This window comes from Podarcis muralis, chromosome 11 (assembly GCF_964188315.1).
Source record: "Podarcis muralis chromosome 11, rPodMur119.hap1.1, whole genome shotgun sequence".
NCBI classification, from domain to species: Eukaryota; Metazoa; Chordata; class Lepidosauria; order Squamata; family Lacertidae; genus Podarcis; species Podarcis muralis.
Window position 1 is genome coordinate 29,859,067 of NC_135665.1, and position 72,089 is coordinate 29,931,155.

Sequence of the window (72,089 nt, forward strand, 5' to 3'; positions counted from 1 at the left end):
GCCGTGACAATAATGTTGTTGAAGCCAAGAGAATCCCAGGAGTCTAAGGCTTATCTGGTAAGAAGAGCAGCATGGATAATGCCATTTTGGACTTGGAATTAAAGACTGTCAGTATATAAGGTTCTTAATGGCTTTGTGATTTTTTTTCTTCCTGTTTCAAACAGCAGGGTATCAGTTTCTAAATAAAGTTTAGTACACTGTACACTGGAGAGGAATGGCAGCTTTCCTGCCTGGAAAAAACCTCTGTAATTCAAAATATGTGCCATATTGGGGTAGCAATGGTGGAGAATCTGCATATGTGGACAGATGCTAGTTTGTTCTACCACATTCTCTTCCTTCTTCCCACTGCATGCAATGTGCCTGGATGTATAACCTCCATTCTCACTTTGTGGAGAACGCCTTTCACCCTGTATAGAACTGGAAACCCCCTTCCCTGACAAATCTTGCAGTTTCGAAATGCTGGGCTTGTGATTTTGTGCATTTTGTACATTGCCTCTAGGCTTTGGCGTAGGTGAGGCATGAAACCCTAATAAATCATCTTCCCAACAGGAGATGTGAAGTTGCCCCAAAAGACCTGCATGTGGGGTCACAATAACTGTTCTTAGGTTGACAGGGCAGACCCCTCCTCCCAACTTTAGATAGGGAAATGATCCCCAACTGCACACACACACACACACACACACACACACGTTCCTCTTTGAAATCTGTTTACAAGCAAGCAGCCCATCAGCCAAAACCTCTCTCCCACCTAACCCCCAAGATCTTTATCGATTCTTTTGGCAGTGTGAACCACAGAGCTTCCGAAAGACAGTGACCGGAGGCACCGCATCAGGAAAGCAACAGGAACAATGTGTTGATCGAAATGCCCATCCGTTTGCGGGCAACCTTCATGTTACAGAAAGAGCTTTGCTTATCTGTAGGGAAGCCGGCGGTGGGTTGTCAACGCATTCAGAGAGGCGAAAGAGACGGACAGTGAGACGGATTGCCGGAGCCTTCGTACCATGGACAGCTCCTGGTACAGAGACGCTGGAGAATTTCCCCTTCCTCTTGCGTGTGTGTGTTAATAATAATAATAATAATAATAATAATAATAATAATAATAATAATAATAATAATAATAATAAATAAATAAAAATCCTGCAGTCCACCCCCTATATTAGCAAACGCCTCCAGCTCCTCCTCTCCCTTGGGAACAACCATCTCGATCCGAGCCCGGGAGATCTGACGTCAGGGATCGCTTTCGTCGTTTTGACGTGTCAAGCCCTCATTTCCATTCTGGCTGTGGCGGGTTGGAGTCCTGCTCAAGCATGAGCCGGGCAGAAACGGGCGACCTGTGATCGCAGCCAGGCACTTTCTTAAGAACAGCCAGCTCCTTCTCCACCCCCCCCCCCGCCCCGCACCAGCCTTTCTCCTGATCGCATAGCAACCAGAGTGGGGAAGGAGTTTTCCACTCTTCCTCCTTTTTTTGAACCACGAATCCGGACTTCTCCAGCTGCCTGTGACTCGATTCCTTGATCGATTCTCCTCGTTCTCTCCAAAGCGCCCGGTCCTCCTTCTTCCTCGCCGGCTGCCATGGAGAGGCGAGGCTGGGCAGGGCGCAGCGCGGCCGTGGCTTTGCTGGCTGCCTGGAGCGCAGCCGTCCTGCTGGCCCGGGCGGAGAGGCAGTTCGTCAACGAGTGGGCAGCCGAGATCCCGGGAGGTCCGGCAGCAGCCCAGGCCATCGCCGACGAGCTGCAGTATGAATTTCTGGGGCAGGTAAGGCTCCCCGCTTCCCTCCCCAGTCCACCCCTCTCCCACCCCATTGCGCAAAGCAGGCAAGTTTGTTTCTCCCGCTTTCCCAAATAGGAACCGGGCGGCGCGCGTAATTGACAAGCGATGCCATTGAATAGCAGCTGGAGATAGTGGCTGTGCGCTAATGGCTCTGTTGCTGAGACAGAGCTACGCACGTCACGTGCTCCTTTCTAGACACTGATTCCCTTAAGCAAAGACTTTTCATGCCATTATTATTATTATTATTATTAGGGAGTGGTAGGTGGGTTTCCTAGCTCAGGACGGCGAGTTCTCCCTCCATATGGCAAACACAGTCTCCGGGGAAAGTCCTCAGAGTTCCCAAGCTTTCTCTCCTGCCACAGGATTCTTTGCTTTTCTATGCACACCACTGCATAATAATAATAATAATAATAATAATAATAATAATAATAATAATAATAATAATAATAAACAGAGTTGAGGAAATGACTTTAGGGATAGCACACTCCCTTGAGTTCTGCGGGAGGTGGCTTTCTCAGGGACAATGCCAAACGGAGCGGAATCGGCAGCAGGCGCTGGGAATTACAACTCGGGGGAGACGAGGTATGCTTCCTTCTCGGAAGCCCCCGCAAGGAGACCTTCCTTGCTTTGCATTAACCCCTACAACTCCCCAAGGCGAAGGTGGAATGCCTTTAGCTGGGGTTCCAGCCTCAGGATCGGTTTCAGTTGCCAGGATTATACGAAGCAACAATCGAGAGAATTGATAATTCCCCGGGGATGGGTGAAGCAGTATGCAGAAGGAGAATGCGTGTGCAGAGTACTTCCCCCATCCTTCTGAGTAACCACAGACATCTGGGTTTATGCAGGAGGAAGCCGTCATTCCGTGGACCGAGCTTTCAGACAAAGAATGAGCTCTATCTTCCTTCCTTCCTTCCCTCCTCCTTTGATAAAGTTCTACCAGCCCAGAGCAATGAATCCACTTGCCGTTTCTCTCCCCAAACCCTCTGCTCTTAGGGAGATTTTTGTGCCTCCGTGGTTTGGTGAAGGTGCCATGTGGATTGAGCAACAGCAATCCTACACTGTATCCTAAAAGTTAATAGCGCCAGGTGTTTTCCACAATCTCCTCTCCCTTCCCTTCCCTCCAGCCCACCTCCTCCCCCCGTTTGTCATGCCATGACGTCACTGTTGTCAGGGATGAGTAACTTCATTTACGTAATAGCAACCTTGCCCCGTTATCTAATTGTAGAGTTTCCTACCTGTATCCTGTACCCCAGCAGTTGACTCCAGTAGTGCAGAAACCAAACCCCTCTGATCTGGTTTCTAAAGAGACAGCCTGATATGTCTGTGTGTTAGTCCAGTGATGCAGAGCACGGAGAGGGTGGAGATCAAAGTCTAACATCTGCTTTCTCTTTTATGATCCTCACTTACCTCTTATGCTTGAAAAAAGCTCCGTTGTCACTGCTGGAAGCAAATTTAACTCCCCGCGCCCCCATAAAGGTAGTGCTGACGAACTGCTGTGCTGGCAAATAGAAGTGCATAGGATCTGATTCACTGCTGTATCCTGTGTCCTTGTGTCAGCGACACAAGCCTACCCCAGCCTGTTTGTTACACAGCAGTGGGTGTTGACAATATTGCATTGGCAACGACTCAGACCACCCAATGAAGCAGAACAGAGGCACCCAGGAATACAGCGTAATGTCGAGATGAGCAATGAGGGGCAATGCAGCCCAGGCAGTGCTGTAGCTGGGGGGGCTAGCCAGGTTTTTTTGCCCCTGGTGAAACTTCCAGAGGAGCGTCATTGAGGCTCCCAGCCTGCCTGTGTGTGTGTGTGTGTGTAATACACAAATGTGTGTGGGGGGGTGCCAAACTGGGTCTTTGATCTGGGTTAAATCAAGCCTAGTTTTGCCCCTGAGTCCAGGTCCAGGGACCATGCGACGAGCTTTTGCACCCTAACCGAGTCAGCTACTTTGGCACAATCTAGGGCAGTGAGCTGTTGCAAAGAGATTGCAACTGATAGGGAGCGTGGCAGAGTTAAATGCCCCCCTTGTTTTGCAGAGGGTTCTCTCTACCTGAGAATAAGCCACTGTGAATTTTTGTAGATATGCACATCTCATGGCCAGGTTTCCTATATACAAGATCAACTGATTCATAGGCACTTCGATACTCCCCTCCTGTCAGAACTTAATTTGAGTCAGCAAGTGTCTCTGATTCCATAGTCATAGCTCATCCCTGGAGCTTGTCAAGTATTAATAAAGAAAAGTCTGCCTTTCTTTTGCCACGTATATATCTTGATTTGGAAGGCAGGCTTTCTAGCTCGGAGGGTGTTGCTCCAAGCCTGTCGAGAACCGCTTTGGCACCTCTCGTTTTAGAAATTTTGATTTGTTTATTTTAAATATTTCCGCCTTGCTGAATTTCCCGAAGATCTAAACACGGATAATACATGGGAGTTGCTGTTTGTAGTGCATTTGGAATTCAAGTAGTGGCGGACATTTGCAAGCACTCTAATGAAGATGTGTAGCACTTAGATTGCTGCTGCATTAAATGGGAGGCAGTAATGTTGCTCTGAGATGAAGCTAACGGGGTTACATGTTATATGGCCCAGGTCCTAGTGCTGTAAATGTGATGCTGGCTGCCATCAGCAGTAAACCACTTCCACATGGTAGGAGCTCCACGACACAGCCCCAACACTTATAACTGGCTCTGGCAAATGTTTGCCAGATCCACTGGGGGCAGTGGCCCTGGCATGGCTATTTACTAACCGCTGGCAGGCTTATATGTGGGAGCTGAGTAGAACATTACAGTGGCTACCTGGAGCCCCAGAAGTGATTTCAGTGGCAACCAACCTGTGTTCATACTGCCTGAATCAGGCAACAGTTGTAGCTCTAGGAGTTCACATTTCCTGTCCCAATTAAAAACCCGGTAAGAATTGTTGCTGAGCAGAACTGAAACCAGGCTCATTTAGTGCTTAACAGAAGGCAGAATCACTCAAGCTCTTATCTCTGTTTTAACACTTCCTGTATTATGCCACTAGCTGGGTAGTTTCTAGGCATGCATTGATCACCTCTCCTCCATCTAGATTTCCACATGATTCCTAACATTTGCTCATAATTGCAATTAAATGGCTGGAGTCTATGACCTGCTACTGTTGCAGCCAATGTGCCAGGAATTTTAAAACAGAACCACGCATGCCAGGCCATTACAACCCAACAAATAGGAGTTATGTTTCTGGTGCCACCTTAGCAAAGGGAATTAGATCTCCATCCATGCTGAAAATGAAGCCCACTCCCTGTCCTGACTGCTGAACAACCATATTTGAATAAGCTCCAAGATTTAGTCCTGCTTTTCTGGCCAAGTAAATGTCCTCTCAAAATTCTGCATACCATGTAACATGAGTTCCAACTGCCAGAACACAAAGTAGGAAAAATGAGGATTCTAAGCAAGCCAGAATTTGTACGGCTGCTGCACAAGATCACTGTGGCATTGCAGAAGCAGGCTATCTCAGCAGAGCAATGCAAACAAAACTACCGTAGACATTTCTACCAATTATCATTTCGGCGATGATCACTTGGTAATGAGAAGTGGAGGGCACTGAACATGTTGCATTCAGGCTGACAGCGATTCCATATATCATTCGCTCTAATATCCCAGAGATGAGCAAGACGACTTTATACTGGGGGAAATCAATGTTACGGAGAAAGAATGGGAAATGATGAAATGAGCTGTGGGGAATCCAAGAAGTGCTGTCTAATGAAATCCAGAGCAAGGCCATTGGATAAGAGAAAAGCGAGGAAGAGAGAGTGGAATACATCATGAGGTGGCTGTGCTCTGCCTCCACAGTTGGAGTCAGCAATGCTTCTGAGTACCAGCTGCTGCGAAAGGGACGCAGGTGGCGCTGTGGTCTAAACCACTGAGCCTAGGGATTGCCGATCGGAAGGTTGGCAGTTCGAATCCCCACAACAGGGTGAGCTCCCATTGCTCGGTCCCTGCTCCTGCCAGCCTAGCAGCTTAGCAGCCAGCCTAGCAGCCAGCCTAGCACGTCAAAGAGCAAGTAGATAAATAGGTACCACTCCGGCGGGAAGGTAAACGGCGTTTCCGTGTGCTACTCTGGTTCGCCAGAAGCGGCTTAGTCATGCTGGCCACATGACCAGGAAGCAGTACGCCAACTCCCTCGGCTAGTAAAGCAAGATGAGCGCCGCAACCCCAGAGTCGTCCGTGACTGGACCTAACGGTCAGGGGTCCCTTTACCTTTATCAGCTGCTGCAAACCACAGAAGGGGAGGGTGTTCTTTTACTCATGTCCTGCTTCTGGGTTTCCCACAGGCATCTAGGAGCCATGGTGGGACAGGATGCTGGGCTAGAGGGGCCTGCTTCCTGTTTTATGTGTTTTTATTTTATATATATAATTTTTATATTTTTTTCTCATTTACATTTCAAAATATTCATTTGTCCATGGAGTTTTCTTGGCAGGGATACTGGAGTGGCTTGCCAGTTCCTCCTCCAGGTGGATCACATTTGGTCAAAACTCTCCACTATGACCTGTCCATCTTGGGTGCCCTGCTTGGCATAGTTCATAGCTTCTCTGAGTTATGCAGGCCCCTTCGCCACGGCAAGGCAGTGATCCATGAAGGGGAAAATATTCATTTAGACAACTTTAAATCAATGACTTCCCTTCTTCTCTTTCCGTGGTTCATTTTGCATACCATAAGGTAAAGGGGGACCCCTGACCATTAGGTCCAGTCATCTTGCTTTATTGGCCGAGGGAGCTAGCGTACAGTTTCCGGGTCATGCGGCCAGCATGACTAAGCTGCTTCTGGCAAACCAGAGCAGCGCACGTAAACGCCGGAGCGGTACCTATTTATCTACTTGCACTTTGACATGCTTTCAAACTGCTAGGTTGGCAGGAGCAGGGACCGAGCAACGGGAGCTCACCCCGTCGTGGGGATTCAAACCGCCCACCTTCTGATCGGCAAGTCCTAGGCTCTGTGGTTTAACCCACAGCGCCACCCACGTCCCTTGCTTGCATACCATACACCCCTGCATATTTTGCATGAACTAAACCATTCAGTAATAAATTGCTACATCCACCAAAACTTATTTACACTGCTGAATTTATCTTAATGCTACCAGCGGTTTTAAATGAACACAATTTTCACCCACATATTCAGTAAACATTTTCCAGTCTTCTTTAAACGTATGTTCTTCTTGTTCTCTTATTCTATATGTTAAATCTGCAAGCTGTGCGTATTCCATCAGCTAAGTTGCCATTCTTCTTTGGTTAGGAACTCGCTTGTTTTCCATTTTGGGGCTAGCAAAACACGGGCCACAGTAGTAGCATATATAAATAAGCTTTTTTGACACCTGGGACTCCTTTGTGTTTGAATCCTTTCAGTTCCATATCTATCATCTATCATCTATCTATCTGGAACTGAAAGAATTCAAACAGGGTCTGATGAGGAAAAGCCTGGGCAAATGAAAGTAGGCAAATGAATTTACATGTCCTCAGCCTTTGTTTGGGTTGAGGATAAGGATGGAGAAGTCCTATGCTCTAAACAAAAAGCACCTAACAGTTAATCATCTGTACACATAGATGGGTAGTAGAGTTGGAACCTATTTGTTCCTTTTAATTCTAAGAAAAATCCTGTCCCCTGTGCATATTTTCAACACATTGCTCTATTCAAGACACATCGCTATTAGTTTAGAAACAGTGTATGTTGACAATTATTCACGTGTTTAATTGCTTGGAAAATATTGGTGGAGACACAGTTCTTTTCTCACAGTCTTTGCACTTCTGCTTTTGAATAAATATTTTATCCAGCAAAATTTAATGTTCTTATATTCGAAGCATTTCTGGGAAATTCCAATTATCCATTGCTATTGACTGTTTGCTCCCTGTGGGAAAATATCTCAGAAATCATCCTGTGTATTGCAGATTGGATCACTTGAAAATCATTATCTATTTAGACATAAGAGCCATCCTAGAAGGTTGCGAAGGAGTGCTACTCACATCACAAAAAGACTCCTGGATGATCAACGCGTAAGTATTGCATTTGCAGTTTCCCGGAGACTGCAATACTGAATACACTTACAAGGGAATAAGCCCCCATGAACGCAGATGGGCTTACTTCTGAGCAAACATACATAGGATTGCAGTCTACTCTGGCCTTTAATTTATTTATTAAATTCATATCTCCCCTTTCCTCAAGGAGATTAAGGGATTGCCCATGGTTCTCTTCAACCATTTTTATCCCTACAACAATCTTGTGAGGTAGGTTAGGCTGAGAAACACTGTCTGGCTCAAAGTTACATGGGGAGGTCCACAGCTGTCAGAGTTTGCTCTGTTGGTGTCAAATGGTCACCCACCCTCTGTTTAAGGTACAGAAGCTGACTGGACCAGCAGTTGAATCTTAGGCCCCAAGTTTACCATGATACCACTTTAAACAGTCATGCTTTCTCCCAAAGAACCTCAGAAATTGTAGCTTGTTATGTGTCCTGAGAGTTGTTAGGAGACCTCTATTCCACTCAGATAGCTTCAATTCCCAGAGTTACCTGGGAAGAGTGATTGCTTGTTGAACTACTCTAGAAACAGCAGCTCTGTGGTGGGAATATAAGTCTAACAAATCACAGAACTCTTAAAAAACTACAGTTCCTAGGATTCTATGGAGAAAACCATGAGTGTTTAAAGTGACATGAAACTCCATGTTGCAGATGGGGCCTTATTTCAGCTCTGGCAATGGGATGTTATCCTCCACAGCACTTGAGGGCAGCAGGCTTGCTTAGCAGATGCCCAATAGGCTGTGTGGCACATACACCTCTGATTTACGACAAGTGGAAGTGACCAGGTGGATCAGGGGAGCTGCTTCCTCCTGGTATCTGCTGCCTAATGGTAGGGCCAGCCCTGAATGTAGGAGAGTGAAACAGACTGCTGAAATTTATGGCAAGTGGATAATGTTTGCATAATAGGGCTATTGTTGCCTCATGGTGTCAATGTCAAGATTTGCCCTACAAAAGGGTGAAAAATATAATCGTCAGAAATTTTGGGGTTCATTGAGGAACTAGCCCAAGGGGAGTCTGTGGAAATTGGCAAAGCTCAACAACTTGCTGAAAAAGAACAACTTTTGTGATTTTTTAAATACTGTATGGCAACCTTACTTAAAATGCAACAGATTCCTTGCTTTTTAAAGAAAACAAAAGGTGAAGGAAGAGGGAAGTTGTGATGACAGTGCAAATTCTAAGAAGCAAAGTGTTAGCAAATGAGAAGGTCCATATCTTGATGTAGAATCTTGGCCAGCAGTTTGACAATTGGCTACTGGAATTATGCACTTAGGAAACAAGACAAGAAGCAGATGTGTGTCAGATAACAGAGGGCAACATAGACCAGCTGATTGTTGATATCTTAGTTCTTGGTATAGCCACTAGGAAATCAATTAGGTGTATGTTATTTTGTTCACACCACAGCAGCTTCTCCGTTGTGTCTCTCCACACTAGGGGTGTAACCTGCAACAGCCTACAAAGTGGAGAGTGTTCACACCACACCAGATGTCTTGGTGACATCGTCATCAGACATTATGGCAATTGCTCATATCCTTTGGGCATTCTCAGCAACTCTTTCCCCCTTCCCAGTTCAATTCAGAACTGGATTCAGCCAACTGAGTTCTCTCATGTTGGGGCGAGGGGGAGAAGCTTTGTGTATTCTGGACTCTATCCTGTGCCCACTTTGAGCCCAACTGTGCTCCCAATTACATCACCAGCAGCCCAGCGGGGTCTGAATCCCCTCCTTGCATTGTGAGACACAAACCTAATTGCCTGACTAATGCAGAAGTCTGCTGTTTCTGTTTGCTGAGTCAGTGGCAGAGACAGAGTGAGATCTCTGCCTCCTCTCTCCCCACTTTCTCTCCTCCCCACTCCTTCCTCTTTGGTTCTTGAAATACGGCTATGGCAAATTGCAGGCCCTTGGAATGCCGGGAAATGCAGGTTTTGTGACATCCCTGTGCTAGCATTTCAAATACGAAGGTGAAAGGAAACAAAAGGTAGTAAGACTTTCCTTGCTTCCATCACTGCAGCCACAGCCAGATATATAGGTAGGTAGAGAAGTTCTTTTCCAGCTTGGATTGTAACCTGAGCCGCCAAAGAACTATGGGGCTGAGGTAGTTGGTTCAGTTCAGTATATTCTAGTGTGCTTTACAAGCATGGCAGATTTGCCTTCCAAACTGGATCATTGCAAAGTTCAGTGGCATCAATGTTTTCCACGTGAAATTTGGTGCTACACATGAAATAATCAGCAAGGAGATCCACTTTGCATAATGGGAATGGGTGTCAGTTAAGTAACCCGCCCTCTGCCCCTTCAAACTACTATCTGTCGAAATTGAGCACTTATCAGAATGTGGTCCTCCAGGCTTTGTATATGCAAAGGCTTGGTTGCAGAATTTGTTTTCAATATTAGAGGTCAACTCTGACATGTGTGCAGTGCAATATTAATTACATTTGCACTAGCAGCAGCTGCTGAAGAAGGCCAGCTTCCTGGCTCTTGCTACAACCTTTTGCAAACAGGGTTATGCCTAATCTGCAAAGATATATTATAACATGAAATGGAGCATGGCTGTCTTGCGATTTAATGCAAATACCCTTTGCTGGGATAGTTCAGTTGGTAGAGCAGGCTTGAATTACCTTTTAGAAAGAAAATACAGTATGTAGAGTTAGAATCATTTAATATAATTTCCTAAAGTAAGAAATCACCAAATGCCAAGACTAAACAACAACAACCCAGCAACCTAAAAAATAATAATAATTAAACCTATCTTCCAGTAAATAGGATGCTCTTAATGCTTCCATAGAGAACAGACATGCTAAATTAAATAAGGTGTAGTCCTCTTATTGCTCTTACTCTATTATATATAATTATTAGATGTGATCTAATAGTAACAGTTTTCTTAATATGGAGATTTGCAATGAGATGTAGTTACAGGGCCAGGTGGAAGAGCATATGGACTGTGAATAAACAACTCTGAAACTGGTATAACAAGAGAGTATATCTCCCACATTCACTGCTATAATTGTTTTCTAGTTCACACAGCTACGGTAAATGTTAAACTGTAGCTCATGGATAAAGTTTTTTTATATATACATATGAGTGAGTCTTGTTGCTTAAAAAAAGGAGAGAGATAATTTTCTGTTACTGATGTGCCAAAAACCTGTATGCCTGTTTCTCAAAAAAAAAAAAAAAAAAAGCTTTCTTCCCCTGTGAAAGAGGATTCTGTTTTTCTACTTCACTTTTCGAGTGCTTTAGAATTTCAGCAGCTGTTTTATCATTGCAAGGTTGATCTGGGTGCTTTTCTTTCCATTAAATATTTCTCCAGTTCTCAGCAGCCTCCCCAGTGGCTTGCACTTCCAGGTCTGGAAAAGTCCCTTGGGCATCATCCCTGGATTTTATTTTTTTATTTTTATTTTTTTTATAAATTTTTTATTAAGTTTTCACAATAAACAGACTTACATAAACAAAAAAAGACAAAATCACAAACAACAATACAATACAATACAATACCACACAATACAATACAAAAATACAAAACATAACAAACAAACAAAAAATTCCCTCTTTCTTAATTTCTCATTTTCGAATAGCTTATTTTCCCGACTTCCTCACGCCCCCCGTTCTTGTATCCCTTTTTAAAAATCAGTTCAGCAAATTCATAACCTGTTAATTTATCTATTTGTTGGTCCAATCTTACATTTTACTTTGTTGCTAAAGCCTATCCCTGGATTTTAATTAAAGTGTGGGAAGCTGGAGAGGCTGTGGAGATCAGTGTGCTTGTTGATGTTGTTTTTAAGGGAAGTTCTTCCTTTTACCTTAAAAAAAATATATCCACACTGATTTCTCTATAATTAAAAAAGACATAAATGTTGTGAGTCTGAAATGTGCCTCTGAGATTCTTAGAAAGGGGGTGGGATAGAAATGAAATAAAATTACTTTGGTGTAACAACAACAACAACAACTCCAGGTTCTTTATAGATGTTTCTATTGGCAAATATATTCCAGGTGTCTTGGGCAGAACAACAGTATGAAAAGAAGAGAAGTAAGCGTTCAGCAGAAAATCTTTTCAATGACCCCATGTGGAATCAACAATGGTATCTGGTAAGAGCTTGCATTTATATGTAGACTCTACATGTCTTAAGAGAAGTCAAAAGTCATCTATGAGCTGCAGGGCAACCATTTAGGCTGCAATCCTAAACACCCTTCGTAGGGAGCAAGTGCCATTGCACTGAACCGAGTGGGACTTACTTTTGAGTAATGATCCATAGGATTGCACTGTATGAGACATGCAAGGTTTCTACTGTCAGCTTCAAAATTATAAAATTAAAAGCATAGTGCACAAGAACTTTTGCAAAATGTTTTCATCTTTTGAGATGGATTTTTCTTTTCTCTAATAAGTCTCTTATTGCTTATGTCACTGGCCACTGGCTACCAAGTCCCCCCCCCACACACACATTCAGGTTCTGAAAATGGAAAATTCAACAGCTATCAAAGAACAGACTGGTGGTTTGGAATAATCTCTCGACTGCAATTGTTAGAATAAAATGCATTGAAGTTGCAATCAGAAGCAGACTAAGTGAGCAGGAAGGCACTTCCACTCACACATGGGGGGGGCACAATTTCTGCCAACTCCATCAGCAGCCCATTGTGCCACACCCCACACTCTGTGTTTGCTACTGTGACACAGAGAATGGGAAATCCCATCCCACAAGTGAGCATGGTTCCGACCTGTCAGGGAACTGCCATCAGCTCAGAGGTGAGAGGTGGAAGGGCAGCTGGGTTACAGGGAGCCTCCAAAGACCGTGAGAAGCAGCACTTCCTCTAGTGGGGAAGAGATGCAGGGCTCGGAGGATGCAAGAGAGAGCCAAGACACCTTGCCTGAGCAAAGCGAGGGGGAGGCAGGTCCCCCTTTACCGAAGACGTCCTTGCGCAGTAGGTTTATGTGCAGAGAGGGGAGGCGTCGGATGGGGGTCAAGAGACTACTCCGCTGGGGAAAGTTTAAGGACCGCCCACTCTCAGATTCTGCTAGTGACTGAGCAAGACATGGAATTGAGACGTTCTGCACTGTAAATGCTTTTGCACCAATAATAAAGCCTTTGAAAAGACCAGTGGGGATCTTGCCTGTTCGCTCTTGAGCAACCATGCCGGTAGGCATAACACAACCCAACAGACTTTACTTATGAGGAAAGAAGATCAGGCTACCAGGCTACGATTTACAGCACGCTTACTGGGAACCAAATCCCATTAAGTATGATATGACTTGTTTTTGCTTAAGATTGGGAAGTACATTGCAAGAATTATTGGGCATAATCCAAAGTTAAGCCCTGCTGATCTGACTGGAGAGCAGGAGAGCACATGCTTTGCAAGCAGAAGTTCCCAGGTTCAATCCCCACCTTCTCCAGGAATATATATAAATGTATTATCCTTTATTTTTCCTAGCAAGACACAAGAATGACTCCGTCTCTGCCAAAATTGGATCTCCATGTTATCCCTGTGTGGCAAAAGGGGATTACTGGGAAAGGTGTTGTCGTTACAGTGCTTGATGATGGCTTGGAGTGGAACCACACCGACATTTATATTAACTATGTGAGTTTTATACTTCAGCAATCAATCAGTTATTATTTACCAATGGAGAGGCTAGACTCTTGGGGCTTGGATGTGGAAAATGAGTTTTATCTCCCTGCTCAGCAATGAGGCTCACTGGGTGACCTTCAAGTCACTCTCTGTCTGCCTGAACTGCCTCACATAGGTATTGTGAGGGAAAAAATGGAATCCTTCAATAAAGGCTAGGAGATTACAAAGATGATGAATAAAGTTAAACAAATTAATACTGAACAATAGTTCAAGTGTCTCTTGCGAGCTCGTGTGTGTGTGTGTGTGTGTGTGTGTGTGTGTGTGTGTGTAAATATAAAAAAAAACTGTTAGGAAAAACCAACAGGAGTAGTCACTAAAATATAATATCAGTGGTATTTTTCTAGGAAAAGAGGTGCTGGAACTCACCATGAACACCTCCCTTGTTCTCTTAGAATGGCAATGGCATCTACCTGACAGGTGCCATAACTGAGTTCCGGCAAGTTCCAGCTGAAGAAAAGCCCTGTATATTATCCTGCTGCTGCAATTGCAAAATAAATAAATACCGTAAATGGGGGTGTTTTCAAAAAGTTAGAATTAATTTATCTCCACTGCCTCAGCAATTTCAGAAGTGTTCTTTATCCATCCTCTTCCTTTGTTTCATTTTTCAACTTAGGATCCTGAGGCAAGTTATGATTTCAATGACAATGATCACGATCCATTTCCTAGATATGACCCAACAAATGAAAACAAGTGAGTAATGACTTGCTGTTTCTCTCTTTAATATATGCTGCCGATAATCTCTGCAAAACAAATCTTGATAGTTGACCTTTGGTGAACTTTGACCACTTTCATAATATGTACGATGCCATTTAAATGAGCTAGCGCAGCGGTTGGAAACCATTTTTCTGCTGAGGACTGCATGATGGCTGTCAGCAGGGACTGAGCCAAAAGTGAGTGTGAGCAGATCCAAAAGTGGTTGGCTACACCCCTTGTTCTCCCTTTTTCTCCATATGAACCAACCCGGAACCTGCAATCATCATCCAAGGCCCTTGTTCGTATGCCTCCTCCGTGAGAGGTCTGGAAGGTGGCAACACAAGAATGGGCCTTTTCTGTGATGGCTCCCCACTTGTGGAATGCTCTCCCCAGGAAGGTTCACTTGGCACCTTCATTACGTATCTTTAGGCGCCAGGCAAAATCATTCCATTTGCCCCAGGCCTTTGGCTAATTAAACAATCTATAGCCTTTAAACTCTCGGGGGGGGGGGGGAGTTATAGTTTTTGTTTGTTGCTGGACTACAATACCCATAATCCCTGGCTATTGGCCCTGCTATCTGGGGCTGATGAGAAATGTAGTCTAACATCATCCAGTCGCGGGCCACAGGTTCCCCACCTCTGTTCTAGCCAATCAAATAGTACAATATGGTTTTTTGGCAGGCTGGGCCTTGAACGATGGTTTGAGAAGTCCAGGGCAAGGAGAATTGGCTCATTTCAAACATGGTTGTTCCAAGCCAATTAGAAGGCCAGTTTGTAGTGACACAATAAGGAACTTACACGATGGTTCACCAGCCTCTATCAGGCAAAAATGATATTTCATTTACTACATGGATGCTCTTATAACAGAAATAATATCACCGGAGTAGAAGGTTTTCAATGGATTAATGTTTCAAGCCTTTTGAAAATCCATCACTCGGCTTCTCTGCAGCAGTTATCGGCAATGGGAGACCATTATCCTCCAATTCAAATGGCATTATCTCTAAAATCTACCATTTCTGCATAACATCAGCTCTTTATTAATATGTAAATGGAATTCAGACTGGCAGCATTCAACAGCTCAACTGCATACAAAGCTGTACTACTAAATAAGGCAGCTTTTCATCTACGGAAGGTGAGCAATCATATAGAACACATCATAGAAAACATGTTACCATTTACCCTGGGACTAGCAACAAGGACAAGCCATACATATAAATTCTTGGTATCTTGTGTACTGGAAACAAGGCAGGCTTTGCTTTATAGTATTTCCATTTTTTTCACTTGAGAAACTAGGTTTGCCCTTGGAATTAATTCATTAAAATTGGCTTATCATTCAAATGAATGGCAATGACAGTACAGTATACTGCAATCTGATCCCTGTGATCCATTTGAATCTGATACATTCAAATGAATAATCATTCATAATGATAGTTGTAAATGATCGGTATGGACTTGTGGGTTTTGTTGCAGACATGGAACACGGTGTGCAGGAGAGATCGCCATGCAAGCCAACAACCTGAAATGTGGAGTAGGAGTTGCATACAATTCCAAAGTTGGGGGTAAGAATCCAACATAACAATTCAATTTAATAGAGTTTTCCACCCCTGATGTGCTCGAGGTCTGAGCAAAGGAATAGTAAATGGAGCAACTTGCATTGGCAAGAATGTATTATTAGAGGAAGTCTTCCATTTCTGTTATATGCAATGGTCAAGCAGAAGTGCTGGAAAGTATTGCTACAAAAGTTGCATGCTATAGAAGACTTGGGACATGGGTGGCGCTGTGGGTTAAACCACAGAGCCTAGGACTTGCCGATCAGAAGGTCGGCGGTTTGAATCCCCGCGACGGGGTGAGCTCCCATTGCTCGGTCCCTGCTCCTGCCAACCTAGTAGTTTGAAAGCACGTCAAAGTGCAAGTAGATAAATAGGTACCACTCCAGCGGGAAGGTAAACGGTGTTTACGTGCGCTGCTCTGGTTCGCCAGAAGCGGCTTAGTCATGCTGGCCACATGACCCGGAAGCTGTACGCTGGCTCCCTCGGCCAATAAAGTGAGATGAGCGCCACAACCCCAGAGTCGGCCACGACTGGACCTAATGGTCAGGGGTCCCTTTACTTTTACCTATAGAAGACTTATAACCTCTCCCCAGGGTCATTGCTCTATTTTATTTTAACAGAAAATAATATATTCACTTAACCCTCATGTTTTATGCCTGTGCACCTTTGGAGGAATTAGGCTGCTAATATGGGCTTCTTCCTATCTCCCTTTAAAATGGGCTAAAATTCAGTTGTGAGGCTATACAATGCACTTTCACAAATGTGGAATGGGCCATGTAAATGCTTCTCTGCATCAGCTCCTATACCAAAGAGGAAAGGTCACAGTTAGGACTCCCAGTACCAGGCGCAACTTGAAAGAAAAAGATCTCACCCCCCCCCCCCTCTAATGGAAAATAATAGGTTTTCTAATGAAAAATGCTTGTCTAATGATTCTGAAAGTGGCTTACTAATGGGGGAAATGGTGGAAATACTATTTTTAAAAAAACCCCGTTGTGGATGTTCAAAAGATAGGAAAAATAGTAGTCAGTCTAGTCATGTTAAATAAATATAAAAATGCAAAAAACAAACAAATCTAGGTATGTTTTCCAAAACTCCTAAGTGTCATTTGTTTATGTCTGAGTGAAAGAGTAATATGGAAATAGATAGGCGCTTGTTTACGTTTTGCTTTTTAAATCTGAGAATGACAGGCATGTGGTTCAAATGCCTTGTCAAGAGTAATGTAGCCTGCAAAGTGAAAGATTTATTTTTTTTCTACACAGCTTTTCTCACAGTGTCATCAATCAAATTTCCCAATTACCTTGGTGGTGTCCAGGTCATTTGCTTGTCTTATACTCAAATTGTATGCTAATGTTTGTACAGCCCCCTTTTTACCCACCCACCCGAATTTTAGAAATCTCGATTAACAGAGGATTCTGAAGCAGTACTAAAGGGGGCAGAAACATTGCTCTTTTTACACATATATATAAAAAATGAAAATGGGACAGCTGTAAGTGGAGCAGACAACTGTGCTGACTGCTGTCACATTTGAATTCCTCTGAGTTAACAGCCTTCTCCTCTCCTGCCTTGCAAGCTATCAATCATGCTACATTCCAGTCTGACTTCCTCAACCTGCTTCACACCTTTCTAACATCCTAAATGAAGCAACTGCCTCTCAAGACAGAACTGGCCCAGTCATCAGAATGTGAGGCTGCTGTGAGAAATGGTGTCCCTATTTTCAGTGAAGAAATGTTGGAGAGTATGGAATTGAATCTCCTGCGTCAAATAAAGTCCTGGATCAGTCTTCCGCAACCTGGTGCCCCCTGGAAGTTTTGGACCACAACTCCCATTAGCCCGTGTCAATTGTATTTTTAAGCCCTGGCAGCTTATATTGGCTAATAATATATTTCTCTTCTATAGAGATAAGAAATGTTTCATAATACTAATGTTGAGAAAGCATGAAATAACCACTAGTTTGTCTCTGTCTCTGTCTGTCTCTCTGCTTTCTCACATTAAGGCATAAGAATGCTGGACGGAATAGTCACAGACGCCATAGAAGCAAGTTCAATCGGTTTCAGCCCAGATCACGTGGATATTTATAGTGCCAGCTGGGGCCCAAATGATGATGGGAAAACTGTGGAGGGACCTGGCCGGCTGGCACAGAAGGCTTTTGAATACGGCATCAAAAAGGTGAGGCCTCTTAACCGAGAAAGTGGCAGTATTTTTAAGCAGTTCATACATGCCAGGGTACAGGGCCTGGGAACTTGCTTCGTTCCAAGGAGCAGTATTTATGTGACTTGTTCCCTAATTCTGCTGTTTTAGAAATGCTGTTTTAGAAAAACTGGAAGTTGAACAAGAGTGGCTGAATGCTTTTACATATCCTCCAACTTTCCTCAGATGAAAATAGGGACATTTCTCACCCTCCCCGCCCCCAACTGACCCACCTCAACTCCCTATTTTTTTGTCCACCCAGCCCCCCAGCATTTCCTATCTGAAAAAGGGTGAGTGTCACCACCGCTAAACCAATGGGACACAACACACATGCCCTCCACCATCTTGAGAAAACCTCTTAATCCCAATTCTATTTTATCATTTTCTTTCGTAGATTTACAAAAAGAAAAACACACACCAATAAATAAATTTTAGAGAGGCACAAGATTAGACACACAAAACATTTTGTAAAAAATAAATCAAGACTCCTTGCACTTTGCTCCGCTTCTTCTTTCTTCCTGCCCTCTGCCTGCCCCTCAGAGCCACGGCGGCATGTGGGGCTGGACCTTAGTGGTAGCAGCCTCATCCTGGCTTGCTCTCCAGCACCTGCTATGAGCTGCCCAAGGAAGGAGGCCAGTGGCAGAGGCCATGGAGAGGCCATAGAGAGGCAACAGGATGCTCCCTCAGAGCCACTGCTGCAGCCGCCACAGCCTCTGCCGCTGCTGCCACTCGGGACAAACACCAGCTCATCTTCCTCCCCAAGCAGTGGCAGCAGTGGTGAGGAAAATAGGGACATGCCAGGATCAAATCAGAAGCCAGGATGTCCCTGGAAAATCAGGGCACTTGGGGGGATATGCTTTTAGACTCTAGGGCTCAGCTCAAGATCTAGATAGCAGCAGCCCACGTTATCTTTCAGCTCGTTTCCTTGGCTGCCTGTTTTGCTTCCAATACTAATGGGGGTCTTGTGTGTGCAAAGAGGTGCTATAAAATATTGATGGGAACTTTCTGCTTCATGAATATTGCATTTGTCTCTCTTTAACATGCCCAGATTTTATGCATTATTTTGTAAGCCCATGGAGTAACTCAATCCAATTATAATTAAGATGGTGAGAATGCACGTTGAGGGGGGAGAAATTCTGTCATGCTAGCTCTTTAGTCTAGCTAAAGATCATGCAGGCCTTTATTGGCATCTTTTTATTCATGCCTACCTATGAAATACACCTGTACCACGCCAGCGCTGGGAGATCAGAAGGCCCAGGGCATGATTGGTTGCAGTGTGTTTTGTTTGTGTGTGTGTTGGGTGTGTGTGTGTTGCTGAGTCCAATTAACAATATCAATTTGTATGCTGTTGGAGGGGATTGGTCATTATCTTGTTGGCCTGTATATGTAATGAAGGAAAATGCTGTAGATTCTGTAGGTAACAATGCTGGTGTAGTGGTTAAGAGCGGTAGACTCGTAATCTGGGGAACCGGGTTCGCATCTCCGCTCCTCCACATGCAGCTGCTGGGTGACCTTGGGCTAGTCACGCTTCTCTGAAAGTCTCTCAGCCCCACTCACCTCACAGAGTGTTTGTTGTGGGGGAGGAAGGGAAAGGAGAATGTTAGCCGCTTTGAGAATCCTTCGGGTAGTGATAAAGCGGGATATCAAATCCAAACTCCTTTTCTTCTTCTTCTGTTTGCTGATCCAGGAAGGAAGATCGGTTTGCAATGTACCAAAGGTGCTGAGTTCCACATGACATGGGCGGGGGTTCATCATGTGCACGTGACGTCACACGTGTAACACACACGTAACATCATGTGCATTGGGAGGAGGCCATGAGGTCCGATGAGGCCCTTTGCCACCGAGGGTAGGTCCAGGGGGCCCCTCCACCATTTTGGGGAGGCCTGCCAAGGTCCTCCGCTGCTGTAGGGAGGCCTGGCAGGGCCTGGCCCCTCAAGATTGGGAGGCCTCAGCCCCATCCCCAGCTGACCTCAGCCCCATAGATTTGACACCTATGCATTGTACCCACATAATGGTGCCCATCTGGGCCCAGTTGAACCAATAAGATGCATCTTTTGATGTCAATGAATACTCAGCCACGTCCTAGTAGCACTTGCAATAAATCAGCTGTCTGGGATTAGATCTGAACAGTGCTATTTTTCTAGAAAAAGAGGTGCTGGAACTCACCACAAAAGCCTCCCTTGTTCTCTTATAATGGCAATGGTGCCCACCTGAGAGATGTCGGAACTGAGTTCCAGCGACTTCCAGCTGAAAAACTAAAAGGCCTGAGTTTGAATAAGGGCCTGCGTATAAATCCATTGGAAGTTAATTGTATTTGTTTTTAATATATTGCTCCATTTTTGTAGTTTGCCTGTTGGCCCACATAGATCGCACAACAGGGAGCCCCATTTTAGCTGGCAGTAACAACTTGCATAGACATAGTTATGAAAGCGATCCATCAACAAATGTACAGAAAGCAACTCGGCTGCAAGGCAATTTAGAAGACCAGCAGCCTTTCTAGTGCTTTACTTATATTTTTCATAGTTCTCACCTCAAGAAGGTTATCTTTAGTACTGGGAAATGTTCCAAAACAGGCAACCAAAGTGACCAAGAAGTTGGACCTACTCCCTTTTGAATTGGTGGGGTTTTTTTGTTTTTGCTTTTGCTTAGAAGGTGAAAAAGTGGATAAGGAGAAGTTTTCCTCCCTGCCTTATCCTTCTTAAGTAATTGTGCCATGTCAGCCCTGGACTACTGCATGGCCTCTGTTGTGGCCTATATGAGGGTAAGAAAACTGATTCTGAATCCTGGCAAGATGGAGGCATTGTGACTAGGTGGCTCCTGAGTCAGGATAACTGATCAATGGCCTGCTTTGGGTGGGGTTGAATTCCCCCTGAAAGAGCAGGTACATAGTCTAGGGGTGCTCTTGGATTCATCTTTGTAGCTGGAGACCCAACACAATGTTGCATTTTATTCGTCACATGTTTGCTTGTTGCTCTGACTCAGGCATGAGGAGCCTTTTTCAGCCTGAGGGCCCCATTTCTTCATGGACAACCTTCTGGGACCCCCATTCAAGTGGTGGCTGGGTCCAAAGGCAACAGTGGGTAGTGGAACAGATTGTGAGCTTTTAGTTATATCTATCTAAGTTATATGTAGAGTAAACCCACTGAAATTAATGAACATAAGTTAGCCACATCCATTTATCCCACCCATGGAAAATCAAAGGTTTCTGACTTTTGACAGATACTTTTGACACATACACTTTTTCATCCAGGCAAGCAATGACAAATTCTTGCGTAGCAAAGGCAGTCGGGAAGAGCATGGAGCAGGTCTGGGGAGGGATGTGTTTGGGGGAGAATCCTATGGGTCAGATAAAGAGTCCTGGAGGGCCAAATTTGCCCCTGGACCTGAAGTTGCCCTCCCCAACTCCAGTTAATCAAATGCATTCCTTACAAACATTACCAGCAATCATTTCTTTCTTACTACTCTTTGTCCTCTTTGGAAATTCACCCAAGCAGATTAACAGTGGACCACACTGTTCTTTATAGTAAGTTCATTAATTCCTTAAAAAAAAAAAAAAAGACTCAACATAAACTATCTGCTGAAAGGTCACCAGCAAGCTACTACAAGATCTAGCCAATATATTTTTTCATGCTGCTCTAGCTCTGAGTGTTTGCATTTTTATAGCTGCCTCTCACTCATCACCCAAGACTCAAAAGGCAACGGGGGCGATTGGTCCCTGACTTTAACTAATGGAGAGTCATGGATTTTGAAACAACAGGAAGGCACAGATTATATATTTTGCTGTTCCGCTGCCATGAAAGTACACGCCAAACATAGAACACTTGAAATGCCAATGCACTTGTGTGAATCATACACTAGTCACATGGGTAATAAATCAGCAATATTATACGTGAAATTCATGGAAATGAAATGAATTCTTAGCATCTATTTAAGTGTTGTTTTAAAAATATATACCTGGAATCAGTGGTGTTCCCTCAGAGCAATTATTTCTGTTGGTTACGTTTTGTTTTTCTGTGTATATTGACTGTATATTGTTCAGTTGAGCAAATCACGAGAAATTCAGATGCAATTGCTACCACCACCCCTATTGTAAAAAGTGGTGTTAGATACTGCTAAAGCTTTAGAAGTTGTTGTTCTACATATCTAAGGATAATTCTGAATGTTTCTTTTTAAAAAAAAGAAATGTTCATATACTCAGTATTGTCTTATCTGAACAGCTGCGACTCTCCAGAGTCTCAAGCAGAGAGCTTCCTCATCACCTTCTATTTGATTTTTTAACTAGAGATTTCAGGAACTGAAACCGGAGCCTTCTACGTGCAAACCACATTCTTTAGTATGGAGCCTTAGCCATTCATCAGCCACACAGCCATGCTATTCAACCAAGCACCCCTCATACCTCTCCATCACTAAAAACCACTTTGTCCCCCAATGTGAAGTTTTCACCGCATATTCCTCCTGTCTCATTCCCCTTAGCCTTAAGAGGTCAAGCCTTTGAAAACCCCTGTGTCTCCAATCCACCGCACTGCATTAGACCACATGTGAGGGTTTCCCTAAGCAAGTTATCCTTTCATTTACAAGAGAGAAACTGCATTCATTTTCAACCTTCCATGACTGACCCTTCCCACTTCAGACTGTTCTTATAGCTCCTCAGTGAATGTTCATCTACTTAGTATTGTCTACTCTGTATGGCTGCAACCTTATAGCCATGCAGTGAATGAAGTGCTGTACTCTTGCACCAATTGCAAATTGTTATATATTGTTATATTGTATTATTCCAAAAAAGGGGGATAACCTTTTCTCAATCGATTTATATAGCTCACTTATTGCTGATGTGTTCAGTTCAGCCTACGAAATGGCTGCAACAATGATTTTTTGCGGGAACGTACAGCATTGGGGGGACGCGGGTGGCACTTTGGGTTAAACCACTCAGCCTAGGACTTGCCGATCAGAAGGTCAGCAGTTCAAATCCCCGCGACAGGGTGAGCTCCCGTTGCTCGGTCCCTGCTCCTGCCAACCTAGCAGTTCGAAAGCACATCAAAAGTGCAATAGATAAATAGGTACTGCTCTGGCGGGAAGGTAAACGGCGTTTCCGGGCGCTGCTCTGGTTCACCAGAAGCAGCTTAGTCATGCTGGCCACATGACCCGGAAGCTGTACGCCTGCTCCCTCAGCCAGTAATGTGAGATGAGCGCCGCAACCCCAGAGTCGTCCGCAACTCGACCTAATGGGCAGGGGTCCCTTTACCTTCTACCCTTGTGATAACCATGCTGTTCCTTTCGTTTGCTATAGGGGCGAAAGGGGAAAGGTTCTATTTTCGTCTGGGCTTCTGGGAATGGCGGCCGCCAAGGAGACAACTGTGACTGCGATGGCTACACAGATAGCATCTACACGATCTCCATCAGCAGTGCTTCTCAGCAAGGCCATTCTCCCTGGTATGCAGAGAAGTGCTCTTCAACAATGGCCACAGCATACAGCAGTGGGGATTATACTGACCAGAAAATTGTAGGTTGTTTTTACCAGATTTAACAAGCTTTCATTTTTGAGGGGAGGGGAGGAAATCGCTTGATCCATGTTTTATGTTCTAATATGCCAAGTCCTTCTGTAGTGGGATGTAGGATACTGCATTTCCCTAATGATAAGACAAAACAACCTTTCACTTAAGAGCAAAAAGTGATCCATAGTTTTGTCTTCATGGTGTTGATTGCTGAAAAAAAGAATGCCACTTGTGGGTGAGAGGAGGCTCTCTCAAATCTGTCACCCTGAAGGACCAAACTGCCTCTGTATCACTTATATAATAATAATAATAACAATAATGATAATTTATTATTTATACCCCACCCATCTGGCTGAGTTTCCCCAGCCACTCTGGGCGGCTCCCAATTGAGTGTTAAAAACAATACAGCATTAAATATTAAAAACTTCCCTAAACAGGGCTGCCTTCAGATGTCTTTTAAAGATAGAATAGCTGCTTATTTCCTTCACATCTGAAGGGAGGGTGTTCCACAGGGCAGGCGCCACTACTGAGAAGGCCTTCTGTCTGGTTCCCTGTAACCTCACTTCTCGCAATGAGGGAACCGCCAGAAGGCCCTCAGCGCTGGATCTCAGTGAACGATAGGGGTGGAGACTCTCCTTCAGGTATACAGGACCGAGGCCGTTTAGGGCTTTAAAGGTCAGCACCAAGACTTTGAATTGTGCTTCTTGGACAGGGAATTAGATTGAATTTGCTTTCAGTGTTTGGATAGAAAATTTGTGGGTTTCCTGTCCCTTTCATGGCAGGGAACATCTCTGCTCATAGACCAACTGATAGATTTAATCTTGCAGCAACTAATAGATTTAATCTTGTCATTTGTCTAAAACAGGAGGTAGTATGCAAACTGACTACAACCCTATCAGAAAACCACATGGAAGTAGCAATCATATTGCTCCTATAGCATGGAGGGGGGGGGGACCCTGGTCTGATTGCGAAGCAGAGATGGGGGTTAAAATAACTGAAGTGTGATTGGTCAGAAATACTATGCCCTGTCATCAGTTCTTCATTTCCACACATTGTACCTTTCCTTGCTGACATGTTAGGTACTTTATCTAAGTGGGAAACTTCATTTTCTAATAAATCATCCACTTCATTTTCTGAATGACCGTGTTCTGCTTCTGTTTGAGGGGAAGAACAGCGTTCAGTCTCAGACTCTGTGATTTTAAAGCCAGAAAGCTCTTTAAAATTTCCTAAGCCCAACATAGCAATGTGCTTTATGATTCATTTGTAAACATGGAAAGCTAACTTGTATGCTCCTTGAGATTTCAGAATAAGGCAAGTTGTTTGACTTGGACATATTTTCCTTCAGTGCAAAAAAATTTTGGATACAAAAACTAGAATTAAAATGCATGCAGCAAAAAAGAGTCTTCCAATCTCATCCACATTATTTTATTAGAAAGAGTCAAATGTGCCCTCAGGTTGGACTCACTAGAAAAATGGGAACTAGATCCAGGCTCAACAATCAGACATGGTTATTGGGTTTGTTCTAAGCATAACTCATTCTGGATCCCACCCATAGACAATAGTGTTTTAGTGCTTGGAGACAGTAAACTCAAATTCTGTAATTTATGATGTTTATCTCCTTCAGATAAGTGCTGACCTTCATAATGAATGCACTTCCACACACACTGGGACATCTGCTTCTGCTCCTTTAGCTGCAGGGATCTTTGCTCTGGCACTGGAGGCCAAGTAAGTCTTCTTAAACTCTCTTTTAGTACCCGTCTCTTTCTTTCTTGTTATCATCACTGTGAAAATTATGGTAAAAACCCTCCAGCAGTTCAGGTCTTTAAAGTTAGCTGGATTGCTTTTAATCAGCTCTCACTGTTCTTCACACTGTTTAACATATAGGCTCGTCTCCAGACTTAATCATGTTTAGAGTAGATCAATGGGACATACAGGTAGTCTGCAATCCTAACCCCACTTATCTGTGAGTAAACCCCACTGAATTAAACAGGACTTTACTTCTGAGTAGACATGGTTAGAACTGTTCTGTAACTTACATCCCCTTGGTTCCAGGCATGACTAAATATGGATCCAACCCACGGTAAATATAAAAGCCACTGGCATTGACAATTATTGATTTAGATCCTAGGAATTAGATGTCCTGCAAGTTTCAGGGTGGTGATCTTTCTCAGAGGCTGAATGAAAGAAGGATGAGAGAGAAAGGACAAAGCTTTCATCCATAAATCATTATGAACTTCCTTGTTCAACCCCAAAATTGCCTTCATAAATGTTTACAGTGAAGGCTGCAGATATATATAATGGGGAATAGTATTATGACACAATAGTAAATCGACTCAACAAATGTTATATAATGAAGTAGCATTGATCTTCTAACCTACTATTCCAGCCAACACAACATAATCTCTTTCTCTATAAAAGTCCCTGCAAAAACATGGCTGGGGAACCTAGTAGGGATCTGCTGACTGATGGAACTATGTAAAGAACAGTGGACAGCATGAAAGCCCCAGGATATTTTGCTAAGAATGCTAAAATTCATGAGCATAGTCCCACCCACTGGAAAGAATGTACTAAGTGTGTGGAAGAAAATTCCAGTGGATTGTGGCCAAATACCATTGGGTGAGATATTTAGAAATTGACTAGAATTTTGTTTGTGATAGTCCTAATCTAACCTGGAGAGATATGCAACATTTGGTAGTCTGGACATCTGAATTCGATCCGTTGGCCAACAATCCGGGATGGAAGAAGAATGGAGCCGGACTGATGGTGAACAGCAGATTTGGATTTGGATTGCTCAATGCCAAAGCACTGGTAGATTTGGCTGACCCTAAAACCTGGAAAGAAGTAGCCGAAAAGAAAGAGTGCATTGTTAAGGACAGCAGCTTTGAACCAAGGTAAGAATTCCATTGTTAGTTAATAGCCTGTGTCTACCGGAAATATTTTATCCCATTAAAGACACTTGAAAAGCCTAGAAGGTGAGTCACTGTTGCTTACCAGGAGAGAGGTAGCAGGGTGGTCAGGGTGGTGCAAACACAACTGCAGGTGCTTCCAGTTGGCTCTGTCAGTGTATTTGCATTGTGATTACCTCCCTGCCACCTCATCCTGCTCCCTCCATGTAAGAAGCAATGATCCACCTGCTGGAAAGCTAGCATAGAGGGTCTGGTCCAGTCAGCAACGCACTTAAGTTAAAAAAAAACAGTGTTCCTGGTCTACTGTTTCCCACATGTGCATTAGAACAAGAAGAAGGCGAAGATTTGGAAAGGGGCCCACTATTCATTGGTAGCAGAGCACCTGGCTTTGCATGTAAATGGTTCCAGGTTCAATCCAGTCAAAGGTCTTTCAGGGCAATGGATTGGCCCTGGATTGCTGCTGCCAGAGAAGACAAAAAAGATATCTGCTCTGTGCCGCCGCCACCCCAATACTAGGCTGCTTTGAAAACTTCCCCATGGTTCTCACAGGTGTATGTAGCATTGTAATCTTGGGCATTGTGGGAAATTTAGCCCATATCTGCCTGGTACAGAGCAAGCATCAAGGACCAGTGGATCCTTGACCCTGGCTTAGGTTGTCAGTTCAAGTGCTGATGCTGGACCTGTGAAATACTAAGGGTCCCCCATACACTGGGATGAAAAAACCATTATACACATTCCTGCTCGTTCGCCCAGAATTTATTTCAAAGGAGCTTTACAGGAACAGTAAACGAAGCAAAATGTCCATATCTTAACTTGAGACTATTAATATCACAAGTGTAAAAAGGCAACAGAACCTCACTGAATAAATGAAGAGAATAAATTGACATTGGGGGGGAAATAACTTGATAATTTCCTTGTAACATTGCCAGGTTATTAAGATCTAGTGGTGAAGTTACCATTGAAATTCCCACAACAGCTTGTGAAGGTCAAGAAAATGCCATTAAATCCCTGGAACATGTACAATTTGAAGCAACGATTGAATATTCCCGCAGAGGTGATCTTCATGTGACCCTGACTTCTCCATCAGGTACAGGAGACAAACTACCTAGTTCTGCTTTGTCTAGTAATTGTACCCTAGACACAACCAGTTTCTCTTTTCTTTTTGCTGTTTTGTAATGTTTTGGGAGCTGCAAGGATTAAGCATCCCTTTGGGAAGTGGGATGCTAGTATCAGCACACCAAAAAACCCTGAAATGCCAAACTAAAAACGTGTATCAATGAGGACGCTTTTGGATGGCAAAGCATTGTTTGCCAGTAGCAAGCACAACTGCATGTCAACATGCATATTTTCTAACAAACCTACCAGAACTGAGCAGGTATTTGATCCAGAGATTTTCATGGGTTTGGGGAGGGGTGAGCCAGCCACCACCATGCTCCTGGCACATGTTTCAAGGGGAAAACCCAAAATAATGGAAAAAGAAATGAAAGCACAAAGGAAATTAAAAAGGAAACGAAATATCTTCCCCAATCTATATACTGTGTACCTGCCTCCAGCTCTCACTTCCTGGAAAATTCATTTACTCCATGGTTTTCTTGGAGATGGCCATGATTCATGTGCCCTCTGGCAAATTAGGCAAGGGAAAAACAGTGGCTAAAGGCAGAGGTGTTGTACCTGGGCTCTTGGTAGCATCACCTTGCTGAAAGTAGGTATACATGGAACACTTTTGCAGTGATTTAAGGGGATTAAGCAAAAGGAGTGAAGAAAAGGTGGAGGAAGCCAATGGAGGCAACCATCTCCTTTTTAAAACCCAAAGTACCCTGGGAATGAGGCTACACATCATGGTGTAGCACCATCCCCATTGTGGCATTCTCAAAGAGTAGCACCTAACGAGATGTTGCTTCTTGTGGCAGAAAGTCTCTGAAAAGGTCCGTCACCACTTTCACTAAGATGCGAGGATACTTCCTTGGCTCCGGCTTGGTTAGATTGTGTGTGTAAATCCCTGCTAAGGCTAATAATGTAAAGTAGAGAGGTCCAGCAGTGTTAAAATTGAAATATAACTCTCCCTTATTGAGGGCATGTGGAGTTTAATCTATCTGCAACCAGCCATTGTTGTCTTAGCAACAGAACCCATCTACAACAGAGCTCTCCTATTTTATATCTTCCATTTTATAGCTTCTAGGCATTTTTTAAAAATTCTTATTATTTCTCATGACCAATCCTCAGGGCCCTTCAGGCTCTCATTAAAATTAGAAGTGAGCTTTCTGGTGCTTCATCCATAAAGAAAATAATAGCGTGAGAGATCACAAAACCTGTCAATTTGCAAAATAGGGACGCCACCTCCCTTATCTACTCCTTTAGGTCGTAATCTCTAAGTTGCTTGCTCCAGAGCATGTCAATTGTCATCAGCCAGGACTACTCTAAAACAAATGTGTTGCAGAAAGCAAATTGAGAGAAGAGAAAATATGAAGGGTTGTAGCTCAATGATAGAGCACACGGTCTGTATGCAGAAGACCCCCCTTTCCATTCCTAGCATCCCTAAGAAGGACTGGAGGAAACCTGTTTCTGAACCTGCTGTCAATCAATTTAGAGCTGCTACCCACCAGTACACTAAGCTAGATGGACTTAGTATAAGGCATGTTATTATGTTCATTGAAACCAATGACAAAGGCACCGATCATAGCCCACATACTCCCACTAATACTATATTCTGAATCTTATTCCCCAATCATAAAATCTGAACCAATTACTGAAAAACTAAGCCAAAGCCAAGACTTTCAAGCCTTTAAGGGTCATTTCCCCTGCTCATGGCAGTTTCTTTTTTCCTTTTGCCTGTGCAGTATATCGACACATTAATGGACATGTTGTTAGTTCCATTCAACATATGCAAAATCTACAATCTTGCACAACAACTATATATTGAAGGAGAAGCAGAGCCATGCTACGATCCCCATCCTTGAGTTTGTGCGCCTACCTGCCCTACTCTTAGGCATGGACATCTAAGCAATGGAATTCGGTGTATGTTGACTCTCCTTGCATAGGATTTCACAGGAGCTGGGACCCTGGGTGATCAAGACTACAGCTTCTGTGGAAACTTCTTTGCATACTGCTTAGACCTGGCTTCCACTGCTCAGATGTCCATGTCCAATGTGTGGGTTTTGGTAGTGGAGCAGGAGAAGACTTCCAATGTCAGGGATGGTGCTGGTAGTGTGGCCCAAGTATCTCTTTCAACACATGCAGGGAGCTAATGTTTAACTCGTTTTGATGAGTTTTGCAATGATGTGGAAAGGTGCAGATAATGGCAGGGATCCATGGAAGTCCTTGGGCAAACATTTGTTTCTAAACAATCACTGGAGAATCCCTATTTATGTTTTCTGACCCAAGGATCTCTGCATAACAAGCTGAGGTCCCTCCTCACATCCCACTTTATGAGCAGCTTGGCAAGTAGTGCAGGGGGCTGCTCAGTCAGAAGTTGTGGATTTTGTAAGTGACTGATCTCAATGCCTAATTTCTAAACTTCCAGGAAAGTATACAATGTATTCAGTCATTGATTTTATTTGTTCAATGTGCTGAATCATTTTGGCAGTGCATTATGAGCTACAGGAACTCAGTATTCCCAAATCCACATATTACTATAGCTCTTGAGAGACAACAAGCTGTTCCTTTATTCCTCAGTGAACCTAAGTGGTACAGACTGTGAAACTCAAGGTCGTTCTGTGTCTCCAGAGCTGACACTGTATTTATCACTGTCTGCTAAGCATCATCAGTTTTCCTCGTGTGACCTTATCCTGGGATTCTTATTCCTTTCCTCTAATACAGGGACCACCACAGTCTTACTAGCCGAACGGCAAAGAGATAAGTCACCCAATGGCTTTAAAGACTGGGATTTTATGTCAGTTCACACTTGGGGAGAGAATCCAACAGGCACATGGACTTTAAAAGTTGTTGATACGGTAAGCAGGGGAAGCTACTGAAGCAGTCAAATGCATGAGTGAAATGATACGAGGGGTGTAAGCCCCTTCCTGCCAGAAGCGAGGAAATATAATCAGCGCCACAAATACCTATCACTTTAGCTTGGTTGGAAATTATCGTCCAGGAGTTCAACTGAGATAAGAAGACATCAGGGTTTCTAATAAAAGATCAATGCTTTATTTTCGCACATTGTGACAGAAGCAATGATACATGAGATTGCTTTAAAGAGCAGGCATGTATTTATTTTGAAGAAATTGGGGTACTGAGAAATAAATGCAACAGGACAATGTATGGATTTCAAAGAGTAACACAAACAGTGTGTAGAATGGTTAAAATGATTATTCAGCCGGCCTACACACCATTTGTGTTGCACTTGGAGTCACTGCCACCACCAATTTATTCTCCTCTGTCGCCCACCTGTACAATGTAAAAGACTAATTATTCTGCTATGACCCCCTCAGTCTAGACGATTGCAAAATGAAGGAAGAATTGTGAACTGGAAGCTGATTTTGCATGGCACTTCAACTCGACCGGAGCACATGAAGAAACCTCGCATCTACACATCGTACAATACTGTCCAAAATGACAGGAGAGGTGCGGAAAAGATGACGGATTTTGTAGAGGTATCAATCTATTCTCATCATACCCATTCTTGAAGCTTGTTTCAAGTTTTATTGCGGCAAAGGCCAGTAACACTAAACACCACAAGATCAAACAAAAAGAAATCAACAACAACATCAGAAAAAAAAAGGATTACACAAGGGAACTTCGCAGTGTGCCATTCAACAGAAGCGATTTACGCTTCCTGATTACTAAAGTGCAAAATTTGGCCACCTCATATGATATTAAGCTTGAGGAATCTTCCAGAAGGTATTTTCGTAGGAATTCGGGAGAGGATTCCAAATAGTGTTGTAAGGGTATAAATTTTGATAAAAGCGGCAAAATAAGTTGAACTCGTTCTTCACTATAAAGTTCGCAAAATAGAAGGATGTGTGTGACAGATTCTACCTTATTAGACATACAGGGGCAGAGACGTGCATGCATTGGTACCCGCGTGAATTTGCCGTACAGCACTGCTGAAGGCATTGTCTCAAAACGGGCTCTAGAGAAAGCCCATCTATAAGCTTCGTTAGTGATGTTAGTTAAGTAAGGGGCAGCTGCAAAATTAGGGCAAGCTTTTAAACATCTATACGCCTCCGGGAGTAGGGTGTCTTCTTGTTGTAATTCGACATCGTAAAGTCTCTGAATGATAATTGCTTTTGCCTTGTTCAGAGTTCCAATAAAAAGATTTTCAGGGTTTAGGCCAATTTGTTTGATCTTATTAGTTATTTGCATAAGCCAAGGAGGATAGGGAACTGCGGCCAGGAAGCAAGGTAACAGTCCCTTAGGATTGTAATGGATTTTCAGCCAGAGGGATATTGCTTGCTCCCAGACTTTTAATTCCACTCTGGGCAGTCCTGCCTCTTGCCTTAGGACTGCATTAGGTGTACACTTTGGGGTAGCAAATAATGATCTTAAGAATTTTGATTGTACTGTTTCAAGGGTCTTAAGGTTGGCAGAGGGGCTAATTTGAGAGCCATACAGGAGTTGGGCTAAAGATTTTGCCTGAAAAACTTTTAGGGCCATCGGGAGGAAGCCAGCTCCTTTCCTTCTGAATAATCTAAGGATGGCATTTGCACTTCTTTCTGCTGATATAGCTGATGTGGTCAGGTGTGTTGACAATTTGGCATTATAAGAGAAAGTAATGCCTAAGTATTGGAAGGTCTTAGTCCGTTCAATGGCGTTTCCCTTTACGCTCCAATTATCTTTCCTGAAGGAGCGGTTAAAATGTACAATTTTGGTTTTGGCAAAATTAATTGTCAACAGTTCAGTGTTACATTGGTCACTAAACTTTCCTAAGGCACGTTTCAGACCCACTTTGGTTTGAGAGAGAAGAACAGCGTCATCCGCATACATTAAAACAGGTACTTTTCTGCCGTTAGAGAACACGGGGGGGTGGGTTTCGATTTCACGGCAACATGTGATCAGGGAGTTAACATAGATGTTAAATAAAAATGGGGCTAATAAGCATCCTTGTCTAACACCTCTTTGGACTGGGATTTCTCTAGAGAGTCTGCCGTCCTGTGCGAGTCTTATCTGGAGGGTATTGTTCTCATGAAGCTTAATCATCAGAAGTAATAACCTTCCATTCTTGAAGCATCCTTATAGCATTAGAATCAAACAGGAGGAGATTTCCCCTTTTAAAATGTTTTTGTCTTTCTGGAATTCCTCCGTTGTTGGGTCTATGTATATCTAATTACTGTACAGAATTGGCAGGCAAAAATATGTGTCAATGGCTATTATGTAGCTTAGATGGCTTTAAAAGGGAGTAGATAAATTCATGAAGGATGCAACAGCAACTGTTAGTCATGATAGCTTAATGCAACATTTGCCAACCTGATGACCTTTAGATGTCCCTGGTGGTTCCTCTTTTGAATGGAAGTGAAGCTCAGCTTCCAACCATGGTGGCCATCTGCCAAAACGCAGTGCCCCAGCAATATATAGATATGAAATATATAGATTCCATAGATCCATAGAATGGGTTCTGTACATTTTATAGAAGCATAGACCTTGCATTTTGGGTACATTTAGATGACAGGTGGTCACCATTAATGGAAGCATTGCTGGGTCAGAGCAATGAGGGACCCTTTTCAGGCTCTTAGACAATGCCTGACCTGGCTGACCACTGGCACCAGACCTGAACACAAATGAACTTTGATTGCTCACATCACTCTGCATGGAGCATTCTGTTTTATAGCCCCTTTGCACATAATAGCCGTGAGGAAAGCTTGAGTGTGCTGGCCCCCAGCCCATGAACAGCTGGTTGTATGAGTTCAACCGCCACAGGCAACATTCAGCTTTTGACTTGGGGTTTCCAATCTGCTCAGCATTTGCTTTAAACATGTGGAGTTCTTTTTCCTTTTGCTAATATTCAATGGCTCCTGACATTTGGCACACTCATACATATATATATATATATATTTCAGGACCACACCACACTGGAGAACCTGAGTGGAAAAAGGAAGGTGACAGAAAGTACCACTGGCAAAGATAAATTACAGGAAGTGGCCTCATCAGATGCAATGCTCCGGCTACTGCAAAATGCCTTTCGTGACCAGATGGGTGGGAATCAAGTACCAAAAAAGGTGCTAAGTGAAAACTCAAATATTCCCTATGAACATTACTATCAAGCTCTTGAGAAACTAAACCAAGCCTCTCAGCTGAAAGACTCAGAGGAGTCTCTGTATAGTGACTATGTTGACCTTTTTTACACTAGCAAACCATACAAGCATCGGGATGACAGACTACTCCAAGCCTTGGTTGACATTCTGAAAGAAAAAGATTAAGATATACATATATAGAATAAGGCACTAGGTTGGAAACATTCACAGCCACCCCATCTTCTTAATACTCCTCATTCCAGACTGGCTCCCACTTATGCAATCTGCATCATCATCACTTTTATGGCTTTCTGCGTGCCAACAATCTTCTTTAGGAGAAAGAGATTGGGCTGCTTGTTAGATGTGAGGAAATCACACCTTTATGAAAAGCTTTCAGTAATCCTGAGAACAGGCAGCTTCCTTCGGGAATGAGACAAATTCACCAACTTGAGAAAACACTAGAGATTGAATGCAGCAGGTCCTGTCCAAAAAATTATGTTACCAATCACAGTTAGGGATATTGTTTCAAGCAAAAAATATTAGTAATAATAATAATAAATTTTATTTATATCCCGCCCTCCCCAGCCGAAGCCGGGCTCAGGGCGGCTAACAACAATAAAACAGTACAACAGTACGAGACAACACAACACTCTAAAATCATTCATTATAAAATTGATTTGAATCAAACCAATGGTAACCATTGGGCCAGAGCTCCACGAAGATTGCCGAAGGAGGGAGTCAGGCTGTGCCCTGGCCAAAAGCCAGGGATTATCTAACGTCTCCTTAATTTAAGTGAGTTCTTCAACCCATAGAGAAGATTTCCTTTCAGAAAGAATAAGGCAGTATTGTCACAAAATCCAGCCAACTCCTTTCAACCCCAAATACTGAAGGTTGTCTGTGGACCCAACCCCCCCCCCCTGCCCTAATTTAGATTCACATGTAAAAACGCTCCTTCAAAAAAAATTATTCCATACAGCCTATCAGTTTCTACCGCTGTGGTTCAAGAACAGCAGTGAGGCATCTCTGGTCCACATGCCTAAATATGCCTGCCAAGACCATTTGGAACAAGCCACACCCACCTGCCTCTATAGGTAAAAAATGTAGCTGGGCCCAAGCACTGACAATCAGCTGACTATCTACTTTGTATGCAGAACCTCTTAGCCCTGATCCACTTATTAGGAGAATCTTATACGACACCTATACCATGCTTGGATCTACACAGATTATATAGATCCTGGGAAATGTAAATAGGATACTACCTGCACCAGTCTTCTTTAATAAGGCACAGGAAGAAATGCAGATGTGAATAGCACCATGCCAAAACCTGGGCATCACAATCAAATGAGTCCAGTTAGGCCCTTTTGCTGGTGTTAAAACTCTATAGCCCTATTAGGCTCTGAATGTGCTAATTTTACTCCCCCCGCCCCCCCAATATCAAAACTAAGTCCATACATTTCAGGAGACAGGCTTCCTGGGGGAAAGCCCTAATATAACCAGAGAGTACTAAATATAAATAGCAAATGCTGAATCTAACCAGATCTGGCATTATTGTGGTGATTTTCTTGCTTTATGACACATTTGTCAACATCTAGCAGAGAGGCTATTTTGTCAGAAATGAAAAACTGGGGAAGAGAGGCACAAGGGCCTTTAAGAACAAATGGAAATTGAATGGAGAAGAAACATTTCAATGAAAGATACCTAGACTGGCTTGGCTGCTTTATTAGGTGAGGCAGTGTCTGTAGGGGGGCACCTTAGCCTGAACCATGGTCAAGGCTGAAAGAGGTAAGAAAGAAAGAAATAAAGAAAAAGAAAAAGAGGACATCAAGGAAATAACTAGTGAAACAAAATGCGGGCACAGAGGCTGCAGGAGCAGTGAAAAGGAAATCAAGAGGACAGGAGAGAAAATGTGGGAAAGGGCTGTGGCAGAAAGCATCGCTCGCACAGCATCTAGCTACAGGTATGGTGACTGCCAGGGGAAATTTTAAATCATCAGGTAAGGTTCAAAAGAAAGTATAAATTGCAGGGTGTTAAGCGGAATGATACCTTTTCCCCACGTGCACATTTTTTGTATAGAATAAGGCTATAATCTATTATGTTGAAGATGCATCCCAAAGGAGAAAATACACTGTTGAATCAACAGTTTAGAAAATGTAAACGAGCGCATTAAGATGAAACTAATGTAAGGTGAATAGCTAGGTGAATAAATAGTGACGATCAACATCTCCCCACTCTCTTTCCTCTATACAATACAGTCATGGGGAAGGGCCATAGCTCACTGGCAGACCATCTTCCTTGCACAGAGAAGGTCCCAACGTCAAGCCACAGCACCTCCAGATAGGACTGGGCAAAAGTCCTGCCTGGAATTCTGGAGAGTTGTTGTCAGTCACTGCAGACCAGGCTAACAGACCAGTGGTCAGGGATGATGAGAATTGTAGTCCCAGACATCTGGAGGACCGGAGTTTGCCTATGCCTGCTGTAGACAATACTGACCAATGAACTGGCTCAATGAGCTCAGGTGGACCAAGGAGCTGAGGAAGTGAGGCAGCTACCTATGTAATAATAATTTCAAATCAAACTGTAGTGCCAACCAGCTGTGCATGATGATGTTGGTTCGCACCCATTGAACTTCAAAGCATGCACAAATGCAGTCTTGATTACAGCGAGTATTAATCTTTTCCCCCCTCCTTGGTGCTAATTACATTGGTTGTCACCATGAGGCATGCTCACTTGCCTTTTGAGAACATCCCTCTAGTAGCAATGAGTCCCTGCATGAGGTAAAAAATTGGCTGTTAGGGGCTTCACCCTTCATTAGTTCCTTCTCAACCTTCCTCTTCTCCTTCTATTTGCCCCTCAACATATGCCATGAACTTTACACTGAAAACTAGTGGCAGATTTGATGCGAGTTTTCTATAAAGTTCCCTAGCTCAAATAACATTTAGATCAAGGTTTCCCAAACTTGGGTCTCCAGCTTCTTTTGGACTACAACCACCATCAACCCTAGCTAGCAGAACCAGTGGTCATGGATAACGGGAACTGTAGTCCAAAAGCAGCTGGAGACCCAACTTTGGGAAACCCTGGTAGGGAACAGAAAGTTCAATGATATAATAACCTAATAGAATGTAACAGTTGAAGTAAAGATGGGATGAACAATGGGAAATTGGAAAACCAATGCTAACTTCCTCCCTCTACTAGGTTGTCAGAAGCTGGAAGCCACCTTGTACATAATACGGTGCTTCTAGCCCTCATTAGCATCTAGCTTAGATTGTGATAATTACTGGCTGCTTCCTTTAGGGAGCAGCAGAACAAGTAATTATTCATTAGGTGAAAATTACCACTGCACACCTTAATTAACATCAGTGATGGCCAATACATGATTGTAACCCTTTCTGAATACCTGGTTATGTTTAGCTTTGTTCATTTAAGATCAGTAACCCGTATTGTAACTAAAATTACATAAGACCTATATTTAAAGTCCTCTGATACAAATTCTGTTGCTTGAATGCTTCCAACCTAGAGTGCATTATATAGATGTTAAATTATTTTTGTTAGTCTTTTCTTGGTGCCAGTCTGTGTTTTGTGAAAAAGTAAAATGAAAGATAAAGAATGTCTTATCTCAAGGGGGAATTATATTTTCTTTACAGCTATTTATAACATATTAAAGCTTTTATCAGACACAATTTGAAAACAATAAATTATTACAAACTTTAAAAATAATAAATGACAGCAAACCATTTTTTTTTATTTGAGCAAAACAACTTCGTCCAATAAAGTATTTTTGATGGCTTGTTGAGTTGACAACAGCCATATGTATATGATGTGATGTGATGTTAAAATTTACATTTGTTTAATCATAGCATAATACAACGTAATGTGATAGCAGAGCCCAGAGTGTGTGGTCTTAACATTTGTAAAGAAGCACAACACAGAGACGTCACATGACATACATTTGCTTGCAAAGTCGAGGCAGTGCCATGAAGGGTTGAATCTGAAGAAAAACACAGGACTGCCTCAAAGTGCTGTGGTGCTTTCAGAGCAGGACTTTGGGGGCAGAGGTATAGGGACCCATGCAGCAGAATGAACAAGAAGTTCCTCCAATGTAAGCAGTGACATCTTGAACCAAGTCAAGTCGTGCACATTGCCATCTAAAGGAGGGGTGCTGAACCTGTGGCCTTACAGGTGTTGCTAGACTACAACTTCCATAATCCCAATATCCGAAGGGTCACAGGTTAGTCATGCAGGATAGGGGAGCGGGTGGCACTGTGGTCTAAAGACTCTAAACCACTGAGCCTCTTGGGCTTGCTGATCAGAAGGTCAGAGGTTTGAACCCCCGCGACGGGGTGAGCTCCCGTTGCTCTGTCACAGCTCCTGCTAACCTAGCAGTTTGAAAGCACACCAGTGCAAGTAGATAAATAGGTACCGCTCTGGCGGGAAGGTAAATGGCATTTCCATGTGCTCTGGTTTCCATCACAGTGTTCCGTTGCACCAGAAGTGGTTTAGTGACTTTAGTCATGCTGGCCACATGATCCGGAAAGCTGTCTGTGGACAAACACAGTGGCCTGAAAGCAAGATCAGTGCCACACCCCATAGTCGCCTTTGACTGGACTTAACCATTCAGGGGTCCTTTACCTTCACCTTTTTACCTATGCAATATGAAGATATCTAAGACTATTAGATCCCGGGGTGTTGAAACCATTGAGTCTTGAGTCTAAAATCAACTAACAGCACTACTGCTAAACGGAAAGCAGTTGTAATGCATTTGACAGTGGTGGCTATTCCAGTGCAACAGCACCAACTTAAGCAGTTGGGACAAGATGACATTCAGAGTCAACATGGGATACCAGCATTATGCAAGAACTACTGTGATGGCAGTCAGGTGTACTAGACAACCTAAACACACATTTGCCAATGCAATGGGTTAAGCAGGGTCTCCAGCTGTTTTTGGACTACAATTCTCACCACCCCTGACCACCGGTCCTGCTAGCTAGGGATGATGGGAGTTGTAGTCGATGCAAAGCCCTGCCACACCACCAGGCTGGGGGTGGGGGGAAATCTACACACACACACACACACACACACACCAGCAGCAGCAAAGCTGCATGGTGGAACACCTCCCCTCTCACTGACTCAGCAAGGTTCCACTGAGGTTACCAACAGTCACTGGACTAGGCTATATAGTTGCAAATATGACGTTTTAAGTTCATTTTAAGTGCATTATGCAAATCTGACACTAGATGCCACTGCTAAACCGATGGCAAATTCCATATATATATTTTAAAAAAAATTAAAAGCATTTCCAAAGTGTTTTTTAATGTATGTATAGATTCAGCCACTCTCTGCCCCTAGAGGGCAGGGAAACGGGCAATAGAGCTGGGTGGTAGAACAAGTGTGCCGCCCATTGGCAGGGTGCTTCCTGAGGCAGTTGCCTTACCCTCATGTGGGCCAGCTCTGTTCCCTTCCTGATTAATTATCATGTTTTTATCTTACCCTTCCTCCAAAACATTCATGGCAACTGACCTGTGTTTATGTGTGTATTGTGTGTATATGTAAGCATGTGCATGTGTGTAACAAGACAGGGACTTGGGTTGCAATCCTACATAGGTTTATCTAGGCAGTGGCGTAGCGTGGGTTGTCAGCACCCGGGGCAAGGCAAGTAATTTGCGCCCCCTAACCCGTGGATTTGCGCCCCCTAACCTGTGGATTTGCCCTAACCCCAGATGTTGCGCCCGGTGCGGCCGGCCCCCCCTGCACCCCCCACGCTACGCCACTGTATCTAGGCATAAGCCCCATTGAACTCAATGAAGAGACATGCCTCAGATTGCAGTGTTCAGAGGGCCTGTTTAGGGATTGCACAGTTTGTCTGTTTCAAACCCAGTGCTCTTTTTCTTAAAAAAATTAAAATGTTTAGGGGTACTCTCATTTTGACTCAAGAAAAATCACCATTTTTATAGTTCAAATCGGGGAAAATAAATACAATAAATTGATAAAAGTACAAAGATTCACAAAATGTTTAGGGGTATGCGTACCTCTGCGTCCCCCCCAGCAAAAGAAGGACTGTTCTATATATGTTTGAAAGACAGTCTGTATGCCCATGTCACAGTAGCTTTGCTGATGTTTCTGTAAATAATATGCTTGTAACTCTTATCAAGCTATTTATTTTGTTACTTCTTTTCTGCAGTTAGAACACTGCCTTTCTGATCATTCACTTGAGGCATTTTAACATTTAAAACAAGGATGTGTGATGTAATAGATTCAGTGACAAAAGTGGTGGAGGAGGAAAGAGGAAGCCCAATAAATTCATGTACCAATGATTACATAATGTTATAATGGTGGAATGGCCAAGAGGGGAGACAGTTCTGGCGGGGGGGGGTGTGGAGAAAGGAGGAGCAAGATGCCACCTGGTCCCAGCCAGGCCCAGGAGGTGGGCCTTGCCCTCTCATCTCTCCCTAAGATGCACCCAGCCAAAATGCCTTTTGATGGAGACAAGTGTTATCTTCCTCTTACGATACTAGACAAGAACAAGGGCTCTGTAGCCAAACGATTATCGGGGAAATAGCTCTTAATGGTGAAGCTACTTCAGCTATTTAGATATCTAAGAATACGCAGCAGAGAGTGATTTCTTTTCCCTTGCTGTGATATCGGTAGCCAAGAATAAATGGGTTTGCTCTTGTTTTATCTACTAATGTTTTGTTTAACAATACTTCTTATCAGTAAAATGTTCTGAATGCTAAAACATGCAGTAATGCAGGCCTGTACAGCCTGATAAGGAAGTGCACTTAGAATGAAAGATTTGCAGGTTTATTAATGAAGTCCAGAGTTCCTCTGTGGAATAAAGCAATAAAAGCTCGGCTAGTTATAAAGTCAATGCCATATGTCAGTCCCATTAAAGGCAGTGAGCCAGGGCAGACTCCTTTCCTTTGAGGATCATGAAGTCTCTTAATGCATAGCATGGCAAATATTCTTGCTAAGAAAGAAGGGAATGTTCCATCATCTGCATTCCAAAAGCCAAGTCAAATAGTGCATGGCTCAGTGACAAATTTATATAAAAGAGATGCAAGATAATAGGAGGAAATACAAGGGATGCTTAGCCAATCACCACTTTTGCTTTGCTGGAGAAACTTCCTGCCACTCCTAGGATGCAGGGCAAACACAGCATTCTCAATCTCTCAGGATTCAGCTAATTCAGCCTTGTGCAAGACTTCTGCTTGCTCAATGGGGCTTTCCTCCCCTCTTTTCGCCCTGCAAAGCAGAAGCTCAACCACTGAACTACGGCCCGTCATTATTTTTTGCCACAGAGTGCAATGTTGGCACGTATAATTTCACCTGGAACAGAACTGAAATGTAGCCTGCAGAGGCAAAGATCTTTCCTGTTTACTTACCTCTGCAGTGTGTGGGAGGGTGTGATGTTCAGGCTCCGAGAAAAGTAGTTAATTATGGCATTTCATGTTGCACACACAGAGGCTGTTATTGGGTCCGTTCCATTTGCCTTTGCCGCCTACTATTTTCTAGGTCACCCAAGGAGCTGATCTACTATTCCTAATTGCTTTTCACATGGCTGGCACTGTTGTCAGTGAAACTACTGGAAAGAAATGAATCATGGTAAAAGGGTACCAACATATTTTGGTGCTAAAATTAAGGGTGGTCTGTTGCTCTGGCTAGAATATGCCTCTAACTCTGGAAGACAAAGGCACACAAAAAGGACTGCTATGAGAGTTTTCCCATTTAGGAAAAATGAGCTGTTGTTAGGGATCCCCCGTATTTTAACAATGCTTCAAAACAAAGGCCAATGTCACCCACACTCTTGAGTTATCCATGTAGCTTATGTGCATTTAAAATCTTATTCTATGCAACAGAATAGTGATATCAGTCTCACCAGACCAGCCTTTCACAACCTGGTGTTAGCCAGATGTTTTGGACTCCAGAACCCATAGGCCCCAGTCAGGATGGTCAATGGTAAAGGATGATGGGAGTTGTAGTCCCAAAAGTCTGGAGGTCTCCAGGATGGAGGAGGCTATACTAGACCATCTCACCCCTACCAACCATTTATGACAATGAAGAAGAAGACCAACTATCTGTTTCTTCTAGTCTAAGATGGGAGAGCTGACTTAACCCAGAGACTTGAGGTCTTGACACCTTGCTCATTGCTCCTCCATGGTAGCTTTCCATCAAAGGAAGCAGTAGCACCAGACATGGGTATTGCAGCTAACATCTGAACAGGGGTCAGGTGAGTAAAGGGGCTAATAGTCTTCCTCCATAAAGCTTTTGACATGGTCCTGGATTCTCCGTCTGGTACTTTGAACAACAAAGTGAAAAGTTCCCTGTCTCCCCTGGTTTGGTTGTTGCGCAGATGGACTGTTTGTAATGGCGCAACACTGAATTCCACCCCTCGATTCTAACTTGGGCAAAAAAGAGAGCACCGTAACACCTTTATCTTTTGGATTTGAATTAAACACTATCTGGATTTTGATACAGATGGGTAGCCGTGTTGGTCTGCCATAGTCAAAACAAAAAAAATTCCTTCCAGTAGCACCTTAAAGACCAACTAAGTTAGTTCTTGGTATGAGCTTTCGTGTGCATGCACACTTCTTCAGATACACTCATTTTGATAGGATGCTTCTTTTTATCAGGTCAAACTATTTGCCCATTTAACCCAGCATTGTCTGGCAGCAGCTCTCCGGGGACTCAGAGCAGCTTTCATCCCATCACAGTTGCCGCTTCTCTTGCCTTTTACCAGACTGGCTGAGACCAATAGCTGAAAGAGTTGTGCCAACTCTTCATTGAGTGAGCAAATAATGCGTCACAGCCAAGATTAACTTTTGTTAACTCTCTAACTATGGAAAGATTAGTCATCTCCAGACAAATATCAGATTTCTGTTACTCAGAGCACCATCTGCTGTTCTTGCATTTGTCAATTTCACTTCCTATTGATTGTCTTCTTAACATAATCGTTTCCAGAAAGGTTGCTGCCTTTCATCTATCACAGCAAAAACAACAAAGACGCTTGTAGCACCTTAAAACTGAACACATTTATTGCGGCATAAACTTTCATGGACAACAATCCACTTCAGTGATGCATGAAGCGTTATCTGAAGTTGGCAGGTAGGTAGGTAGGTAGGTAGGTAGCGATAGATATATGATAGATAGATAGATAGATAGATAGATAGATAGATAGATAGATGATAGATAGATAGATAGATAGATAGATAGATAGATAGATAGATAGATAGATTATAGATAGATAGATGATAGATAGATAGATAGATGATAGATAGATAGATAGATAGATAGATAGATAGATAGATAGATAGATAGATAGATGATAGATAGATAGATAGATGATAGATAGATGATAGATAGATAGATAGATAGATAGATAGATGATAGATAGATAGATGATAGATAGATAGATAGATAGATAGATAGATAGATAGATGATAGATGATAGATAGATAGATAGATGATAGATAGATGATAGATAGATAGATAGATAGATAGATGATAGATATAGATGCAAATGGACTCTAGCCCATGCAAAGCTATTTTGTTTAGATATATTTATCAAATAAAAAGGATGTGGGTGGCGCTGTGGTCTAAACCACGGAGCCTAGGGATTGCCAGTCAGGTTGGTGGTTCGAATCCCCATGATGGGGTGAGCTCCAGTTGCTCTGTCCCAGCTCCTGCCAACCTAGCAGTTTGAAAGCACACCAGTGCAAGTAGATAAGTAGGTACCACTGCAGCAGGAAAGTAAACAGCATTTCCATGTGCTCTGGTTTAGTTAAGCGGTTTAGTTATGCTAGGGACGCGGGTGGCGCTGTGGGTTAAAGCCTCAGCACCTAGGACTTGCCGATCGAAAGGTCAGCGGTTCGAATCCCCGTGGCGAGGTGCGCTCCCGTCACTCGGTCCCAGTGCCTGCCAACCTAGCAGTTCGAAAGCACCCTTAAGTGCAAGTAGATAAATAGGGACCGCTTTCTAGCGGGAAGGTAAACGGCGTTCCGTGTGCTGCGCTGGCTCGCCAGATGCAGCTTGTCACACTGGCCACGTGACCCGGAAGTGTCTGCGGACAGCGCTGGCTCCCGGCCTATAGAGTGAGATGAGCGCACAACCCTAGAGTCTGTCAAGACTGGCCGTACGGGCAGGGGTACCTTTACCTTTACCTTTACCTTAGTTATGCTGGCCACAGGACCCAGAAAGCTGTCTGTGGACAAACACCAGCTCCCTCGGCTTCAAAGCAAGATGAATGCCACAACCCCTTAGACACCTTTGACTGGATTTAACCATCCAGGGATCATGTTATCACCAATTACAGCCTGTTGTGAATGGCTACTCTGCTTATTTTGCATGGAATGGTCACAGAGCACACTTTTTCAATTTCATGACCCTGTATAAATCCCCTGTTGACATTTACCCATCTGATGAAGTGTATTCTAGCCCACGAAAGTCAATGGTGATAGCCAATGTTAGCCTGACTCAGAGTAGGCCGCTGAAATCAATGGACTTAAGCTACATGCATTAGGCTGTAATCCTAACGCCACTCACATGGAGTAACCCTCATGAAATTCAATTGGACCTAAGGGTGGTGCTGTGGGTTAAACCACAGAGCCTAGGACTTGCCAATCAGAAGGTCGGCGGTTTGAATCCCCGCGACGGGGTGAGCTCCTGTTGCTCGGTCCCTGCTACTGCCAACCTAGCAGTTCAAAAGCACGTCAAGTGCAAGTAGATAAATAGGTACCACTCCGGCGGGAAGGTAAACGGCGTTTCCGTGCGCAGCTCTGGTTCGCCAGAAGTGGCTTAGTCATGCTGGCCACATGACCTGGAAGCTGTACGCCGGCTCCCTTGGCCAATAAAGCGAGATGAGCACTGCAACCCCAGAGTCGGCCACAACTGGACCTAATGGTCAGGGGTCCCTTTACCTTTAGAAATGACTAGAATTACAGTAGTCCTTTAATGTGCCACAAAACTCTGTACTGGTTTTGCTGCAAGAAACTAACTATCATGGCTACTTCTATATTCTGTAGATAAGAGCTCTGGGCCAATGGGAGCACTATTTAAATAACATGTTTATCATGGCAAACTGATATGCTACAGGACACTGAGACTCACTGTAATAACAAGCAGGGATTTCTATTAGCAAGTTTAGAGTGTGGAGCTCCATCTAGCGGTTATTATCAATATTATTCATCTAGTGGTTGTTAATAGTATTAGTACTACATAAGTATTTCAAATGCATACTCTAATCCTCCCCTGGCTGTCTTCCATACTAGGCTGTGTGGCATTTCTATGTGGGGCTTTAAAGAAATGAACAAGGATACAATAATATTCACAGAACCAACTTAAACCTATATAACACTTTACCAATATATAACCAAAGCCAAGAATGTGTCTACGAACCGTTAATGTCACAGACTTACCATTACCTTACTTACAATAAACATATTCCTTAAATAAACAGCCTGAGTGAAATTATTATGTCAAAGTTGATTAACGCTGTAGAATATTGATTTCACTGTGTAATTCAGGCAGACATTCTTCCATTTATCAAAATGCTTGGGAAACATACAAGGATTGCCCCAATGCTCAACCAGTTGTGACAAATTGCTATGAGGTAGGCAAAACCACCGCGTCAGTGCCAATTAGCCCGGTGGGCAAATTCTACCTGGCCCCGTAAAGAAAGGTGACCACAGTAGCCACAGCAAAGTCATTGTCTATCAGTGTAAACTGTGGGTGGGTGGGAAACCCAGCGCAGGAACAAACAGGCCATGCCCCAGGTGTGGGCTGCTTAAATGGGCAGGAGGCAGATCCGAGGGAAGCCCACTGTCGGCTCCATTGGCTCTGCCCCCTGGCACAGACAGCCCATGTCCCAGCCTGCATCCCCATTCGCCAATGAGGGGGCAGGTGAATGGAAGGGAAGGGAGGGGCATATCCCCCACCGCCTATCAGGAAGGGCACTGCCGTTTGAATTCCACCATCGGGGGCCCAGTGAAGCCCCTTCCGTCCAGCAACGCCACCTCCCCAAGAGAGGTGAGCGGACTTAATAAAATATTAATTAATTAAACACCCAAATGATCAGATGCATTCATCTGTCCTTAGAAGTGTGGTGTGGTGTGATCTAAACAGTCTTTGGATCCACTGCTTCCTGCTGGCTTTGGACATCAGTAGGAAAAGATGCCATAAAATGCCATTTTTGGTTGTCACAGCCATTCACCAAAATGGCAAGTCAAATGCCAGAACTGATTCTGGTTCATAGAAGGCATCCTCCGCATGCATATATCTCTAGGGGGACTTGAGAACAGGATGTAAGGCAAAAATTCACCTGATGAATGGGCGCAAAGGTTTCCATCTACACTATCACAGGCAACACATACATTGACAGGGATTATAAACTTCATTTCATAAATATTACAGAGCTGAAAGTGAAAGGACAACAGCTGAGAAAAGGATGAAGCAGGAACTGAGGGGATGAATAAGATGATCATGCGATAAAGCGTTTCAAACAATTTATATTGATTGGAAAGTGGTAATATGTTTTTTAGCAATTTGGGGGCAGGCTGGTAGCTGTGTAGTCCATTGCAGTAAAAAGAGCAAAGAGCCTTAGAGACTAAGAACTGTATTATGACATAAGCTCAGACCACTTCAGCAGATGCGTGAAGTGATATCCTGAGTTCCAGGAACATGTACACATTTGGGGGTGGGAATTATCATCAGTGAAATGCAATGCAGAAAAGTACAGATAGTGATACTGTAATTAAGTTTTAACTGTGGTGAAATAACAATGTTCTCCAAAAATCAACTCTAGAGGGCACTGTATGCTTAGATTTATTATTTGTTTGTTTATTATTATTATTATTATTAGTTTAGAAAAACCAGCAAAGGATTAGTGTTTTATAGTTACCTAAATGCTTGTCAACAGCTTACACTAAGCAAATTGCATCCCCGCCCTGCTATAAACAGGAGAGAAGTCACAATCTCACATGAGTTTTCTGCTCTGACTTAAACCTGCTTGTGTGAACAGATGCATGAAAGCAGGTTCAGAGATGGGGGATTGGCTAAAAGTAGGGTGAGGGAATATCTTTGTGGCTGTCTATCTAGAGATGGCCTGTGTTGTCTTTTTATATATTTTTTTAATATTTTATTTTTCCAATTTTTCATCTTACAATGTTTTTACAACAAAAATTACATCAAAAGAGAAATGAACATTTTCTTCGACTTTAGCCTGTGTATAGCCTGTGTTGTCTTGGCTGTACTCTGGTAAAGTCCAGGTTGGACAACTACAATGTGTTGTATGTGGGGTTGCCTTTGAAGATGGTTCAGAAACTACAGATAGTGCAGAACGCCAATTGTCAACTGGAATAAGAAAAAACATGAACACATAACACCAGTTCTGCCTTGACTACACAGGCAGTACAGGCCCAATTCAAAGGGCTAGTTTTGACACTTTATAATAATAATTTAAAAATTTAAGAATAATTCATTATTTATACCCTACCCATCTGGCTGGGTTTCCCCAGCCACTCTGGGCGGCTCCCAAGAGAATATTAAAAACATGCTAAAACATCAAACATTAAAAACTTCCCTAAACAGGGCTGCCTTCAGATGTCTTCTAAAAGTTGGATAGTTGTTTATTTCCTTGACATCTGATGGGAGGGTCTTCCACAGGGCGGACGCCACTATCGAGAAGGCCCTTTTTATAGTTTGAAATTCCTGAAATCATCACCTAAGGCCCTGCTCTGCATGCCGAGTCCAAGGGTGACCACAAGACAATGGGTATTTTATTTTATTTTTGTAGTAGTAGTAGCAGTAGTAGTAATAATTTATTTATACACTACCCATGAGATTTATGGGATTCCCTCCTCAGAAAGGCCTGCCTGGCACCAACCTTGTCAATCTTTTGGCATCAGTGATCTTATATTGTTGAATCTGTGTTTAATATGTTTATGTTATTTTATTATTGTTGGGTTTTTTTCTTTAACATGCTAGTAAATTGCTTCAGGACTTCTTTTAGTTGGAGGCAATTCATACAGTTGCATGCCACCGCAATATCCGAGTGGTGCAAGGTTTCAGGTTACCTTGGAATGAGGGACAGTGGAGACTGTGGTGTCTTTATGATATATGGTTTATTTACACACATATACAACCTGAACCTATGGTGGAGGGGCTCACAGTATAAACACACCAAGAAGCTCCCATAGCCACAGCCTTGGATTCAAGCAGAAATCAAGCATGTCTCTTCCTCTCAGACTTCTGCCTGCAGCCTGCTTCTCGCCCAGTCCTCCCACAATACTCTGACTTTTGTCCATCTAACGCCCAACCAGTTAAGGAAAGGGGCCCACCCATTTTCCCTCTGGCACAGAGCCACTTTCTTTGTCACCTTAACAACCCATACTTTGGGGGGGGGGAGCATTACCAAGAAGCTGTCCTGGCTATTCCAACAATGGAATCATTGGTGGATCCAGGAATTAGAAGGGACTCAGGCACACAGCCTACTCCCCACCCCACCCCCCAAAAAACCCCAACCTCACAACATTACATTTAATAAGCCTAATCTGTATTTTAAAAGCGCCAGAATGTCTCCCTCAATTTGAACACACCCATTCAATGTAGAACAGAACCTGAGATGTACCGGTATTTAACTCAAATGCACTTTCTAGTTCATAGAGGGATTACGTTCTGTTTACAGAAGCAGGTCACACAAAACCATGATTTGCCACCTGTGGAAAATGTATGTTATACATCCAATATCGGTGTAGAGAAAAAGGGCAGAGAGAGGTTTTTGTCTTTCTCTCAAAATACTAATTTCAGAGACTCACAATCAGCTTCTGGCAGGAAGGCACTCCCCCCCCCCCCCCCCGGTTTTTAAGGAGAGTCTGAACCCTCTCAATATCCAGCGGAAAAAGCACAACATCAGGCAACATTGCACGACATCGCGCTGCAGGACATCACATGAAGGATGTTGACCTCCGCAATCGTAGGCTCAAGCTGGGCCAATGCTCACAATAAGCACATTGAACAAACTTTCTCAGTTTTGTCCTCCTTCCCGTTTCTGCTCTCCTCAGGAAAATGTGCTTGGCCTTGTCATTGTCAGTATTTAGACACCAGCCTAAGACATTCTTTTTTGCCTAGACTTTTGGTAGCTAAGCTAAATTCTACCATGGCACTCATTTTTAGTGGGGAGCTGTAGGACTTACGCTCCTTGCATTGTTGTGCTTTATGTGTACATTGTCTTCTTTATCTGTTTGTATTTTATCTTGTTGCCCCGTCACTTTGAGACATTTATTTTGATCGAGTGACTAACTAATGCTAACAACAATAAGATGACGGTGACATTCCTCTAATTACAGACATTCACTTTAACAATAAAAGCTGGAATTGTGTCTAACATCAGATACACTAGATGGCACTAGTCATGTTTTCATTTGCTCAGAGTTTTCTGAAACAGAAGTTCAGGAAATCGGCATATATCCTTTTTAATTGGAGCAGTTAGAAGGCAGTTTAGTCTTGATGCAGGGGAAAGTTGCTACTGCAACAGCTTTCATGCTACTGCTACTATTTTACATTTTATGACTATCTGCTATGCAACCTAATATGAATATATTGGATCTTGATATGATCAAGTGATTTGTCTGTTTGTTAATCATAATAATTGCATGTGGGGCAACCGAGGCCTGAAACCAGACATACAATCTGCTGGAGAGCGAGGATGCAAACCCAGATACCCTGTCCTATGCCTTAACCACACACCCATTCTTCCCTTCTTGCAAGATCATGATGATTACTAGTTGCCAAATTCAGCAAACAACTATGTCTGGCTTCTGTCCTGGGACACCATGTTCTGGCCAAAGTAAGCTGATTTAAGAAAGGTTATTTTACACAGGCATCCTCACTGAAGGTCAGGGAAGAACATATGAGAGCCAGCATGCAGGTCCCTGACTGCTTAGAGCCCTTGAAGCTGTCAAAAAGCAGCACTTTTGAGCTGGGCCCGTAACAGGCAGGGAGCGAAGTCGTGCCAAGATCGGAGTTTTATACGCTCTGCTCCTGGTGAAAGATGGGCTACTACATTTTGCACTGGCAGCAGCTTCAAAGGCTGTTTTTAATTCACCCACTCTCCACTTCCTCCCAGAGTTGGCATGTCTAGAAGATAGAATAATCCTATTTCCGTGGTTTGGGACACTGAGGGATGAGAACAGGGAGATTACTGGGAAAGGCCTCTCTACAGAGGCTGTAAGATTAGCTACTGTGTTGGGAATGGGGATAAAAAGTATTAGGGGGATGTGAAAGGATGCAAACTCCTGCCTTCAGTTTTGGGACAATCTTCTTAAAGGCATACATTCCCGTGGCTAAAAACTCTCTTTTATTCTGAAAACACAACCAGTAAAAATAGAAGGTGTCCCCAAATGCTGTATTTCCCCCAAGCTTCATCTCATTGGCAGCTTTGAATGCTACAGATTCTCAGCATGCTAGGTCATATTCTTCGCACATTGCCTGATTATGTAAGCATAACTTTTGCTTAGTTCTAATTTCAGCGGCCTGACTCAACTCCGGAGAACTTGGCATTTGTTTTAGGGGTGGCTGAACACTAATAACACGAAACAGCTGGATTGTGGATTGTTTGTTTGCTTGTTTCCCAGATCCATCTTTTTTATTTAAAAAAATTGATACTTTATTGAATCTTTTTTGATAATAAAGCAATAAAGCAATACAAAAAGAAAAGAAAAAGAAAAAAAAGAACAAAACACAGAACTGTGTAAAGGGGGAAAATTATATGAATATATATAAAAATACCCTAACCCATACATTATTTTATAAAGCTGGTATTATTCTCCTAATACTAATATAAATATTCATAGCCTACTACATTTTGCAAAAAATCATTCCAAATATGGTCGTATTTATCCAAGCAGAGTCTATGTCTATAAGCAGTCTGTTTGTAGGTTGCAAGTGTTTTCATATTATCAATCCACTGATTGAAGGAGATCATCTCTTAATTCTTCCATATTATTAGAAAGTGTTAAACCTAGCCCAATAACAGCCTCTTGGCTACCATTAGAGCACATAAAATCCATTTTTGCTGTCCCGTTGTTAACTTCCATATAGTAGGTATATGGTTCAGCAGAATATTCTCTGCTGAAAATTTATTTTTTTCCTGAACAGTCATAGTTATACAATCCAGCACTTTCTCCCAAAATTTAGGAAGTATAGAACAGTATATAAACATATGTTTCAGGGAGGCTTCATCTTTCTTCCAGATATCCCAGTTTGCAACTCACCTTAGTTGAGAACAATATCAAGTTGAAGGGGTAGTCAACTTTATTTTAGGAGACAATGAGATACATGACTGAGGGCATGCTATGTTCCATTTGCGTCCAATCCAGACAGTATATTTTCTTAGGAGTTGTGGTGCGAGTGAAACATAAGCTTCTCTCTAAATATAGAGCAAAGTTAACTTCAAATATATAGAGATTTACTTGGTGTTTGGCATTGAGATCCTATAGGCATCAACAATGCAAGTGATGATAGGCAGAAATGACTGGGCACAGTAGCTGCAGGTGGGGGCCGATGGTGGAAATGATAATAAAAACATATTTTATAATTGCTTTCTTTTTGAGTTGCAGTGGCTACATGGGCCAAGCTAGCCACACCTCTCTGGAACTATTTGAATTTCAAGAGAAGCCTTTAAAGTGGGTGCCTATGGATTGTGAAGAAGGAGGAGGAGGAGACCACTTACACAACAGAAAGCACATCCAATGTACATATAAAGCATATGATTTCTCAAGGAATTTTGGGACCTGTAGTTTAAGGATGCTGGGAATTGTAGCTCCATGAGGCGGCAACTATAGTTCCCATTGTTCCATTATTCTTTGCAAGACTCATATGGTTTAAATGTACGTTGTAGCTCTACCTGAAGAGCAAATGCATCAACAACAAAAATAGCAAAGTGATGCAGAATCGTGGAGAACTGAACGTAAAGGAAGTGAGAAGCTGAGAGAAACCAAAACTGACAGATCCACCCATCCCTAGAGTTAGGCACACATGGATTGTAATATGCACCTTGGGACTGTAGAAATTTAGCTTTCTTTAATGTGTGGAGAATCAGCTTTTATTTACTGCTGCTGATTCATCTTCAAAGCACTGCCATCAAATAGTTATACTGTGCATTTAATGCATAACCCAGTAGCTGTGGTACTTTAGATATGGTGCAAAACCAGCCAGACACACTTCATAAGTAAAAAAAGAGAGATGTTCTTTCTTTATTATTAGCTATAAGGTAACATAAATACTATACTTAATTGGTTGCTGTCTCTTTAAGGCTTATGCTGGCTTTTAAAAGGAGATTGATATTTTAAATGATAGCTACTTTCAAATACAGACACCTACATGAGACGGATTTGCAAAGCTCTGTTCTTAGCCCAAAGTTAATGTATATGCCAATTACCCTTAGTCCCTCTTAGTACTAGGGATTTCTGCTGGTTGTCTTATAATTCAGTCTCGCAGGCAGTTCTTTTCTCTGATCTGCTCCAGAAGGTCCTTGCAAAATTCTTCCTCACTGCTCACACCCCCCCCCCTTAGATGGCCTCTCTGCCAATATTTGGCTTAAGTCAATGATTTAGCATCTGGGGGGACAGACAATATTACCAGGCTTTCCCTAATCTCAATAGCCTCTTGCCTGTCTTGTTCCAGCTCCAGCAGCAGGTGTAAGATTCCTGCCTTCAGCCATCTCTTCCAGGTTCTTCCTCTGCTTCCGCTTTTTGTCAGCAGTCTCAATCTGTCATGCTCCTCCCCTGAGCTGTGGGAGAACTAGCCTATTTATATTCCAGCCAGCCTACCTTTCAACCAATCAGATTTCAGTGACAGAGAATCCTGTCCTATGAGTGACCAAGAATTTCAATCCAGCGAGCCAATCAGAAGTGCAATTTTACCATTCTCTAAATCAATATAAACAGAACCTTGCTGTTCCCAGACCAGTCTTATATAACTCAGTAAAGATTTGCAGGGAAACCAAAATGCTGGTTTACAAAGCTATCGTCCTACCAACTTTACTGTATGCTTGTGAAACATGGACCATTTATAAACGCCATCTCCAACTCCTCAAAAGATTCCATCAATGGTGTCTCTGGAAAAAATTATACATTACTTGGGAAGACAGGTGAACCAATGCCAATGTACTGGAAGAAGCAAAGATCACCAGTGTCAAAGCAATGATTCTTCAACATCAACTTCATTGGACTGGTCATGTTGTTCAGATGCCTGATTATCATCTTCCAAAGCAACTACTCTATTCCCAACTCAAGAATGGAAAGCGAAATAGCAGCAGATAACAAAAGAAGTTTAAAGACGGTCTCAAGGCAAATTTTAAAAAACTAAAAAGTAACATAAGCACTGGTAACTGGGAAACACTGGACTTCGAGTGCTCCAACTGGAGAACAGCCTTTACCAAAGGTGTCATGGACTATGAAGAAGCACAAACTCAGGGCGAAAAGGAGAAATGAGCTAAGAAGAAGGCATGTTTGGCAAACCCTCACTGTGATGAACTCCTGCCTGGAAACCTATGTCCCCACTGTGGAAGGACATGTAGAGCCAGAATTGGCCTCCACAGTCACTTACGACTCACTGTTAAGACTGTGTTCATGGAAGACAATCTTACTCAGCTACAAGTGATCGCCAAAGAAAGAAGAATATAACTCAGTACCAATTAACTGCCAGCCACCAGTGGATCCTTTGTATTTTAAACTTAATCCGTCACATAACTACACACACATAGTGAACTCCTAGACATTGCGTATATAACGCAAACCCTGTCTCATTAGACACATTTTAAAATATGACTTCTCCACAGGAACTAAAACGAAATTATCCCCAAAGAAAGGCCACAATCCAGATTCTCCCATGCTCATGTTTCAAAATGCACAGGATCCTCATGTGGCTCTAACTCTTCCTCCTTTGTTGACATCACTTCCTGCTGGACACATTGCAATGCACCTGGCCATTTCCTGGAACAGGAAGGCCCATGCACACCACCCACATGCTATCTTGCTTCTTCCTGGGGCCATTCATACAACCTAGACATGCTCACACCATTAAGTACAGTAGCCTGCATGCATAGTCCCAGAGAACAGTCAAACCACTGAATCTGCATCAGTCAGTAGTGGGTGGTGTGGTGGAGCCACACTGCTCACCTGACCTCCTTTTGGCTAAGTCGCTGCTGCATTCCAGGATGGAGATTGGGAGAGGGCGGTGAGGGTGGTGAGGTACAAACACGCCAGCAAGTGTGCTGTATTGGCTCTGCTGGTGCATTTGCACTGTATCAACCTCATCACCTCCTCTTACCGCCCCCTGTCCATCTCAATATGCAACAAATGCAACCAGAGAGATGTCAGGTGAGTCTGACCACACTGTCAGCTCATGATATCTGTATGGGAGGTGTGGGAGGTTTTTTGCTCAGCTATACTTGTTACCAACTGAGAGACAGATAGTGATAGGGACTGGGGAGAAAGGGGTATTCCAAGGGGGCATGGATTGTGCCTAAAATTAGCATTAAAATGGACAGATTTGACCACCTAAAATTGTAAGCTCATTTTTTCCTGGCAGTTAGTTTTTGGATCTGTAGTGCAGTCTGTGTGACTTTAAATGTGCTTTCACAGAAAAGCAGACCGAGTGGGGAATATCATGCTGCGAATGAGCATGAAGAATACTAATGCACACATGCTGGAAAACCTTTTGCATTGTGCATCTGACTGTGCAGGCAGAGCAGAAGAGAATCTCTAATGGTTTTGCACTAAGAATATTTTGAGGTTCCTTGCTGGCCTCATTGAACCAGACCTTCAACGGCATTTATGCTGGAAAATCATGATGCCATAAACCGGGAGGCCCTAAAACCATTTTCACTTTTCTGCACACACAAACTTCAATATGCAGAAAGCACAATAACCATGGGCAGCTTCAGCTGTTACTCAGAAGCTCAAAAAAGAAGGTGTGCAAGTTCATGCGCAATAAATTTAAGACTAAATCGGGGGCGGGGGCGGAATTGAAGTGCTGTCGGTAGATGGCTCACCTTTTTATTGTATTTAATAATTTTATAATAGTTTTAATTTTAACAACATTACATGTGTAAACTGCCTTGAAATTATTTATTACAAACAATGGTATAGACCTTAATTAGATAAATACACACAGATATAAATAAATGTACCAGAGGAGCTCCAGGTGTGCATTAGAGCAGTGATACTTGCAAAGCATTGCTGGTTTAAAGTTTTGGCCTGAGTGAGCCAGTTTTAAGCACCAAGTGAGTCCTTGGAGGCGTCTGAAGTGATTAAAGAACATTTGTTTTAAAACGCACCTCTGGGTGTGTAGACCAAGCTGCCTTTATTTACTCCGTTGATATAAAAGAGCCTTTAATGTAAATTAGTTATGATGCCTTTGGGTGTGTTTTTTTAAATTTAATTAACACCCAAACCAATTCAACACACAGTTCAACTGGATTCAAAAATAATTATTTTTGTTTCTCAGTACTCTGTTGCATTGTTGTTTAGGCTCAGATTGTTACGTGTTGTCTCACAGAATCTGGGGTGCGGTGAAGTGGTTGTGTTCGCTTTGTAAGAAGCGAAGTCCATCTCAACTAGAGAGCAGGCTCAATGGGTCCTCTAGCAAGAAAACAAAGAGACCCTGAAACTAATTTTCCACACTGACATCTGGAGCATTTCGGGAGGCGAGCAACACTAACTCTGCACAAAATGCATGTTGGCAAGTTGGAGAACCATGCGAAGATTAAAGCCTTGCAGTTATAGAGGTATCAGTCACAGCTGAAGTTATGTGCAATTCATGAGGAAATCAGGAACTCCTAGATTCCATCATGCTGCAGAATCTTAAGAGGTAAATCCCATTGACAAGCGTCTTTGTAATACTTGGCAGTATTTTACCTATGTTTTATCAATAAAACTATTCAAATGGCAATGTATTATTTTATATATTTTACAGTGTCAAGGTTGAAGAACTTGACTGAAATGTGTTGGGCCTAATAAATCGCATTTTTGTGCTCCTAGAGGTTATCTTTCCTGCGGCCCTCATGCTGACAGACATTCATTTAGCAGGGATGAAAGGCCCGTGCTGCTTAGGGGCTCAGAGCATGGAATGACCTAGTCAGTATGCATTTCCCCGGTTCTGGAGAGACAGGCAGCTGGCCGGCAAGAAACAGGAGCTTAGAGTCCCAAGGGAGCTGTTGCTCCAGTGATGATCTGACTCAGGACAAGAGGCTAAATGGGAGGCAGAGGTCCTCCACTTCCTGGCTCTCAGCTGAGCCCTGATCCAGGCAGGCACCTGCACAGACTTTCCCCTCCTCCCAAGTATTCTCATAGGTGCTTTCCTCAGAATAGTATCCCTCCCATTTGGCCATTCTGTTTGTGATTCAGCGAGAAACACCGCTGGGTTGCTACTGCAGCTCTGTCACTGCTTAAAGTGGTGACATTTCCCCGCCCCCTGCAAAATAAAAATAAATAATAATGCAGCCATCCTGTGTCCCCTCTTCTCCTTCATGATGAGCTAGTCCAACCATGAAAAATATTACGGTTTTGCCAAGCCCCTCAAAGAATGCAAAAATCTTCAGGTGCTGTACACTTAATTAAACACACTTCCCTACATGTCCTGCAAAGGGGGGGGGGGGGGCACACACAGTGCTTCTGGAAGAACATGCAAGTCTGCAACAAGGAACACCTGCTATTTCCTGCATCACACACAACCTAGAAGCAAATTTAGGAGCCGTACAAATCATTTGTGCATCTCTTTTGTGTGCACTTCCAGGTGAAACACAAAAGTATCCTCTGTAGCTGCTCAGCAACTGTTATGCTTCCTTCACCTGGAGTCTCACAAAACCTGGAGTTTTAAAAACAATGTGAAATCATTCTGTTTCGGTTGGCTTTTAATAAAGACTGAAGTTTTATTTTTCTTGTTTCCCTAAAGCTAACTGGCTATCTTATTTGTGGTTGTTTGATTTGAGGGCTGGACTATGCAGCTGAATGAATAATAATGAATGAATAATAATTAAAACCATGTACTATTGTAACCCCTCTGTTAACAAGCACTTCAGTCCGAGGCAGGGCAGGGGGCGTGTATTAAGCACAATTATTCTATTGTTGGACACGTTTCCCTATATAAAGCAGAGGAAGGAAACAATGTACGTTCTGTAAGATGAAATCCAGCTACTTCACATTTTTTTGAGGGTTAACAAAATAGCTGTTTCTATTTCTAACATGGTTTTCAAAAAGGACTATCAGTGCACAATCCATTCTGCTACATAAGATAGCTCTTTTCTCATTTATGGGCCTCACCGCTTAACCATTCCATACTTTCCATTGTGCCTATTGGTATGAATTGCCCAACTTTGTGCAACAAAACTGTGAGGTATACAGGTATTGTCTAACAATTTCATTTGTCAGACTGGCGCAGGAACAGGAGATTCAAGCTGAGAGAACACAGGAAGGGCATTGCTGGAAGCAGCTTCAAGTTCCTGCAGTCAATGGGAAGCTGCGCATGCCTCCTCCGCGCCAGAAGGAGTGCCAGAAATAGCATTCGCACATGTGTGCGCATGCATGCACACACGCACTCCGGCCCACCGCAGCATCTGCGGGACAGTAAACTGGCCCAAGCCTCAAAAACTTTGCCGACCCCTGAACTAAACCCTGTCATGAATATGGGAAGCTCCTGTCTGAGCACACCCTCAGTTTAGCGATCTCCACAATTCACCACAGAGGGCTGACAACTGCTCTTCTATGGGCAAATCTTCATAGTTATTCCAGGATAGCACAATGGGCTCTTACAGTGGTCCCCTCACCAGTCTTCAGTTGACTTTAGTCAGTTCTATCCAAGAGGGATGCGGGTGGCGCTGTGGGTTAAACCACAGAGCCTAGGACTTGCCGATCAGAAGGTCGGCGATTCGAATCCCCGCAACGGGGTGAGCTCCAGTTGCTCAGTCCCTGCTCCTGCCAACCTAGCAGTTCGAAAGCACGTCAAAGTGTAAATAGATAAATAGGTACCGCTCCGGCGGGAAGGTAAACAGTGTTTCCGTGTGCTGCTCTGGTTCGCCAGAAGCGGCTTAGTCATGCTGGCCACATGACCAGGAAGCTGTACACCGGCTCCCTCGGCCAATAAAGCGAGATGAGCGCCGCAACCCAGAGTCGGCCACGACTGGACCTAATGGTCAGGGGCCCCTTTACCTTTACCTTTACCTTTATCCAAGAGGAAAACTCCATGGAGTCAATCAATCTGTTACTCAATAATTGACCAAATGATCTAGTAATCTACTTCACATTAGACATTGGAAAAGCAGACTACAATGCCCCAAAAGTATTCCCTGTCATCATTTCAGAAGTTTGCATTACTCAATAAGGGAAACTGAGGCAGCAAGGCATAAGTAAGCAGTTATACCACTGAGCTGCTTATAGCATGCTGCATAGCTCTGATGTCTTAGGGTGTCTTAGGATTCAGCTAGAAGACTCTCACATTTCTATTTTTGTTTTGTTCCTTGGACAAGTTAATTGTAAGTGCTTTACAGACTACTAATCCTTTATAGCTGTTTTGTAAGTTCATAGGAAATCAGGCAATGCTGTCTCATTTATTGGAAGCCTTTGTTGTTACAGGTTGGAAGCCTTTATGGAACATTACTAAGCATCTGTATTCCCAAGCAGAGATGCTTCATCATGTTGAGTGCAAGGCTATTTCTTGTGAGGCTCTGTCAAAAGGTTTTTTTCTGCAATAAGCAAGTCCCACCTAGAATTAAAAATTATTTCCAATATGGATAATGATTAAAGGTTTAGGTTAAAATATGTGCCTGTAAAAACAATCTCTTATTTAACGTAATTACACCTTTAATTAAGATGAAACCCAGAAAAAAAACCTGGCTTTTAGACAATGTCTAATGAGGTATATGCATTGATTAAACACTTTGTGGCCTTCTTGTACCAGACACCTTAAACCTCACACAGTGCGCAGCCTCAGAGTCATTTTGGACTCACAGCTGTCCATGGAGGCACAGGTTAATTCTCTGTCCAGGGCAGCTGTCCACCAGCTCCATCTGATACGTTGGCTGATACCCTACCTGCCTGCACACTGTCTCGCCAGAGTGGTACATGCCCTGGTTATCTCCCACTTGGACTACAGCAATGCACTCTGCACGGGGCTGCCTTTGAAAGTGACTCAGAAACTACAACTAATCCAGAATGCGGCAGCTAAACTGGTGACTGGGAGTTGCCACTGGGACCATATAACACCGGTCCTGAAAGACCTACATTAGCTCCCAGTACATTTCCAAGCACAATTTGAAGCAGTACATTTCCAAGCACAATTTGAAGCATAAAGCCCTAAATAGCCTTGACCCTGTATACCTGAAGGAGCGTCTCCACCCTGAGGTACCCAAAGTTACAGGGAACCAGGCAAAGGGCCTTCTTGGTAGTCATACCTGCCCTGTGGAACACCCTCCCATCAGATGTCAAGGAAATAAACAACCATCTGACTTTTAGAAGATATTTGAAGGTATAGGGAAGTTTTAATGTTTAATGTTTTATTATGTTTTTATATATGCTGGAAGCTGCCCAGAGTGATGAGGGCCACCCAGTCAGGTGGGCGGGGTATCATCATCATCATCATCATCATAATTATTATTATTATTATTATTATTATTATTATTATTATTATTATTATTATTTTCACAAGCAGCATTCATATTCCTGATGAAACAAAAATAGTATTACAGTCTCTCGGTGGAGAAGGCTAGAAGGCTATTGAAGCAGATTAGGTAATATAATGTCAATCTTCTTTCCATGCTTACAAATTTAATTTGTTAACAGACGGAGTCATTTATTAAGGATTGTTATCTATGCTCCTGTATGGTATCATTCCATTATTATTTCTTAAAAAGAAAATTACTATAATAGCATGAACTTTAACCATTTTTTATTATTCTTTTGGTAGAGATAAATGTTTTGTATTGTTGGGTTACTAAAGCACTAGCTCCTTTTTCTTCTGCTCTTAAGATAGCCATAGGAAGGGTTGGGATAAAGCAGGAAGTAGATTAGGAACAAGGAGGGGAAAAAAATCTACCTTGGGATTTGCTGCCCCTGTGCATCCTGCTGTCCAAGGCAATTGCCTCACCTTGCCTCACGTGTGGACCGGCCATGTTGTCGCTTATCAGGATGGGAGAGGACAGGGAGGTGGTGAGGTTGGGGCAGCCCTGGTGCACTGCCAGAGCCAACCCTACACTCCTGCTTGTGCACATGCAGTGCTCTAACCTCACTGCCAGGTGAACCAAACTCAATTCTGACTGCACAGTCAGGAAAGAAGAGAGAGAGAGAGGAACTGTGGCAGGAAGCAACACTGGGGCCTTGGGGCACAAGAAAATATCAAACCTAAACCCTAATTTCTCAACCTTCTGTGGCAGGAGACTGATAGTATTCTAGTCTTTGTAACTACTTTTGCACCGCACGCTCTCAACTCCCCGCCCCCCATAAACTCACAAAACAGACTTTTATTTACCACTGCACACCAGCTTGTCACATGTCAATCCCAGTGATAAATCAATGCACCTCAAATTCTCCGGTAAGCACTTGTACAAGTAGTGCCCAGCTCAATGCTTCAGGTCAAGTGGTGCTATAACTGCACAATTTGTCTTAGATTAATGCAGTGATGATGGATCTCTACAGGCCAACAGTCTGTGGCTTCTGCTATAGGAGATGATAAATAATGGCCACATCCACAATCCATTTTCCTAGGGCCAACAGATGGGGCCAACTCAGCTAAAGGAGCAACTATAAAAACAGTAAGAGAAAGACTATATACTTCACTATGCTGCATATATTTCTGAAAACCAGTTTGGGGCATATAACCAGCTGAACCTGCTATGCACTTGTTAACTTTTATGACTGATCTGCTTTCATGTTCGGCTCACCAGATATGAATCAGTAGCATCACTGAAAAGTGGACCAGAAACAAATGGAAGAAATTCAGAAGAAAGAAAAGGAAATACTAACGTGGCTTCATTCCACGAGATGCCATTAAAGGATATAAACTAGGATATCAATGTACACATTTCTACTCAAATTCCCATTCCTTCTTATTCTGCTGTTTTGCTTCTCTGATCCTTTGTTATCATTATTATAGTAGTTGTAATGTCACTGGTGTGCCTAGCATTTTACACATTATAGGACAAATCTCTGCCCTGAGAAGCATGCAATCTGAAAATAGACATAAAGCAAGCAAACAAACAAAAACAAGTAGATGGGTAGAAAGATGAAGGCAAGGGTAGAAAAGGGAAGGATGCTGTGTTTAAGTTACATTGTTTAGTGATTCAGTCTAGACAAAAAGAAAGACTGCTTCTCACAGAAGCTATTGGCATCTGACTGTCTTGGGAAACAATGGAGAAGTGCCCCTTGGGGGGAAGTCAAACTGTTGGAAGGTTACAGCACCTGCTTTGGCTGTGGGGACTGATACGGGAGAGACATGTTTTGTTGCAGCTGGGGCAGATGGAGACATCTGGTTGTGCTGCTACAGGTACACCATGGCATTTCTTCTTAAACTGTGGAATTTGTTCCCAGGGAATTGTAGCTCTGCGAGGGGGGAAGGGGGTCTCCGAACAGCTCTCAGCACCCTGAACAGGTCACAGTTCCCAGAATTCTCTGGGGGAACCAATAACTGCTTAAAGTATGATACTGCTTTAAATGTATAGTGTAGATGGCTCCTAAGAGAGATAGGTTCACAGAGATGCTCTAAGAAGCAGTTCAAAGCAAATGCCATCTTTTGAGGAAGCAAAACACCTTTGGATGGCTGAAGGTGATGGAGCTGGAAGGTCAAAGAACATGGGCAGAGAGATAAAGGAGCAGAGAGATAACAGGCTGGAGGGCAGGCAAAGCCATGAAGGACTTTGACGGTAAGGACAAAGAAATTATGCTGAATCCAGGAGCGGGCACAAAATCAGCGTAGGGATTTCAGGAAGGGTGTCACTTAATCACAGTGACATTAGAAGTGGCTCATTTGGTAAGCAGAGTGCTAGATAGACATGAGGGGAGCCAGATGAGACAACAGACTAGGCAAGAGATGGCCAGGCGTTCCCAATTTGTCCATGTAATATGGATTGGCTTTAAGTTATCAATCAAATGTTTATAGTACGTCCATCTGCCATGAGCGTAAACATTCACTGCTACATGATCATGGTCACCATTACTGCTTAAAAAGAGGGAAAGAAACGCAAATGCACTCCGCTCAGGAGTCATGCTCAGACATGGCATTTTATCTTATTGCAAAGTCGTCGTCTTTTCCCCTAGCCTCCTTTTATCCAATCACTATAACATGTTCCCAACAGGCTTTTCAGTTTTGCTCGTATTAATTAGGTGTGTACAATGCAGAATACAGTCACTTCATTAGTGACTGCTTTTCGTATTGTTAGACAGGCAATCTGTCCATGCTCAGAAAATCTACTTGGACTCTGAACGGCGTGTGACTAATACTTGCTCTTTAGCAATGCATCTGCTTTTAATGAAACTTTGGAGGCAATTAGTGACTCAGTGTGTCAAGGAGCAGGCTTTACACATCTGAAAAGGAGCCAAAACCTTGCTGGTGGTGTTGCAAATGAAAGGGGCTTAATGATCTCGGTGCTGTCATCAGTTACTTCCATTATCCTGTGAATTATCTCTTGCCAAATTCCCTGTAAGCTGAATAATTCAGTTTCAATATAAAAAATATATATCCAGGATCAGAACATTTTCTGGGCAGCAGCAGCATCTGTTCTCGCCATCAGCTGTTTGTTGACAGACTTCAGAAGCTAGTCATCATCTCCTCCTCATCCTCACAGCACAATGTGCATCGTCGCTGCTGCCAAAGTATCGGGCACAAAGCATCTCAGCCAGGTCACAGCAAGCAAACGGAGGATGTCGGACGTGGCTTTGGAAAGACGAGGGAATGTTTGGGCAGAGGAAAATGTACGTCACCATTGTCCGTCACTGACACTCTCCGTTTCTCATGACATCCCAGTGCTTTTATTTTGAGGCCTTCGTTTGTCTTTGACCTCAAAAAGGGGGGGGGGGGTATGGTGCCAGAAGAACGGGGAAAGGAGCACACATTTATAACAAACGAGCAGAACATTTTTAACATGTACAAAGGAGCTAACAATAAAACGAGACTGTCCTCACATTAAGGCACATACCTGCTAGCTGACATCATTCACAATATACAAGTTAGTACAATGCTTTTCTAAATCCATATAATATGATTATGCTGAAAACGGAATGTTCCCTAGAAGGAATGTATAATAGAGACAAATTCTCCTCTTTTCATGGCTTCATTTAGTATCTTTCCTTGATGACTCCCAAATCTCATTTTCCACATTTATCCTACACCACAAACATTTCTTTCTTGATGTTCTACTGGTACCTCAAACTAAATGTGCTGGGTAGATGTCCTTGTTTTGCCGATTCTGGCCACAAAACTCTTACAGTATAACCTGCCTATGATTGTATTACCTTGCATTGATTGCAGGGGTTCCCATGTTTAGATGCTTTCATTTTCAAAGAAAACCCCACGTCCTGCAGCATTTCTCTGATGAAAATAGGGATATCCTATTCCATACCCTCCAACTATGGGTGTAGCCAGGATTTTTGTTGGGGGCAGTGGCAGGCCTTATGTTAGAGGGGGGAGAACCTCAGTTGGCTATATATTTATATTGATTGTTATTGATTTGGGGGGCAGCTGCCTCTCCCTGGCCCACCGTGGCTACACCCATGCCTCCAACATTTCTCCAATGAAAATAGGTACGTACTAAGGAAAAGTGGGCCATTCCAGGATCAAATCAGAAACCGGAACAGCTTCTGTAAATCCAGGACTGTCCCTGGAAAATAGGGACAAGGAAATCTAATACATGAGGAAGAGAGTTAGACTAAAACCCTTCTCCCAAATAACATTTAAAAGTGCAGTCCATAGTTCAGCCGTAAAGAGCATGGCTGCCTTGACTAGCATAAGACAGCTTCCTATGTTCCTGTTTGAAGGCTGAAGCAGTAAAATCCTGGGAGGAAGATTACCCCTGTGCATTTTCACCGCTTTTGAATCATCATAAGTGCAGGCATGATATCAAGGTCCATGATCCAAAGAGGAGCATGATAAACTCTACACAGGAGCAAGAACTTCTGAAAACCTCTTCTTGAAAGCAGCTCTACACAACACTCAGTAGACTTCTGAAACTTCAGGGATCTTCAGGAGTGGTTCAGATGCAGCGTGTGGAGGTAAGAAGATAGAGACAAAATGTTTCCACACTTCTTAAGCACTCTTTGGCAGTTAGTCATGGTGAAAAACCACTTATTTTGAGGACTCACTGGGCCGGGTAACAACTTATCAGCCCCAGGAACATCTACAGTTGTTCCTTAACTCCAGGAAGCATAACTGGGCTGCTTTTCTGCGCTCAAAGCATCATGATCATGCTGAGCTCTATTCTCTGTGCAACAGATTAAAATTGCAGGTTGCATCAATGGATCCAGTTTGTGCTTCCCTCCGAACTGCTTGTATCTGTTTGCTGCACAGCCTCCAGCTTCAGCTCAGATATATTCATCACAGTGCTACTTGGCATTCCTCCAATCTGAATGCTCCCTGATCTTTTTCACTGCATGATGTAACTCCAAACCTAGATGTCAGAGGTGAGGAATCTCCTGCCTAATTAGGCCTGACAGGGGTCTGCAAGGCCATTTTTTCCAGAGGAGACCTCATAAATGACATCAAATGTAGGGCAGATAAAGAGTCAGCTGCAAAAGAAGAATCAGGCGCTTAAAGTCCACTCCCAGTGGCTCCTTGGCAAGTAAGTTTTGCTGGCAGCACTGATTGGCTGGTGGGCACTGACCGCAAGCCCCTTTGAAGCAGTCTACTTTCAGGTGTGGTTTGAATTCAAAGAGGCTTGTTTTGCCTACCTTTGAACCCACACTGAGCCCGCAAACGGGCAAAGACAGCTCACCATCATCGAGCCCCTTTGAAGAACGCTTTCTGGTGATTGACAGGTGCATGGCTTGGCTCACCTATAAAAAATGGCCCGTGGAGGTATGAGCTGATTCTCCATCTGGACCTTGGGCTGGGGGAAAAAATCCCCTGCTGGATCATTGAAATAGCATCACCAGTGTCACCCGCCAGGTCTCTCTGCCATTCCTTGAATTCTAGGGGTGCTTCCAGACTGGTGCTTCTTGTGGGATAGTGCATCTCATTCATGTAACTCTTCTTTCACAGCATCCACAAGATAACATGGTGATCAAAATGCCAACCTATATTTTTTCCTCATTTAATCTGGATTTACTTTTTCCATTGAAATATGATGTTCAAAAAATAATAATGTGCCAACAACACATTTGCAATTACTCAGTGACTCATTTGCAGTATTAAGCCCCCATGTGCAAGGACCCTAAGTGTCTATTTCTTACCCATGAATTAGGCTTATCTAATTTTCTGGCTCTACATGTTGCCATTTGGCTCTGTGATGGTGATGAGGAAGATGTGGCGCTCCATATTTTGTTGGCCTATGGCTGCCATCACCCTCATCACTGACCATAATGGCTGGAACAGATGGAAGTTGTATTCCAACGATATCTGGATGGTCACAGGTTCTCCATCTCTGCTCCAGAATGAGGAAAAGAAAAAGAGTGAGTTTTGTGAGATTTCAAAGTTTGCCAGTGAGGTTTACATTTTTTGTTGTTGGGTCCAGACCCAAAGGGTTACCCAGAATTCAGTAGTACATGTGGCATAGTCCTGAATGAGACTCTGATAACTTCCAAAATGCATGTGGAGAATAGCATGACTGAATGACTCCCTTTCTTGAATTTCCCTATGTGTGCAAAGCATGAGCACATTAGAGGGAAAGTTTCTAGCCCCACAACCGCAGCAAGCTCTCTGGTGCCTGGAGATTCAAGTATTTATAAGACCGTTGGAAGATAGATATAACAATAAGTGGGGTTTTTAAGGGATTAATTGATGGATTGGATAAAGCAGACACATTTCCTCAGCTCAAAAAACTTTAGACAACACTCCTAATTATTATGTTTCTTAGTGATGTGTTTTTAAAAGGCACTCGGCCATGTTTGGCTCTTTCTCACCACCAGCTTCGCGGATCACCTTTCAGGAATTTCCAGTGCGTTTTTGAGCAGATGCCAGCAGGACGTTGCAAAGTGATGACAAGCCTGTGCCTTGGATTGTTCTGCATGCAAAAGCATTCTTATTTCCAGCCTCTGCCTGGGTTGTCTCAACAGAATCCTCTTTAAAACAAAAACAAAAACAAAACAGAGCATTAGGCATATTCCCTATCCCACTCCCAGCAAATATATTCTGTCGCATTTGCCAGCCGTTAGAATCCTGCTCTAGTTTTCTTTGCATTTCCTTATCTAGGAACCTACTGAGGTACTTTAAAGCTTGCATGGCCACCCCTCTCATTTTAAAGGCTTCCCTGTAGTTCCCAGTATTAACTGGGTCTGGTATTAACCATGGTGCTCTGTAACGTATAGCATAAACCCATCCTTTTAGATTAATTTGTATCAAAGCGGAAGCTAAAGAATGTCTTGGAAGAGTGGTAGGGAATATCAGAGCTGAGGGTTAAATGTGGACCTCCAAGTCTTTCTAGCTGGCCCTCTGTCTCTCCAGCCAGGCCCTTTCTCCCCAGATCATATCCTTTACTTGCCCTGCTCCACTCTGCACCATCCTTGAATGCTTTTGGTTGGCTGGAAGCTGCTCTTGAACAGGATTGATGCCTTTTGCTTGCCTGAATGAGTGGTGGGAAAATGAGAGGGGAGGATGTAGAAACCTCTAACTTGTGTGGCTAGTCAACTGCCCAAAGGTGAGTGTCACATCTCTTGCTCAGATCACTTTTGACTCTGACCCTGCCCACTGCTGTGAAGTGGCCCCTGGGAGGTTCCTCACAAGTGAATATGGCCCCCTAGGCTGAAAGGCGTTCCCATCCCTAACCAAGAAGGAAAGCAGCAGCAGCAGGCAAGTGCAGCCCTATCATATACATGGAAGACGAGTCCCACTGAATCTCAACGGGCTCAACTCCCATGTGGAATTTCATTTTCAGACTGCAATTGTTGTTGGTTCTTTTGTTTTGTTTTTTGCAGAAGATTTAGAAGTATATTGATTTACAATTGTCAGATGATAAGGTGAGCTCCAGAGGCAATACTAGGGGCATCAAAATGGCCCCATGCATAGTCAATGGGGCTTGAATCATGAAGACCTGGATTTACATCCTAACTTTTGTCAGCTAACTATGTTTATCTGAAGGAGTGTCTCCACCTCCATCATTCAGCCTGGACACTGGGATCCACCTACTGGGGGCCTTCTCACACTTTCCTCACTGTGAGGTTACAGGGAACCAGGCAGAGGGCCTTCTCGGTAGTGGCGCCCACCCTGTGGAACATTCTCCCATCAGATGTCAAGGAAGTAAGCAACTATCTGACTTATAGAAGACATCTGAAGGCAGCCCTGAATAGGGAAGTTTTTAATGTACAATGTTTTAAAGGTAAAGGGACTCCTGACCATTAGGCCCAGTCATTGCCACTTTGGGGTTGTGGCACTCATCTCGCTTTATTGGCCGAGGGAGCCGGCATACAGCTTCCGGGTCATGTGGCCAGCATGACTAAGCCGCTTCTGGCAAACCAGAGCAGCACACGGAAACACCGTTTACCTTCCCACCAGAGTGGTACCTATTTATCTACTTGCACTTTGACATGCTTTCAAACTGCTAGGTGGGCAGGAGAAGGGACCGAGCAATGGGAGTTCACCCCGCTGCGGGCATTCAAACCGCCGACCTTCTGATTAACAAGTCCTAGGCTCTGTGGTTTAACCCACAGCGCCACCCATGTCCCGTAGAATGTTTTACTGTGGCTTTATAATTTGCTAGAAGATGCCCACAGTAGCTGGAGAAACCCAGTCAGATGGGTAGCATAGTTGTTGTTGTTGTTGTTGTTGTTGTTGTTGTTGTTGTTGATGATGATGATGTGATTGTATTCTTCCCTACCCACCCCTGCCCCAGTCTCACATCTCTATTATTAAAATGGCACACCAACCATTTTATGTTCCAAACTGACCCCCACTCCAAGCTTGACCCCTTCTCCTTACATTTGTGGTTCTAGACATGATTTTGCAAGCATATGCAAGTAAACACATGTATTGAATCTGGCATGTAGTGGGGGAGATGATCAGGTGGGAGGTTGCAGTAGAAAGAAGGCCAGCAGGAAAATGATTATCCATAAACACAACAGCACTTCTCAATTCAAAATGGCTGCTGTGGCAACTTTTTATTAAACAGCCATTAATGTTTTGCACCTGGGTGTTTCCATAAAAATTCATGTGTTGCCCCTTAATCAGCAGTGGGGAACCTGACACCCTCCAGATATTGCTGGACTCCAACTCCCATCAGCCCCTGCCAGCATGGCAAATGGTATGTGATGATGGGAGTTGGAGCCCAGCAACATCTGGAGGCCCACAGTTTTTCTATCCATGCTTGTAATTATAGGACACTTCTTCTTCCGTTCTGCCATAAATCCCATTTCATTTCTATGACTAGGTTGAACACTGCCCAGTCTGTTCAACACTGCCTTGTCACAACAGGTCTTTGCTATCAGAATTGGGTTGGTTGTCTCAAAAAGGAGCATGAAGAACATCCCTACTCCCGCACTGATATAATTAAAGCTGTTGGGTATTTCAGTAAAAAAAGAGAAAGTCTTAAAAGCATGGTTACATTGTAAATGAAAGCCTTGACTCAACCACAAGCATTTATGCCATGGAAAGCGGTGTCTGCAAAAGTGCCTCATTTGGTATCTTAAATCAGATTAAATGGCACATCAGCTTAAAATAAGACAAAAGTAGGTACTCTCCTCTAAATATACCATTAAAGGTTTCCTCCAAACCTTGCTGCCATCCTGAATGATATGGAGCCATAAGAGCAGCATGGCAGCTTTAAATGCACTGCGAAGTAAGAATTCCCAAGCAGTGTTAAGGCTACAAGTATCTTCCTTCGCATACATTTCAATCATGGTTCATTACAGTTCCTGCTTACCGTAATATATACTGAAATATACTTGTCTTTTGAAGATCAGTGAAGCAAAACAGCAAACTCAAACATGACATGACATTTTTTCAGTGACATAGGTCAAGTGTGACACGGTGAATTTCTGGAAAGAGCAAAGTTTCAGATAATGAAGTGGTTTCTGTTTTGCTCACCGTACCTGCCTTTTGAGGTTTACTTGCTTGTTTTTTTAAAATGAAATACTTGGTATTTTTAAAAGTCTGAAATCTCTTTTTTTCTTAAAGCTCCTGGTAGCATCTATCTGATGGTTGCAGCTGGGTGTGGTACAGAGCAACTGAAACAGACACAGATCAAGGCAGTCATCTGCAAGTGACAAGAGGAATGCTGCTCAGATAACAGGAAGCTCCTAAACAGAAAAGGAGAGTTGAAACTATCTCGGAATTTAAAAAATAAACCCAGCTTGGTTACCTTTTCCTGTCATTTTGTGCTGTGACTTCACAGAGTCATTAAAATCCAAATAAAAGGAAGAGAAAGCACAGTATCACATCACATTGCAGTCCATTCCTATGTAAGGCCTTTGATATATTCAATAGGGTTTCCTCCCTCTTATATGAGGCTGTAGCCATTTCACTAACCTCTGAATAACACTTAGCGCTGATATTGTGCATATGACCAAAATCTTTACTAATAAAGTTGTGGTCATTTTGAAGCCATTTTCTGTCTTGGACCTCATCAACACTATGCATTTAAAGCATTTTTATTCCACTTTAAGAGTCCTGGCTCCCCCTGTTCCAAATCCCAGGAACTGTGGTTAGTTAGGGGTTTTCTAACTAACTTTCGTGAAATTAATTAACTATGATTCCCAAGATTCTTTGGGAAAGGTAGCTATGACTCTTAGATTGGAATGGGAGTGCTTTAAGTGTGCAGTGCAGATGTGACTGATATTTTGCTGGTGGTGTGATGTGCTTAGGGTAGTGTTGCACCCCCCCCCAAAAAAAAACCACCCCAGCCCCTCCCCTGCTCCATACTGAGGATGCAACTAGATGTGACAGGGCACCTGTGCATGTTTAATCTTTAGGTTCGCTAAAGTGCCGGCGCACTATTGCAATACAAGTTGCCAAATGTTCCACGAACTCTCATCACTGGGCCACTTAGGACAAACTTTTGCCAATGGCTTACAGAACTATTTTGTCACGCATGATGCTTAAAGTGGTTTTTGCTTCAATTAGGTTCGTAATGCGAATATAAACACTGGCCAGAATTCTCATTTACTTTACAAATGCCTCGCCTTCACTTTCTCTTTCTCTGCATGAAAAAGAAACCAAGATGTTAATGTAAAAAATAAAAAAGGTTCAAAAGTTATTTAAGCTTCCTGTGTTTTCTGATTATCCCAAGGCAGCCGCCGCAGTTTTCTTCTGTTCCTTGAGGCCTGGTTCTACTTACATTAAAAGGTCATTTTAAGACTTTCTTCTCTTTCTCCTCAGAGAATTTGTATTCGTTCTATAATGGCAAAAATTAAACGCTTGAAACCACATGAAGGGAACTAAAAAGAAGAAGAAGGAAGTACATTGTCTCCATTTCGGTCACTTCGTATTTCTGTTTCTGTGTTTTACCAATACATATTTTATTGTAAATTGTGGCATTCACAGGGAACTTCTGCAGCAGCAGCGGGGGTGAGGGGGGGAGAGAGAGAATTACCTATGGACCAAGCTAACCACTTGAGTTGATGCATTCTGCATGGGTGTGGGAAGCTGAGTCACTGCATCCAGTTTAGAATATTTGCTGAGTCGTGGCATTTGCACTACTTCGTTTCAGGCCTGCTGGAAACCTCCCTTAAGCTATGACACCAATAATTAAAGCAGCATCATTGTGCTCGTTTCCCTGGGCTGATTATGAACAAAGAGAATAAACACATATTCTATAGTTATTACATTGTAACCTTTTTCATTTCTTGACCAACATTTCCTTTTGTCTAAAGGAGAATTAAGCCTAATACCCCGAGTTTCTCTTCTTCACTTAAATGTACTGATTTGATGTAATGGAACTAAACAAAGACCATAAGTAGGATAAAAGTGATTCATTATTACAGAACCTCCTGCTTATATATAACTAAATCATATTACGGCCATGTCTGCATTCATGTCTCACTCCATTCTGGTATGGTTCTCCATTACCTGAGCTCTAGGTATGTATCCCACAGATAGCGTCGAAAATGCCCAGGCATAGGACTTCTTCAAACAATAAGAATTAGCTATATGCATATGAGCTTAGATCATGGTTTATGTGGTCTTAGAGTGCTCGCTGGACGCGGGTGGCGCTGTGGGTAAAACCTCAGCGCCTAGGACTTGCCGATCGCATGGTCGGCGGTTCGAATCCCCGCGGCGGGGTGCGCTCCCGTCGTTTGGTCCCAGCGCCTGCCAACCTAGCAGTTTGAAAGCATCTCCGGGTGTAAGTAGATAAATAGGGACCGCTTACCAGCGGGAAGGTAAACGGCGTTCCGTGTGCTGCGCTGGCTCGCCAGATGCAGCTTGTCACGCTGGCCACGTGACCTGGAAGTGTCTGCGGACAGCGCTGGCCCCCGGCCTCTTGAGTGAGATGGGCGCACAACCCTAGAGTCTGTCAAGACTGGCCCGTATGGGCAGGGGTACCTTTACCTTTAGAGTGCTCGCTTGGCAACACTTCCAGGCACCAAATAAAAAGGTGAGGATATCTGTCTATTATTGACTCTGCCTCTTTGACCCTTATTTTGCACCAAGCTCTGTTTCCCAGCCACCATTTTCTTCCTGGCTTTTGTTGGTGGATCTAAAGGTTTAAAGTTGATCCTACAAGTCTGCCCCTTCCTACCTTGTATATTCTTTAAAGGAAAAGCATTATTATCATTTAGAAACATATCAAGATCTTTTGAAAACAGAGCATTCTAGCATAATTTCACATTGGAGGGGTGCTCGTCTCTCTCCTCTCTCTCGCTCTCTCTGCCTATATGTATTATGGAATAACATTGATTACAAATTTAAATATAAGGAATTGATGCAAAAATGCAACCTGCCATGTTCAGAGGATGGAATCTAGCTGGAGGACTTTGAAAGGAAAATATTACATTTATGTAAATCAGTTAAAAGAAGAACATCATTCCTAAGTGAAGTAAGAATCATGCATGAGAGCAAATAAAAAAAGGAGAGGAGAAGGAAAGAAGAATTACAAGAGGGAATTTTCCTTCTCTCACAGACATATGCTTTCGCACAACCAGCGCTATAAATCATGAGAAACCAGCAAGCACCTTGACCTGCAGGCCCATAAAATATCAATTACTGGCAGAAGCATGTTACAAGACTTGAAGGAATAAAGGTCTAGCATTGCAAAAAAGAAAGAAAGAAGCATGTTACTCATAGGAAGTAAAAACTCAGATCTGCTGGAGCAATCTGGCCTACAAACCAAAGATGGCAAAGGAAGACACCCCAGTGGAATTATTAGTAGAATGCTCTAGACACAAATGTCTACTTTGTCAAAAGTGGGTGAATAGGTTTGATTTGTCAAATGCAAGTGAGATGGGCACATTCTCTTCCTAAATGCAAAGCAGGAGATGTCTGCTACCCTACACTTTCCCTGGCTCATACTCCCATTCTGATCATGCTCAGTCCTCCCCATAAAGGTAAAGGGACCCCTGACCATTAGGTC

General features: G+C 43.1%; 1 protein-coding gene across 1 annotated transcript; it reads left to right on the plus strand.

Moving 5' to 3' along the window:
* The first annotated feature begins 1,270 nt into the window (after window positions 1-1,270).
* PCSK1 (proprotein convertase subtilisin/kexin type 1) lies at window positions 1,271-37,124 on the plus strand. The gene is made up of 14 exons (XM_028749097.2): window positions 1,271-1,755; window positions 7,678-7,782; window positions 11,782-11,877; window positions 13,216-13,362; window positions 14,024-14,100; window positions 15,573-15,661; window positions 17,646-17,818; window positions 23,127-23,339; window positions 24,956-25,056; window positions 25,989-26,222; window positions 27,167-27,324; window positions 30,054-30,187; window positions 30,668-30,829; window positions 33,233-37,124. Exons 1-14 carry the CDS (start codon window positions 1,573-1,575, stop codon window positions 33,590-33,592), a joined length of 2,232 nt encoding a protein of 743 aa, XP_028604930.2. The 5' UTR covers window positions 1,271-1,572; the 3' UTR covers window positions 33,593-37,124.
* Window positions 37,125-72,089: the final 34,965 nt, after the last annotated feature.

Coding starts and splice junctions, on each gene's coding strand:
- PCSK1 (XM_028749097.2), top strand. CDS start 1,573: ATGGAGAGGCGAGGCTGGGCAGGGCGCAGCGCGGCCGTGGCTTTGCTG. Junction 7,783..11,781: donor GACTCCTGGATGATCAACGC/GTAAGTATTGCA, acceptor AATATATTCCAG/GTGTCTTGGGCAGAACAACA. Junction 30,188..30,667: donor CTTTAAAAGTTGTTGATACG/GTAAGCAGGGGA, acceptor TGACCCCCTCAG/TCTAGACGATTGCAAAATGA.